The sequence below is a fragment of the Saccoglossus kowalevskii genome, chromosome 12, assembly GCF_978046115.1.
Source record: "Saccoglossus kowalevskii chromosome 12, keSacKowa6.1, whole genome shotgun sequence".
In the NCBI taxonomy this organism is placed as follows: domain Eukaryota; kingdom Metazoa; phylum Hemichordata; class Enteropneusta; family Harrimaniidae; genus Saccoglossus; species Saccoglossus kowalevskii.
The window spans coordinates 11,402,377-11,474,465 of record NC_140652.1 but is presented as its reverse complement, the minus strand read 5'-3'; the positions used below and the strand labels follow the sequence as shown (position 1 = coordinate 11,474,465).

General features: G+C 33.5%; 2 long non-coding RNA genes and 1 pseudogene across 2 annotated transcripts; 2 read left to right on the top strand and 1 right to left on the bottom strand.

Moving 5' to 3' along the window:
- Positions 1-556: 556 nt before the first annotated feature.
- LOC102805560 (uncharacterized) lies at positions 557-11,089 on the top strand (annotated as a pseudogene).
- Positions 11,090-20,032: 8,943 nt separating this feature from the next.
- LOC146735517 (uncharacterized) lies at positions 20,033-24,999 on the bottom strand. Its single transcript, XR_014931206.1, has 3 exons — positions 24,963-24,999; positions 24,651-24,745; positions 20,033-20,104 (listed from the first exon to the last, which is right to left on the bottom strand). It is a non-coding gene; the product is annotated as an uncharacterized LOC146735517 (long non-coding RNA).
- Positions 25,000-25,225: 226 nt separating this feature from the next.
- LOC144357689 (uncharacterized) lies at positions 25,226-62,089 on the top strand. Its single transcript, XR_014931100.1, has 8 exons — positions 25,226-25,320; positions 27,832-27,898; positions 57,074-57,101; positions 58,728-58,760; positions 59,329-59,361; positions 61,010-61,042; positions 61,787-61,805; positions 61,977-62,089. It is a non-coding gene; the product is annotated as an uncharacterized LOC144357689 (long non-coding RNA).
- Positions 62,090-72,089: the final 10,000 nt, after the last annotated feature.

Here is a 72,089-nt window from a genome sequence, read left to right as displayed (position 1 = left end):
ATATCGATGGGCATTGATATTGATTATCTGATAGTTATACTACCCCTACGAGTAACGGGAAATAGCAGCTCCTTTTGGAGCCTCCGTCTGGTAAAAGTCCGAGGCGCGCAGCGTCGAGGACTTTTACCTGACCGAGGCTCCAAAAGGAGCCGCTATTCCCCGTTAATCTACGAGGAGGGGTAGTATAACGAAGTTATACTGCGAATTTGACGAGTTTTGCACGGCTTATTTTAAATCCTGTGGTCATGGCGGATGTATACAGCGCTATTGTGTAAATCGCAATTCTAAACCAGGTGTAGTCAACCGCAATTATCAGCCGTGCTCATTGGCTATAACAGATGTTTTGAAAAGCTCTAGCCAATCGGCATTTACTCAGCAGAGTTTGTTTAGTTTAACAATAGAATCCACCAACAGTGGACTTTATTGTATTACAATAACCAAAACTGATTGGACCACGTAGAATTGCATAAAAAACATTCGATCACGTGAATTTGGTGCTCATTTGTGAGAACAGTGTAGCACGTTGTTGGGTGAACTCCGGAGATCCGCCAGAATCATGTCCGCTCAAGAATTTGCTGCTCCGGAAATTGACTGGGATTTGGAAAACTGGTTGTTTCAAATTGATGTGGACGACGCCGAGAGTAGTTTAAGCTGGACTATAGGGACGACCATGAGGGCGCTGTTCATACTCGGATGTGATGACGTCATACGGGGTGGGATGACGTCGCAATGGAAGGCCGTGCATAGCTTAGCATAAATAATGACGTCACAATGGGAATTCGTGCATAAATTAACATAAATGAGGACCAATGCCGTAAAGGGGATCATTTGAAAGAGGATGACGTCACAATGGGATATTGTGCATACATTTGCATACATAAAATTGATGTGAATACGAGGTCGTGTCGAGGTCATCGTGAATACATTTGCATAAATTACCATCAATTTTTTTAATTATTTTTTTTAATTATTTTTAATTATTTTTAATTATTTTTAATTATTTTTAATTATTTTTTTTTTAATTGGACAGGCGTGGACGAAAGATTTTTCAGAATGTGTTGTAGAGGGCGCTCACACACACACACACACACACACTAATCAATACACGGCATTTTGAAAACTAACGGAGTTTATTGCACAAAAGAAGTAAACAAGAATGAAATATTGACATGGAGTATACATTCATGGCGTGGTTGAGTTTTTTTTTTAACGCCACGAAAAAAACATACGATGTGAGTAAGGAAAATAGTTGCGTAGCGTATAAATGTTTAGCATGATTAAATACTTCTTAACACCTCGAAAAATACGTACATACATGTAAATGTGCGGCGTGGTTAAATTCATTTTTCACGTCACGAGAAATACGAGTACATAAACGATTCGATTAAATACACGGAAGAGTGAAAAGTCAATAATTATACAGTAAACAGTGAACAATAAAAATAATTCATTCTATATATACATATGTTGTTCATCGTTTATATTTTCTTACCTCATATTTGCTTTGTTTTGTTTGAGTAAATTATTTTTAATGACACGAAAAAATACGAGTACATAAACGATTCGATTAAAAACACAGAAAAGGGAAACGTCAATAATAGTAAACAGTGAACAATAAATAATAATTCATTCTATATATACATGTTCATTTTTACATTTCTTACATCCTTTCAATGAGTCAAGCAGTCTGTACATTTTTTTTTATTCCATCGCTACAATCAGAATCGCTCATCTGTCGTAGAAGAAAAAAAGAGAGAGAGAGAATAATATTAAAAACCAATAGTAAAACTGCGGTAATAAACCCCGCTAAAATGCAAAGTATGCAAAATCGGTTGATCGACGTACAGTTTTTTTTTTTCAAAAATGGTGGACTACGCTACGATGAGTTAAAATATATAATTACCTGATCGTTTCACAGAATAACTTTTGACATACATAATCATCACACGGAATGAGTTTACGGTGTAACGTAGCGATTTTCGTTTTTCCCTTGGCGAAGAAGATATGTCCTCGCCTTCTTGCCGAAGATTCAAAGGCGGTAGACCAAGTTTGACCTTCTGTGAAAGGTCATCTCATGGATATCTACACAACGAGTCATACATGACGTATTGTCTACACATTGCTTGAAATCAAAGTATGTGATGATTGTAAATCCACGTACGAGAAATCTCTTAAATTCTGTGACATGACTACCGTACGAGTCAAGATAGTCTTCGTGGTAAGGTATTTCAGACAGAAAGTGGCCCAATGCGTTCCACCCGCGAATATCAACGGTGTTTGATACGAGCGATGTGTATTATTCCGAAGCACTGTCCGTGAATGCCAGTTTGAACTCAATCACAAGATTAAGTGTGAGCGCATAGGATTATTTATAAATCGTTCGTCATAAGTGTTCCTAATGTGAAATAGACCTCCCACGTAGATGATAAACAACAGATGTTGGTGTATTTGTATATTTATGTTATCTAAAACATGAACACTCGCAAACAGCCTGAGGGATAGGGTTTCAAGTTGAAAGCATTACCCCTATACCTGCGTGTATGGGATAATGATAACAGGACTGGAAACACGGGGTCAACTTGATTCGGTCAACGTGAATCAGTATGGTTCTTGTCCATCACCAATTCACTTTTCTGAAAAGGCACACCCCCACAGAGTGTAATGGCATTCCACAGCTACCATCCAAGTGCTACAATTGATTTACTCATTACAGTAGCGTTAATTTGGATTAGCGTTAATTTGGATTAGCGCTTCCTTCTCATCACTTTTCTCATCACAGTAACGTCTTGCGTAGTTATTTAGTGTCTTCACATACGCGCTAAAGATTCCTGACCTGACACCATTCAGTTACTCTGATCGTTTTTGTATCATTTTTGAAGGTTTATTTTACAACGACTGGAAAACCGACTGAAAATCAAGACTATTCAGTTCATTCTCTCTTCACTAATGAAATGGCAGTACTCAGCAAACTATCATTCGTCGTTTTTTTAAACATGATTTCGAATATCCACGATTTCGAAATTCTAGAAGAGGCAAGAACGAACATTACATTTGAATGGTCAAATGACAAGGGGCTGACCCCGCTTGAATGCGCAACAGAATGTATTAAATACAACCATATTCAATATTTCGCTTTTTTAGTGTTGACCCATTTAAACGACAGAACCAGTCTTGAAACACTGAAAGCCATAGCGGATGCTTCAAAAAACGAATTTCTCTTCCAATGGCTGGAAACCAAATTAAATGAAGCACTATGATTCTTCACAAATTACGATGACATCCTTCACAGCCTGGCAAAAGAAATCACTCAACTAACCTCACCACCAGATTCGAATTTCCACGATCAACGATCAACGACGAAAAAAATTAACCATTGAGGTAACAGGCTTCGCTACAGAGAAACAATGGAAGTTACTAGCTCGCCAAATTGAATACTTTGAAACGGGACATCTAGCCGATCATCATCGAGACATCGATTCAGAGACTGTACGCCTCAGCAAAACAACCGATTGATGAATTCGTGGACTCAAATTCTAACAAGAACAATCCTGACATAATACTTAAACTACGCTCCTTGCAAGAACATGTGGACATGAACACGACATTTCTACCCACAAGATGAAGGACATAATTTTAGTATATCTGTTAATTACTTTACGATTGGAAACTGTCGATAGAACACATTTTTATGAATGAATTGGTTTTCCGATTTGAAAATCATTGAGTAGGTATTCATGCATTAATTAATTAATAATGATCAGTCCATTGAATTTGTGTCTCACCCAAAAAAATCAGAACAGCATTACTAGACATCTCCATATTATCCAAATTTCGAAATTATACATATTTTAATATTAAATTTACTATTTTTTTACCATCAAACTACTGAATCACTGTACATATAATATACTATACGTATACTATACGTATACCATTGACAAATTCAGACTCCGCTTATAAATTATACTCGATTATGTTTTTACCAATCAATACCCCGCCCATCATTCATGATTCGATTGACCACGTTCTGAATAATTCGTACACACAGATAAACGGATTTTTGCGATATACATGTACTTCTTGTTTTCACTCCAAAACTTACTGCTTATTTGATCCCTCAATCAAATGCTGTTTTACTTGGGATTGACCAAGAGTGTATTTCCACGTTAAACTGATGTGACGACATGTCGGTCATCAACGATTTCATAAAGGGTGACTGTCGAAAAGTGGGACACCAATAATTTAAAATAATTAGTTATACTGGAGAGAATGGATGACATTGTTTAATATTATAGAGATGTTGCGTAGTTCGTTCTTTGACGGTAAGCACGTACGCATACCATAAACGTTGTATGCTAATTCATGTTAAATAAAATGCGCTAAGTTTTGATTATTCACAAGATGTACAGAGAGCACTCGCTTATCCATTAGACAGATTCCACTATACAATTACATGTATAATATCCTGACCGCATTGTTTACACTCTCGTAAATCGACTGTTTGAAGTGACTGGGGCACCGGTGGACGAGGAATGCGTGCGTGCACATTACATTTCGTCAACACTTTCATTCATAATAGTATCACTTGCAATATGGCGTAATATCAATCGACGATCCTCAAAATACTGTATGTATGTATGCACGTTGTAGTTCGAATGATTAGATATTTCTTTTATTTTGCCATTTTTGTCGATTCTTTCATTATGAACAGTGTTGACTTGCTCTCGAAATAAATACTTTTACACCGATGTTACCGTTTGTAATGTTTATAAGTGTATACGTGAAAGATATTCGCCTTTGAAATAATAATTGAAGACACAACTATATAGTCTTCAAATCAGCTGGGTTTTATTATTGAAGTAACGCACGACGTGTGATATTGTAATGGGGTCTGATCGCGTTCCATAACTCCTGAATAATGCCATGAATCAAATTGTCCTAACAACATGGTAAACACGGGTCAGCAATAAGTAGCTATTTTATCGGTGAGGAAAGATCTGCTTCTTGATTGCGATTATGATTATGTCTAATATAATGTATAATAATCTATTACTCTACGTACACAACTTGAAGTGGGCTTTTCAATTCAACTCACTGCGGCCGTACACAACATGGCTAGTTCCCCCTTCGAAAGAGTGCGTGCGTGTGTTGCAACGCTATCTGTGACCACTGAGCTTTTCAAATATTTACAAAGCACGATGTGATAACTGAGGTAGTAAACTGACCATGATGTCAATATCCAACCATCTAATTTGCACAATAACAATTAAAATTGAAACCGTATTCATGCGTGGGATCTTGGTTGGAAATACAACGAAGTAACAAAAAACCAGCAAAGTGTAACAATAATAAAATCACAAACAAGTGAATGTAAAGCAAAAAAAAAAAAAAAAAAATATTTGGTGGTTGGTTTAGGCATTTGGCATTTTAGGATTTTTTTTTCTTATCGTGCCCTGAATCAGATGTGGACGAATGTTCCTAGCTCAATGATTGTTTTGTCATTTTAACTTTTTAGTATACCTGTTAGGTGTTCATCATCTGTCCTAAAGTGGATTTTATTGTATTTAATATTTTAATCATGATTTTTTTTGTTTCTTATTGTATAGATTACAAATGAGAAGATATTTTTTTTCGTTCTCAATTTTCTAGTTGTCACAAACTGAGCAAATTCAGTCTTCAGCTATAAGATTATATACAATAAAGTAACAAAAATAAGCAATGTGTAACAATAATACAATCACAAACATTTGAATGTAAAGAAAAACAAAATTATTTTGTGGTTGGTTTAGGCATCTGGTATTTTAGTTTTTTTTCTTGTCGTAAGCTGAAACAGATGTAGACGAATTTTCCTAGCTCAATGATTATTTTGTCATTTTAACTTCTTAGTATATCTGTTAGGTGTTCATCGTCCGTCCTAAAGTTGATTTTATTGTATTTAATATTTTAATCATGATTATTTCGTTCCTCCAAGTATAGATTACAATTGAGAAGTTGTTTTTCGTTCTCAATTTTCTAGCTGTCACAAACTGGGCAAATTTAGTCTTCAGCTATAAAGTTATTATATCTACCCCCTTTCCATTTGAAGGGTATGAGCCTTTATTCCGAGTTTCGCCTTAGCGCAGCACTATGTTTTAGATTTTTTATTGTGGTGAGATATTTTTTATATGCAAATTCTGTTTTAATTTTCTGTAGGTTCGTAACTTGTTTTTATGATGTGTACTTTTATTTGCATCACGTAATGTTTCTGTGCTATGAATTTCTAAAGGATTGTTCGAATTACCTGTCAATGTTTCAATGATTTTCTTTTTTGTCATCCTGAGATTTATGTGTATTCCAAAATATTTTTTTTTCCATAGTCAAATTGTCTAAAATCTGATTCATGTCTTTTACAAGGATATTTTCTCAACTCTAGCAGGCTTGCCAAATTTCTTGGTTTGCTATTTACTTTGATTCATGTCTTTTACCCAGTTGTCTTTTCCCTTTTCGTCAATATGTATTCCAAGTTTGTGAGCTTCGTGAACTAGCGAGTTTGAGTTAGAATTATTTATTTTGATCCAATATTTCAATCTAGTTGCTATGGGGGAGGATATTTTCCCAACTCTAGTAGGCTAGCGAAATTTCTTGCTTTGCTATTTAATTTTAGAAGGTATTTGCAGTAATATATTTTCATTTTTTTTTTTCATTGGTCTTTTGATTGGAAAAACAAAACAAAAACAAAATGTATACTTTCTATATACTCAATTTCAATTACTCAGTTTTTAATCTATTCTTTTTGATTATTTACTCATTAGTAGATTTCCCCTTCTTTGTGTAATAAACTCCGTTAGTTTTCAAAATGACGTGTATTTATTAGAGTGTGCATGTGTGTGTGTGTGTGTGTGTGTGAGCGCCCTCTACGATACATTCTGAAAATCTTTCGTCCACGCCTGTCCAATTAAAAATAATTAAAACATCCAATTAAAAAACAAAAAAAAAAAAAAATTGATGGTAATTTATGCACGCCTGTCCAATTAAAAAATAATTAAAACATTCAATTAAAAAATAATAATAAAAAAAAAATTGATGGTAATTTATGCAAATGTATTCACGATGACCTCGACACGACCTCGTATTCACATCAATTTTATGTATGCGTGTGATAACATAAATATACAAATACACCAACATCTGTTGTTTATCATCTACGTGGGAGGTCTATTTCACATTAGGAACACTTATGACGAACGATTTATAAATAATCCTATGCGCTCACACTTAATCTTGTGATTGAGTTCAAACTGGCATTCACGGACAGTGCTTCGGAATAATACACATCGCTCGTATCAAACACCGTTGATATTCGCGGGTGGAACGCATTGGGCCACTTTCTGTCTGAAATACCTTACCACGAAGACTATTTTGACTCGTACGGTAGTCATGTCACAGAATTTAAGAGATTTCTCGTACGTGGATCTACAATCATCAAATACTTTGATTTCAAGCAATGTGTAGCCAATACGTCATGTATGACTCGTTGTGTAGATATCCATGAGATGACCTTTCACAGAAGGTCAAACTTGGTCTACCGCCTTTGAATCTTCGTCAAGAAGGCGAGGACATATCTTCTTCGCCAATGGAAAAACGAAAATCGCTACGTTACACCGTAAACTCATTCCGTGTGATGATTATGTATGTCAAAAGTTATTCTGTGAAACGATCAGGTAATTATATATTTTAACTCATCGTAGCGCAGTCCACCATTTTTGAAAAAAACAAACTGTACGTCGATCAACCGATTTTGCATACTTTGCATTTTAGCGGGGTTTATTACCGCAGTTTTACGGGGTGACTATTGGTTTTTAATATTATTCTCTCTCTCTCTTTTTTTCTTCTATGACAGATGAGCGATTCTGATTGGAGCGATGGAATAAAAAAAAATGTACAGACTGCTTGACTCATTGAAAGGATGTAAGAAATGTAAAAATGAACATGTATATATAGAATGAATTATTATTTATTGTTCACTGTTTACTATTATTGACGTTTCCCTTTTCTGTGTTTTTAATCGAATCGTTTATGTACTCGTATTTTTTCGTGTCGTTAAAAATAATTTACTCAAACAAAACAAAGCAAATATGAGGTAAGAAAATATAAACGATGAACAACATATGTATATATAGAATGAATTATTTTTATTGTTCACTGTTTACTGTATAATTATTGACTTTTCACTCTTCCGTGTATTTAATCGAATCGTTTATGTACTCGTATTTCTCGTGACGTGAAAAATGAATTTAACCACGCCGCACATTTACATGTATGTACGTATTTTTCGAGGTGTTAAGAAATATTTAATCATGCTAAACATTTATACGCTACGCAACTATTTTCCTTACTCACTTCGTATGTTTTTTTCGTGGCGTTAAAAAAAAATACTCAACCACGCCATGAATGTATACTCCATGTCAATATTTCATTCTTGTTTACTTCTTTTGTGCAATAAACTCCGTTAGTTTTCAAAATGCCGTGTATTGATTAGTGTGTGTGTGTGTGTGTGTGTGTGTGTGTGTGTTTGGATTGCTATATGTTGCGAGGACAAAAATACAGATATATACCTACTTCCGAGGACATACACACCTTCCGAGGACCTTTTTCATAGTCCTCGGAAAACATAATTTATATTAATAGTTAATTCGATTATTAATACGTTTTGCGTAGCTTAGGTTTAGTATCGGGGGAAGGTATGGTTCACGTTATATTAATATTAATATAATTGTACCATACCTTACCCCGATACTAAACCTAAGCTTCGCAAACATTTCTATGTTCAGTCACCGGATATTCAACTCTTGTTTAATTAAACTTAATTAAAATGCAATTCTCCATTGTATTGCATTGTAATTGAGTTTAATTAAACTCCAATTAAAACGCAACCCTATATAGGAACGCGTTTTAATCGAGTTCATATCGCAACTATATTAAAAGTTAATTCAACTATATTAAAAGTTAATCCAATGAAGTCCTCGGAACATATTGCAATACAAGTATGTGTGTGTGTGTGTGTGTGTGTGTGTGTGTGTGTGTGTGAGCGCCCTCTACAATACATTCTGAAAAATCTTTCGTCCACGCCTGTCCAATTAAAAAAAAAATAATTGAAAATAATTAAAAAAAAATAATTAAAAAAATTGATGGTAATTTATGCAAATGTATTCACGATGACCTCGACACGACCTCGTATTCACATCAATTTTATGTATGCAAATGTATGCACAATATCCCATTGTGACGTCATCCTCATTCAAATTATCCCCTTTACGGCATTGGTCCTCATTTATGTTAATTTATGCACGAATTCCCATTGTGACATCATTATTTATGCTAAGCTATGCACGGCCTCCCATTGTGACGTCATCCCACCCCGTATGACGTCATCACATCCGAGTATGAACAGCGCCCTCATGGTCGTCCCTATAGTCCAGCTTAAACTACTGCCGAGGACTTTAAACTGAGCGATATTCAGAAAGAATTCCGTTTTTTGCCTCCAGTTGACAGCAAACAAGTCACCGAATACCAGCAGTCACGCATACCCAAGACAACTCGCAGCGCTACAAAATGGGGCGTCAAAACATGGAATGAGTGGAAAGAGCAACGTAATGTTAAAGTTGAGTATGATAAATCTGACGAAGAAGTGTATCATTTGGTTCCGTCTCTGGATGAAAATTTAGTCCAGAAGGAATTTGATTTCTGGCTATGTACATTTGCCATTGAAAGTCGGATACAAGATGGCCAACAGCATCCGCCAGACTCATTAAGACAAATGTTCTGTGCCATTTACCGCTATCTGCGCGATGATTGTAACCGCCCTAACCTAAATTTTATGGACCAGGGCAACCACGACTTCTTAGGTTTCAGAAATACGCTGGATGGTGTCATGAAGACACTCTCACTCTGGTATTGGTATCCGAAAAAAAAACAAGCCGAGCCATTTTCGCTAAATGATGAAGAAAAGCTATGGGCACACGCGTTTGGTACAAATATCGCATTAGGCATGAGTTATGCAACCTACTTTTACATGTGTAAAATATTTGGACTACGTGCCGCTGATGAACATTCAACACTAACGGTAGACCAACTCACCATGCACAGCGACGATATGGGGGAGTAAATGGTATTCCAGGGAAAACCATCGAAAACTAACCAGGGAGGATTCTACCGCAAACCAGGGCAAACATTTAAGAGTATTAAACACTACGCGCAACCAGAAAACTCGCGCTGTGTTGTAAACTTGTTTCGGACATATCTGTCATATATCCCAAACAGCGGGCCATTCTATAGAAGACCACTGAAGTCAAAGAATGGCGAAATAAAGTTCTCTGCACAAAAGCTTGGTGTTCATACATTGCAGGGATACAGTAAGCAGATGACTGATCTCGCTGGGATAAAAGGTTATCATACTGGGCATTCAGGAAAGGTACGTATTAGAATTTGCACTTTAGTAATGCAATGTTCGATTTCCCCGCTGACGAGAAATAGTCATAACTTCATGTCGAAAATAATCACTACTCGTTAACTCCATTTTTTCATGCAAACTGTTTGGTGGAATACCATTTAAATATTATATTCACTGGCACGATATGTCGGATTCATTTCACGCGATAAAGATTTAATGCAAACGGCTTTGGCGTGTTTTAAAAAAGCTGAACGATTGAACGTACTATAACAATATATTGATATTTTAAATTGCTATGAGGTGGACTGTTACAAGCTATTGTACTTTCATATTAATACATTGTATTTTATTTTAATTAAACAGGTTACACAGGCAACCACGCTGTTCCGGCAAAATTTCGACGAGCAGCTAATAGCAGAAAGAACGGGTCACTCCAGTCTAGCAATTAGAAGCTACAAGCGGACGAGCGACGAGCAGACGAAAGCGGTGTCAGACGCATTGCAGCCACCCAAACCGAAAACGGCGAAAGAAGCGAAAACGCATGACATATCCACCACCCCAAAAGACGAGGACAAATCTAATACCACTTTCATATCCGATTCTTCCCAAGTGTCCGTGAATTTTGTAAAAGGAAATATGAAACTTGAAATACGTTTTTAAAATGTATCGTATAATCGTCATTGCGTATTTAAATAATCAAATGAAAATTCCACCTTGTTCTTTGTTTTCATTCAGTGGCCACCTGTTATGTTAATCAGCTTTCCACTCCTGTTGTGCTCATGAATATTTAAATTAACCCATTCATTATTAACAGTCCCGGCTTGTTAATCCATTGATAAAACAGTACCGTTAACAGGAATGCATAATTAATTAGATTGAAAATGTCCGCTAACGAAAGTTATACTACTTTTTGTCTCGTCCCCATTGTTCTAACTTTGTTTCTTACTTTCGTTAGCGGACAGTTTAATTGCGGTTGACTACACCTGGTTTAGAATTGCGATTTACACAATAGCGCTGTAAACATCCGCCATGACCACATGATTTAAAATAAGCCGTGCAAAACTCGTCAAATTCGCAGTATAACTTCGTTATACTACCCCTCCTCGTAGATTAACGGGGAATAGCGGCTCCAAGGAGCCGCTATTTCCCGTTTCTACTCGTAGGGGTAGTATAACTATCAGTAAGAAACATAGTTAGAACAATGGGGACGAGACAAAAAGTAGTATAACTAATGTTTGACATTACACACAAACTTAAAATGAACTCGAAAGTTTCATTATCTATTCACGGAGTCTCGTGTTATAAATGTGTCGCCTGTGTAATTGATGTATGCTCCACACTCGTGTAAATATTGTTACGAATAACAGATTTTTTCCGAATACAAATATATCTTGATTTTATGTTCCAAATTGGAATACTCAATGCTATTTTCGTCCAAACCCTCACGGCCTCTCAATGCTTAACTTGAGGGATTATTTTTATTTTTTTTTGCAATTGAGGGTCAAATGTTTTCAACTTAAGTTTTGAGGTAAAGATTAAAAATAGTGAATATTCTCATAGTACGTGTTGATGACATTGTGTCCGGAGAGGAGTTATCTAAACTAAGAGTGTCAGAATGTATGAAATACAATGGATTCAGGTGTGATAATTGTGTTCACAGTTACATAGCTCATTGAAATACAGCTTGTGTTGGCGATGTCCTATGACATTATTACTGCAAGCAAAACTATTATACATGGACACAATAACATATTGAATCAAAGTTAACGACGTTTATTTTAGCTCACGTTGTTGTATAACTTCAACCCTCGTGCTTTTGTGAACATAGTCAGTGTACTTGTAGTACGTCTACATACCGTACAAATACAATACAAAGACAATAATTTCATTACATGTGCACACGTTGATCAATGAATGATAGGAGCATAATTATGTACAAGTACATGAATGTTACTCTAGGAACTCTATGTTCAAAGTAAATGGAAAATGACAATAGGTAAAAACATAAACATACACTATAAACTCAAAAAATAATTCAAATCTTGCCTAATGCTAGAATGTTTCATTTAATATAAAAAATGGTTGGGAAACAGGATAGCCAGCACGAGACCTTACAGTGAATGCTTAAGACTACACAGTACAAATTGCCGGACACATCCGGGTATTTTCATTGTCTTCCATTGTAATCAATCACATTTTTTTATATCTTCTTGTATAAAAATAAAAATTTACAGTTAAAACTAAAACCAATACTGATATATGACACACTCTCTGTATGACGACAAATAACGAAGCACTCAACGCATACAGACCCAGAGTAGTAAGTACCATATTTCAACACTCATATCTTTTGTCGGACATTATTTAAATACTTAAATAAATCAAATTTATATTTATCAACACGTTTGCATATCAAATTAGATCACTGTGTCTCGAATAAAAAACAGAGTAAACAAATGCTGGTTTCACGAAATTGTACACTGCTGTCAAATAACATGCAAGCACGTACACAAAAAATCAATCAAATGAATACGTAATCATTGGGTGCAAATGATATGCAAATGATATGCATACATACTAGATGATAGAAGTTGTCAGACACATCCGGGTATTTCTCTTGTATTCTATTCAAACATTAACATGTCCTTATACCCTTAAATTCGACTGCCCTGAGGTCTGCTTTCACACTTACTCACAGACTGTTCCCTGCCATCATGTACATTTTACTTTAAAAGTCAATGCTGGTTTCATGAAATTCACACTACTGTCAAATAACATGCAACCACATAAAAACAAAGTCTTTCAAATGAACAGGTCATCGCTAGGTGCAAATTGTATGCAAATGATATGCATATATACTAGATAATAGAAGTTACCAGACACATTCGGGTATTTCTCTTGTATTTCATTTTAAACATCCACATTTCCTTATATATCCTGGTATTTCTGACAAAACAAGATTTACCAGTGGTAACACAACCCACGTCTGCGGTAAGGTACACTCTCTGCTTGACGAGAAAGGGGGAAACATTCATCACAACCAGATCTAGACTGAGATGTGAGAATGATGTTTCATCATCCAACCGTTTTTCATTTTCATTTTGTTTAACTACTCAGAATGAATCAAATTTATATTTATCAACACGTTTTCATATAAAATCAGACAACTGTATCTCGGAGAGAACAATTTTATTCGACTGCGCAGCGGTCTGTCTTCACACTTGCTCACAGCCTGTAGGGTTCCATCATGTACATTTTGTTAAAAAAAAACAACGATACAGTGTAAACACATGCTGATTTCACAAAATTACATGCTACTATTAAGTAACGTGTATTCACGTAAAAAACTAAATCTATCAAATGAACACGTCATCACATGGTGCTAAAATTAGATGAAAATGATGCGTATACATATTAAATGATAGAAGTTGCTAGATACATCCGGGTATTTTGCCTGTCTTTCATTTTAATTACCAACTTGTTTTATATCTCCTGGTATTTTCAACAAAACTGAAAAAATACAGTGGGAACTAAACCCACTACTGACATATGTCACACTTTCTTTAGGACGACGAATGAGGAAGCTTCCATCACAAGCAGACCTAAACTGAGTTGAGAATAAAATATTTCTTACACCCCTTCCTTTTTTCCATATTTTTGTATTGTTTAACTACTCAGAATGAATCAAATTGATATTTATCAAAACGTTTTCATATAAAATAAGACCACTGTATCTTGGATAGAACCCTTTTGTTCGACTGCCCTGCTTTCACACTTACTCACGTTCTGTTCCCTGCCATCATGTAAATTTTACTTAAAAAATCACGTAAAACAAAGTCTTTCAAATGAATACGTCATCACAAGGTGCAAATTAGAAGAAAATAATATGCATACATACTGGATAATAGAAGTTACCAGAAACATCCGGGTATTTCTCCTGTATTCCATTTTAAACATCCACATTTCCTTATATATCCTGGTATTTCTGACAAAACAAGATTTACCAGTGGTAACACAACCCACGTCTGACCTAAATTACACTCTCTGCTTGACGACAAAAGGGGAAACATACAGCACAAGCAGATCTAGACTGAGATGTAAGAAACATATTTCATCATCCAACCGTTTTTCCATTTCATTTTGTTTAACTACTCAGAATGAATCAAATTTATATTTATCAACACGCTTGCATGTCAAATTGTATATCGGATAGAATACTGTTATTCGATTACCCAGAGTTCTGTCTTCACACTTACTCACAGCCTGTGCCGTTCCATCATGTAAGTTTTATTAAAAAAGCAACGAAACAGTGTAAACACATGCTGATTTTACTAAATTCTATGCTACTATCAAGTAATAAGAAAACACGTAAAAACAAAATCTATCAAATGAACACGTCATCACAAAGTGCTAAAATAAGATGAAAATGATACGCATACATATCAAATGATAGAAGTTGCTAGATACATCCGGGTATTTTGATTGTCTTTCATTTTAATCACTCACTTGTTTTTATATATCCTGGTATTTACAACAAAAATAAAAAAATACACTGGGAATTAAACCCACTACTGACCTATGACACACTTTCTGCAGGACGAAAAATGAAGAAGCTTTCATCACAAGTAGACCCTGACTGGGTTGTTGAGAACATTTTTTCTCACACCCATACCTTTTTTCAGATTTTTATTGTTTAACTATTCAGAATCGATCAAATTGATATTTATCAACACGTTTTAATATAAAATCAGACAACTGTATCTCGGAGAGAACAATTTTATTCGACTGCGCAGCGGTCTGTCTTCACACTTGCTCACAGCCTGTAGGGTTCCATCATGTACATTTTGTTAAAAAAAACAACGATACAGTGTAAACACATGCTGATTTCACAAAATTACATGCTACTATTAAGTAACGTGTATTCACGTAAAAAACTAAATCTATCAAATGAACACGTCATCACATGGTGCTAAAATTAGATGAAAATGATGCGTATACATATTAAATGATAGAAGTTGCTAGATACATCCGGGTATTTTGCCTGTCTTTCATTTTAATTACCAACTTGTTTTATATCTCCTGGTATTTTCAACAAAACTGAAAAAATACAGTGGGAACTAAACCCACTACTGACATATGTCACACTTTCTTTAGGACGACGAATGAGGAAGCTTCCATCACAAGCAGACCTAAACTGAGTTGAGAATAAAATATTTCTTACACCCCTTCCTTTTTTCCATATTTTTGTATTGTTTAACTACTCAGAATGAATCAAATTGATATTTATCAAAACGTTTTCATATAAAATAAGACCACTGTATCTTGGATAGAACCCTTTTGTTCGACTGCCCTGCTTTCACACTTACTCACGTTCTGTTCCCTGCCATCATGTAAATTTTACTTAAAAAATCACGTAAAACAAAGTCTTTCAAATGAATACGTCATCACAAGGTGCAAATTAGAAGAAAATAATATGCATACATACTGGATAATAGAAGTTACCAGAAACATCCGGGTATTTCTCCTGTATTCCATTTTAAACATCCACATTTCCTTATATATCCTGGTATTTCTGACAAAACAAGATTTACCAGTGGTAACACAACCCACGTCTGACCTAAATTACACTCTCTGCTTGACGACAAAAGGGGAAACATACAGCACAAGCAGATCTAGACTGAGATGTAAGAAACATATTTCATCATCCAACCGTTTTTCCATTTCATTTTGTTTAACTACTCAGAATGAATCAAATTTATATTTATCAACACGCTTGCATGTCAAATTGTATATCGGATAGAATACTGTTATTCGATTACCCAGAGTTCTGTCTTCACACTTACTCACAGCCTGTGCCGTTCCATCATGTAAGTTTTATTAAAAAAGCAACGAAACAGTGTAAACACATGCTGATTTTACTAAATTCTATGCTACTATCAAGTAAAAAAAAAAACACGTAAAAACAAAATCTATCAAATGAACACGTCATCACAAAGTGCTAAAATAAGATGAAAATGATACGCATACATATCAAATGATAGAAGTTGCTAGATACATCCGGGTATTTTGATTGTCTTTCATTTTAATCACTCACTTGTTTTTATATATCCTGGTATTTACAACAAAAATAAAAAAATACACTGGGAATTAAACCCACTACTGACCTATGACACACTTTCTGCAGGACGAAAAATGAAGAAGCTTTCATCACAAGTAGACCCTGACTGGGTTGTTGAGAACATTTTTCTCACACCCATACCTTTTTTCAGATTTGTATTGTTTAACTATTCAGAATCGATCAAATTGATATTTATCAACACGTTTTCATATAAAATCAGACAACTGTATCTCGGATAGAACAATTTTATTCGACTGCGCAGCGGTCTGTCTTCACACTTGCTCACAGCCTGTAGGGTTCCATCATGTACATTTTGTTAAAAAAAACAACGATACAGTGTAAACACATGCTGATTTCACAAAATTACATGCTACTATTAAGTAACGTGTATTCACGTAAAAAACTAAATCTATCAAATGAACACGTCATCACATGGTGCTAAAATTAGATGAAAATGATGCGTATACATATTAAATGATAGAAGTTGCTAGATACATCCGGGTATTTTGCCTGTCTTTCATTTTAATTACCAACTTGTTTTATATCTCCTGGTATTTTCAACAAAACTGAAAAAATACAGTGGGAACTAAACCCACTACTGACATATGTCACACTTTCTTTAGGACGACGAATGAGGAAGCTTCCATCACAAGCAGACCTAAACTGAGTTGAGAATAAAATATTTCTTACACCCCTTCCTTTTTTCCATATTTTTGTATTGTTTAACTACTCAGAATGAATCAAATTGATATTTATCAAAACGTTTTCATATAAAATAAGACCACTGTATCTTGGATAGAACCATTTTGTTCGACTGCCCTGCTTTCACACTTACTCACGTTCTGTTCCCTGCCATCATGTAAATTTTACTTAAAAAATCACGTAAAACAAAGTCTTTCAAATGAATACGTCATCACAAGGTGCAAATTAGAAGAAAATAATATGCATACATACTGGATAATAGAAGTTACCAGAAACATCCGGGTATTTCTCCTGTATTCCATTTTAAACATCCACATTTCCTTATATATCCTGGTATTTCTGACAAAACAAGATTTACCAGTGGTAACACAACCCACGTCTGACCTAAATTACACTCTCTGCTTGACGACAAAAGGGGAAACATACAGCACAAGCAGATCTAGACTGAGATGTAAGAAACATATTTCATCATCCAACAGTTTATCCATTTCATTTTGTTTAACTACTCAGAATGAATCAAATTTATATTTATCAACACGCTTGCATGTCAAATTGTATATCGGATAGAATACTGTTATTCGATTACCCAGAGTTCTGTCTTCACACTTACTCACAGCCTGTGCCGTTCCATCATGTAAGTTTTATTAAAAAAGCAACGAAACAGTGTAAACACATGCTGATTTTACTAAATTCTATGCTACTATCAAGTAATAAGAAAACACGTAAAAACAAAATCTATCAAATGAACACGTCATCACAAAGTGCTAAAATAAGATGAAAATGATACGCATACATATCAAATGATAGAAGTTGCTAGATACATCCGGGTATTTTGATTGTCTTTCATTTTAATCACTCACTTGTTTTTATATATCCTGGTATTTACAACAAAAATAAAAAATACACTGGGAATTAAACCCACTACTGACCTATGACACACTTTCTGCAGGACGAAAAATGAAGAAGCTTTCATCACAAGTAGACCCTGACTGGGTTGTTGAGAACATTTTTCTCACACCCATACCTTTTTTCAGATTTGTATTGTTTAACTATTCAGAATCGATCAAATTGATATTTATCAACACGTTTTCACATCAAATTAGACCACTGTGTCTCGGATAGAACACTGATTTTCGACAGCCCAGAAGTATGTATGTACACTTACTCACAGGCTGTGCCCTGTCATCATGTAAATTTTAATTTAAAAAAAAACAACGAAACCATGTAAACAAATGCTGGTTTTACGAAATTGCATACTACTATCACATAACATGAAACCACTACAAAGGGTCTTTCATATGAACACGTCATCACTAGGGGCAAGAATAAGATGCAAATGGTATACATACGTTCATAAAGGATGATATACGCTGCCAGACACATCCGTAAATTTACAGCTATTTTCCCTGTCTTCCATTTTAAAAACCACTGGTTCGTATATCTCCTGGTATTTGAAATGAAAACGCATTCATCACAAGCAGACCCAGACTGAGTTTTAAGTAATATATTTCAACACCAATACCTTTTTTCAGTTACGTATTACTGATCTACGGAATTAATCAAATTGATATTTATCAAAACGGTTGCATATCAAAATAGACAACTGTATCTCGGATGGAAAACTGTTATTCGACTGCCCTGGGGTCTGCTGTCACACTTACCCTCAGCCTGTGCCATGCCATCATGTAAATCTTACCTAAAAACAACGAAACAGTGTAAAACAATGCTGATTTTACGAGATTCTACATGCAATCACGTAAAAAACTAAATCTTTTAAATGACAACGCCATCACTAGGTGAGAAAATTAGATGAAAATGGTATGCATACATACTAGAAAACAGACACATCCGGGTATTTTTCTTACCTTCAATTTAACGCCCACATGTTGTTATATATCCTGGTACTTACAATAAAAATATATATTTAACTGTCGTAACTCAACACACTACCGATTGGACTTACTCTCTACCTGACGACGAAAGGGGGAGCATTCATCACAAGCAACCACAGACTAAGTTGTAAGTAACATATTTCAACACTTACATCTTTTTTCAGGTTCGTATTGTTTAACTATTCAGAATGAATCAAATTGATATTTATTGAAACATTTCAATATGAAATTATACCACTGTATCTCGAATAGAACATTGTCATTCGACTGCCAAGAGGTTTGTGTTTTCATACTCATTTAAAGCCTTTTCCTGCCATCATGTCACTTTTACTAAAAAACAACGAAACAGTGTTGCTGATTTTACAAAAATACATACTACTATCAAGTAACAAGCATTCACATGAAGAATTAAATTATTCAAATGAGCACGTTATCACTATACATACATACTGGCTGATAGAAGTTGCCAGACACATCTGTGAATTTTCGGGTATTTCCTTGGCTTCCATTTTAAACACCCACATGTTCTTATATCTTCTGGTATTTGCAATGAAAACGCGTTCATCAATAGCAAACCCAGAATGATTTGTAAGTAACATATTTCAACACTCGCACTTTTTTCGGTTTCGTTTTGTTTAAATACTCGGAATGAATCAAATTGATATTAATCAACATTTTTGCATATCAAAATAGACCACTGTATCTCATATGAAAACTGTTATTCGACTGCCCTGAGGTCTGCTTTCGTACTTACTCTCAGCCTGTGCCCTGCCATCATGTAAATTTTACTTAAAAAATCAACGACACAGAGTGCTAGATGACAGAATTGCCAGACACATCCGGGTATTTCTCTTCTATTCCATTTTAAACATCGACGTGTCCTTATATAACCTGGTATTTCTAACAAAACAAGATTTACCAGTGGTAACACAACCCACGTCTGATCAAAGATACACTCTCTTCCTGACGACAAAAGAGGAAACATTCATTAGATCTTGACTGAGATGTAACTAACATATTTCTTCATCCAAATATTTCATTTCATTTTGTTTAACTATTCAGAATGAATCAAATTTATATTTATCAAAATGTTTGCATATCAAAATAGACTACTGTATATCGGATGGAAAACTGTTATTCGACTGCCGTAAGGTCTGCTTTCACACTTACTCTCAGCCTGTGTTATGCCATTATGTAAATTTTACTTAAAAACAACACAACAGTGTAAAACAATGCTGATTTTACGAGATTACATTCAATAACGTGAAAAACAAAATTTTTCTAAAACGCCATCACTAGATGAGAAAAATATATGAAAATGGTATGCATGCATACTAGAAAACAGACGTTCCAGACACACACGATTATTTGCCATGTCTTCAATTCAACGCCAACATGTTGTTATATCTCCTGGTATTTACAATACAAATACATATTTAAATGTCTTAACCCAACCCACTACCGACCTAGGGCACACAACCCCCTACCGACCTGGGGCTCACTCTCTGCCCGACGAGCAAGCAAACACAGACTAAGTTGTAAGTAACATATTTCAACACTCGCACTTTTTTTTTTAGATTCGTATTGTTTAACTATTCAGGATGAATCAAATTGATATTTATTAAAACGTTTCAATATGAAATTAGACCACTGTATCTCGGATAGAACACTGTCATTCGACTGCCACAAGATTTGTTGCCATCATGTCACTTTCACTAAAGAACAACGAAACAGTGTTGCTGATTTTATGAAATTACATACTACTATCAAGTAACGTGCAATCACATAAAGAAAACAAAGTCGTTCAAATGAACACGTCATCACTATGCATACATAATGGATGATAGAAGTCGCCAGACACATCCAGTTATTTACAACAAAAATAAAAAAATACACTGGGAATTAAACCCACTACTGACCTATGACACACTTTCTGCAGGACGAAAAATGAAGAAGCTTTCATCACAAGTAGACCCTGACTGGGTTGTTGAGAACATTTTTCTCACACCCATACCTTTTTTCAGATTTTTATTGTTTAACTATTCAGAATCGATCAAATTGATATTTATCAACACGTTTTCATATAAAATCAGACAACTGTATCTCGGAGAGAACAATTTTATTCGACTGCGCAGCGGTCTGTCTTCACACTTGCTCACAGCCTGTAGGGTTCCATCATGTACATTTTGTTAAAAAAAACAACGATACAGTGTAAACACATGCTGATTTCACAAAATTACATGCTACTATTAAGTAACGTGTATTCACGTAAAAAACTAAATCTATCAAATGAACACGTCATCACATGGTGCTAAAATTAGATGAAAATGATGCGTATACATATTAAATGATAGAAGTTGCTAGATACATCCGGGTATTTTGCCTGTCTTTCATTTTAATTACCAACTTGTTTTATATCTCCTGGTATTTTCAACAAAACTGAAAAAATACAGTGGGAACTAAACCCACTACTGACATATGTCACACTTTCTTTAGGACGACGAATGAGGAAGCTTCCATCACAAGCAGACCTAAACTGAGTTGAGAATAAAATATTTCTTACACCCCTTCCTTTTTTCCATATTTTTGTATTGTTTAACTACTCAGAATGAATCAAATTGATATTTATCAAAACGTTTTCATATAAAATAAGACCACTGTATCTTGGATAGAACCCTTTTGTTCGACTGCCCTGCTTTCACACTTACTCACGTTCTGTTCCCTGCCATCATGTAAATTTTACTTAAAAAATCACGTAAAACAAAGTCTTTCAAATGAATACGTCATCACAAGGTGCAAATTAGAAGAAAATAATATGCATACATACTGGATAATAGAAGTTACCAGAAACATCCGGGTATTTCTCCTGTATTCCATTTTAAACATCCACATTTCCTTATATATCCTGGTATTTCTGACAAAACAAGATTTACCAGTGGTAACACAACCCACGTCTGACCTAAATTACACTCTCTGCTTGACGACAAAAGGGGAAACATACAGCACAAGCAGATCTAGACTGAGATGTAAGAAACATATTTCATCATCCAACCGTTTTTCCATTTCATTTTGTTTAACTACTCAGAATGAATCAAATTTATATTTATCAACACGCTTGCATGTCAAATTGTATATCGGATAGAATACTGTTATTCGATTACCCAGAGTTCTGTCTTCACACTTACTCACAGCCTGTGCCGTTCCATCATGTAAGTTTTATTAAAAAAGCAACGAAACAGTGTAAACACATGCTGATTTTACTAAATTCTATGCTACTATCAAGTAATAAGAAAACACGTAAAAACAAAATCTATCAAATGAACACGTCATCACAAAGTGCTAAAATAAGATGAAAATGATACGCATACATATCAAATGATAGAAGTTGCTAGATACATCCGGGTATTTTGATTGTCTTTCATTTTAATCACTCACTTGTTTTTATATATCCTGGTATTTACAACAAAAATAAAAAAATACACTGGGAATTAAACCCACTACTGACCTATGACACACTTTCTGCAGGACGAAAAATGAAGAAGCTTTCATCACAAGTAGACCCTGACTGGGTTGTTGAGAACATTTTTCTCACACCCATACCTGTTTTCAGATTTGTATTGTTTAACTATTCAGAATCGATCAAATTGATATTTATCAACACGTTTTCATATAAAATCAGACAACTGTATCTCGGAGAGAACAATTTTATTCGACTGCGCAGCGGTCTGTCTTCACACTTGCTCACAGCCTGTAGGGTTCCATCATGTACATTTTGTTAAAAAAAACAACGATACAGTGTAAACACATGCTGATTTCACAAAATTACATGCTACTATTAAGTAACGTGTATTCACGTAAAAAACTAAATCTATCAAATGAACACGTCATCACATGGTGCTAAAATTAGATGAAAATGATGCGTATACATATTAAATGATAGAAGTTGCTAGATACATCCGGGTATTTTGCCTGTCTTTCATTTTAATTACCAACTTGTTTTATATCTCCTGGTATTTTCAACAAAACTGAAAAAATACAGTGGGAACTAAACCCACTACTGACATATGTCACACTTTCTTTAGGACGACGAATGAGGAAGCTTCCATCACAAGCAGACCTAAACTGAGTTGAGAATAAAATATTTCTTACACCCCTTCCTTTTTTCCATATTTTTGTATTGTTTAACTACTCAGAATGAATCAAATTGATATTTATCAAAACGTTTTCATATAAAATAAGACCACTGTATCTTGGATAGAACCCTTTTGTTCGACTGCCCTGCTTTCACACTTACTCACGTTCTGTTCCCTGCCATCGTGTAAATTTTACTTAAAAAATCACGTAAAACAAAGTCTTTCAAATGAATACGTCATCACAAGGTGCAAATTAGAAGAAAATAATATGCATACATACTGGATAATAGAAGTTACCAGAAACATCCGGGTATTTCTCCTGTATTCCATTTTAAACATCCACATTTCCTTATATATCCTGGTATTTCTGACAAAACAAGATTTACCAGTGGTAACACAACCCACGTCTGACCTAAATTACACTCTCTGCTTGACGACAAAAGGGGAAACATACAGCACAAGCAGATCTAGACTGAGATGTAAGAAACATATTTCATCATCCAACAGTTTATCCATTTCATTTTGTTTAACTACTCAGAATGAACCAAATTTATATTTATCAACACGCTTGCATGTCAAATTGTATATCGGATAGAATACTGTTATTCGATTACCCAGAGTTCTGTCTTCACACTTACTCACAGCCTGTGCCGTTCCATCATGTAAGTTTTATTAAAAAAGCAACGAAACAGTGTAAACACATGCTGATTTTACTAAATTCTATGCTACTATCAAGTAAAAAAAAACACGTAAAAACAAAATCTATCAAATGAACACGTCATCACAAAGTGCTAAAATAAGATGAAAATGATACGCATACATATCAAATGATAGAAGTTGCTAGATACATCCGGGTATTTTGATTGTCTTTCATTTTAATCACTCACTTGTTTTTATATATCCTGGTATTTACAACAAAAATAAAAAAATACACTGGGAATTAAACCCACTACTGACCTATGACACACTTTCTGCAGGACGAAAAATGAAGAAGCTTTCATCACAAGTAGACCCTGACTGGGTTGTTGAGAACATTTTTCTCACACCCATACCTTTTTTCAGATTTGTATTGTTTAACTATTCAGAATCGATCAAATTGATATTTATCAACACGTTTTCACATCAAATTAGACCACTGTGTCTCGGATAGAACACTGATTTTCGACAGCCCAGAAGTATGTATGTACACTTACTCACAGGCTGTGCCCTGTCATCATGTAACTTTTAATTTAAAAAAAACAACGAAACCATGTAAACAAATGCTGGTTTTACGAAATTGCATACTACTATCACATAACATGAAACCACTACAAAGGGTCTTTCATATGAACACGTCATCACTAGGGGCAAGAATAAGATGCAAATGGTATACATACGTTCATACAGGATGATATACGCTGCCAGACACATCCGTAAATTTACAGCTATTTTCCCTGTCTTCCATTTTAAAAACCACTGGTTCGTATATCTCCTGGTATTTGAAATGAAAACGCATTCATCACAAGCAGACCCAGACTGAGTTTTAAGTAATATATTTCAACACCAATACCTTTTTTCAGTTACGTATTACTGATCTACGGAATTAATCAAATTGATATTTATCAAAACGGTTGCATATCAAAATAGACAACTGTATCTCGGATGGAAAACTGTTATTCGACTGCCCTGGGGTCTGCTGTCACACTTACCCTCAGCCTGTGCCATGCCATCATGTAAATCTTACCTAAAAACAACGAAACAGTGTAAAACAATGCTGATTTTACGAGATTCTACATGCAATCACGTAAAAAACTAAATCTTTTAAATGACAACGCCATCACTAGGTGAGAAAATTAGATGAAAATGGTATGCATACATACTAGAAAACAGACACATCCGGGTATTTTTCTTACCTTCAATTTAACGCCCACATGTTGTTATATATCCTGGTACTTACAATAAAAATATATATTTAACTGTCGTAACTCAACACACTACCGATTGGACTTACTCTCTACCTGACGACGAAAGGGGGAGCATTCATCACAAGCAACCACAGACTAAGTTGTAAGTAACATATTTCAACACTTACATCTTTTTTCAGGTTCGTATTGTTTAACTATTCAGAATGAATCAAATTGATATTTATTGAAACATTTCAATATGAAATTATACCACTGTATCTCGAATAGAACATTGTCATTCGACTGCCAAGAGGTTTGTGTTTTCATACTCATTTAAAGCCTTTTCCTGCCATCATGTCACTTTTACTAAAAAACAACGAAACAGTGTTGCTGATTTTACAAAAATACATACTACTATCAAGTAACAAGCATTCACATGAAGAATTAAATTATTCAAATGAGCACGTTATCACTATACATACATACTGGCTGATAGAAGTTGCCAGACACATCTGTGAATTTTCGGGTATTTCCTTGGCTTCCATTTTAAACACCCACATGTTCTTATATCTTCTGGTATTTGCAATGAAAACGCGTTCATCAATAGCAAACCCAGAATGATTTGTAAGTAACATATTTCAACACTCGCACTTTTTTCGGTTTCGTTTTGTTTAAATACTCGGAATGAATCAAATTGATATTAATCAACATTTTTGCATATCAAAATAGACCACTGTATCTCATATGAAAACTGTTATTCGACTGCCCTGAGGTCTGCTTTCGTACTTACTCTCAGCCTGTGCCCTGCCATCATGTAAATTTTACTTAAAAAATCAACGACACAGAGTGCTAGATGACAGAATTGCCAGACACATCCGGGTATTTCTCTTCTATTCCATTTTAAACATCGACGTGTCCTTATATAACCTGGTATTTCTAACAAAACAAGATTTACCAGTGGTAACACAACCCACGTCTGATCAAAGATACACTCTCTTCCTGACGACAAAAGAGGAAACATTCATTAGATCTTGACTGAGATGTAACTAACATATTTCTTCATCCAAATATTTCATTTCATTTTGTTTAACTATTCAGAATGAATCAAATTTATATTTATCAAAATGTTTGAATATCAAAATAGACTACTGTATATCGGATGGAAAACTGTTATTCGACTGCCGTAAGGTCTGCTTTCACACTTACTCTCAGCCTGTGCTATGCCATTATGTAAATTTTACTTAAAAACAACACAACAGTGTAAAACAATGCTGATTTTACGAGATTACATTCAATAACGTGAAAAACAAAATTTTTCTAAAACGCCATCACTAGATGAGAAAAATATATGAAAATGGTATGCATGCATACTAGAAAACAGACGTTCCAGACACACACGATTATTTGCCATGTCTTCAATTCAACGCCAACATGTTGTTATATCTCCTGGTATTTACAATAAAAATACATATTTAAATGTCTTAACCCAACCCACTACCGACCTAGGGCACACAACCCCCTACCGACCTGGGGCTCACTCTCTGCCTGACGAGCAAGCAAACACAGACTAAGTTGTAAGTAACATATTTCAACACTCGCACTTTTTTTTTAGATTCGTATTGTTTAACTATTCAGAATGAATCAAATTGATATTTATTAAAACGTTTCAATATGAAATTAGACCACTGTATCTCGGATAGAACACTGTCATTCGACTGCCACAAGATTTGTTGCCATCATGTCACTTTCACTAAAGAACAACGAAACAGTGTTGCTGATTTTATGAAATTACATACTACTATCAAGTAACGTGCAATCACATAAAGAAAACAAAGTCGTTCAAATGAACACGTCATCACTATGCATACATAATGGATGATAGAAGTCGCCAGACACATCCAGTTATTACCCCTGTCTTTCATTTTTAACACGCAAGTTCTTACAACTCCTCGCATTTGCAGCAAATATACAGGTTTTACAGTTGTGACTACAAATTATTCTCAGCCGTCTACACGACGACGAAAAACAGACTCGGTTGTAGAAACGGTTACAACAGTTATAGTACTTTTCCGATCCATATTTCTTAACTACCCAGTATGCATTTCATTGATATTGATTGATCGAAATGCTTGTATATGAAATCATACCATAGTATCTGGAATTGAAAACTGTAATGATGTTACACTGTGTAAATGTATATAGCCGTTACCAGATTGCTAGGTCGAGTTGAATATTAAGTCTTAACACCCTATAATATTCAATAATTTTACCACTGTGTATATAGGTTCCTTACAATTTATAATTTCACAATTCGTGCAACACAGGGGTAATTTAAACTATTGGACATAAATATCGGACAAACCCAACACACGCCTGACAGGACGATGTAGTTTTTCAATTCCCCGACGATTTTCGTCGGTACCAATCACATTACAGGGATGTCAGGAAGTGACAGCCATCAAAGAGAAACCTTTCACAGCAGAGTTTATTCGTTGACACAATGTGTGATAAGGTGCTTACAAATTTCCGCTAATTGTTTATCATTTTGTTAAAAACAGTCTGTGATTTTCGCCGACAAGGGGGTGGCTACAAGGGAGTTTGTGTAATAATGTCACATTACAATTACTGTTTCATCCAACACCTCTCACTTATTGTTTAATTATTCCCATGACAGAGATATGGCAAGTTACAAAGCAATAATGGTAATATGTGCTGTGTTACTCATGGTCACAGATATAAAGGTAAAGTTTTTCATTTGTTCTATCCATGTTTACACATATTTGTGTCTGTCTCATGAACATGTAACATACGTGACATGCTATTGTGAAAGATATGTGGTAATACATGACACAAAACAAGGTTATATATTATCTCAAATATCATATTAAAAACAACACTTTCTCAATGCCATGTCTGAATAACACATCAATGAGTAATAATATGTGTGTATTTATGTATATCAGGGTCGATAATGGAAACAGAATGATGACAATACTTATTTCAATATTTCAATATACATACACATTAAACGGTTATACGCCATAGTTAAGATTTGTATAACACGCATATACACACATATCTACCAACACATATTATCACACACATATCTACCAACACATATTATCACACGCATATACACACATATCTACCAACACATATTATCACACACATATACACACATATATACTAACACATATCTACCAACACATATCTACCAACACATATTATCACACACATATACACACATATCTATCAACACATATTATCAAACACATATACACACATATCTACCAACACATATCATCACACACATATACACACATATCTACCAACACATGTTATCACACATATCTACCAACACATATTATCACACGCATATACACACATATCTACCAACACATATTATCACACACATATACACATATATCTATCAACACATATTATCACACGCATATACACACATATCTACTAACACATATTATACACACATATCTACCAACACATATTATCACACAACTATACACACATATCTACCAACACATATTATCACACGCATATACACACATATCTTCTAACACACATTATACACACATATCTACCAACACATATTATCACACACATATACACACATATATATCAACACATATTATCACACACATATGCACACATATCTACCAACACATATTATCACACACATATACACACATATCTACCAACACATATTATCACACACATATACACATATATCTACCAACACATATTATCACACGCATATACACACATATCTACTAACACATATTATACACACATATCTACCAACACATATTATCACACGCATATACACACATATCTACCAACACATATTATCACACGCATATACACACATATCTACCAACACATATTATCACACGCATATACACACTTATCTACGAACACATATTATAACACGCATATACACACATATCTACCAACACATATTATAACACGCATATACACACATATCTACCAACACATATTATCACACACATATACACACATATCTACCAACACATATTATAACACGCATATACACACATATCTACCAACACATATTATCACACACATATACAGACATATCTACCAACACATATTATTACACACATATACACACATATCTACCAACACATATTATACACACATATACACACATATCTACCAACACATATTATTATACACATATACACACATATGTACCAACACATATTATCACACACATGTACACACATATCTACCAACACATATTATCACACGCATATACATACATATCTACCAACACATATTATCACACGCATATACACACATATCTACTAACACATATTATACACACATATCTACCAACACATATTATCACACAACTATACACACATATCTACCAACACATATTATAACACGCATATACACACATATCTACCAACACATATTGTCACACACATATACACACATATCTACCAACACATATTATCACACGCATATACACACATATCTACCAACACATATTATCACACGCATATACATACATATCTACCAACACATATTATAACACGCATATACACACTTATCTACCAACACATATTATCACACACATATACACACATATCTACCAACACATATTATCACACGCATATACATACATATCTACCAACACATATTATAACACGCATATACACACATATCTACCAATACATATTATCACACGCATATGCACACATATCTACCAACACATATTATAACACGCATATACACACATATCTACCAACACATATTATAACACGCATATACACACATATCTACCAACACATATTGTCACACACATATACACACATATCTACCAACATATATTATAACACGCATATACACACATATCTACCAACACATATTATCACACACATATTTACCAACACATATTATCACACGCATATACATACATATCTACCAACACATATTATCACACGCATATACACACATATCTACCAACACATATTATCACACACATATACACACATTTCTACCAACACATATTATAACACGCATATACACACATATCTACCAACACATATTATCACACCCATATACACACATATCTACCAACACATATTACCACACACATATACACACATATCTACCAACACATATACACACATATCTACCAACACATAATATCACACACGTATACACACACACATACCAACACATATTATCACACACATATACACACATATCTACCAACACATATTATAACACCCACATATACACACATATCTACCAACACATATTATCACACACATATACACATATATCTACTAACACATATACACACATATCTAGCAACACATATTATAACACGCATATACACACATATCTACCAACACATATTATCACACATATCTACCAACACATATTATCACACACATATACACACATATCTACCAACACATATTATAACACGCATATACACACTTATCTACCAACACATATTATCACACGCATATACACACATATCTACCAACACATATTATCAGACGCATATACATACATATATACCAACAAATATTATAACTCGCATATACACACTTATCTACCAACACATATTATCACACGCATATACACACATATCTACCAACACATATTATCACACGCATTTACACACATATCTACCAACACATATTATCACACGCATATACACACTTATCTACGAACACATATTATAACACGCATATACACACATATCTACCAACACATATTATAACACGCATATACACACATATCTACCAACACATATTATCACACACATATACACACATATCTACCAACACATATTATAACACGCATATACACACATATCTACCAACACATATTATCACACACATATACAGACATATCTACCAACACATATTATTACACACATATACACACATATCTACCAACACATATTATACACACATATACACACATATCTACCAACACATATTATTATACACATATACACACATATGTACCAACACATATTATCACACACATGTACACACATATCTACCAACACATATTATCACACGCATATACATACATATCTACCAACACATATTATAACACGCATATACACACTTATCTACCAACACATATTATACACTCATATCTACCAACACATATTATCACACACATATACACACATATCTAACAACACATATTATCACACACATATACACACATATCTACAAAATATATTATCACACACATATACACACATAGCTACCAACACATATTATCACACACATATATCTAACAACACATATTATCACACGCATATACACACATATCTACTAACACATATTATACACACATATCTACCAACACATATTATCACACAACTATACACACATATCTACCAACACATATTATAACACGCATATACACACATATCTACCAACACATATTGTCACACACATATACACACATATCTACCAACACATATTATCACACGCATATACACACATATCTACCAACACATATTATCACACGCATATACATACATATCTACCAACACATATTATAACACGCATATACACACTTATCTACCAACACATATTATCACACACATATACACACATATCTACCAACACATATTATCACACGCATATACATACATATCTACCAACACATATTATAACACGCATATACACACATATCTACCAATACATATTATCACACGCATATACACACATATCTACCAACACATATTATAACACGCATATACACACATATCTACCAACACATATTATAACACGCATATACACACATATCTACCAACACATATTGTCACACACATATACACACATATCTACCAACATATATTATAACACGCATATACACACATATCTACTAACACATATTATCACACACATATTTACCAACACATATTATCACACGCATATACATACATATCTACCAACACATATTATCACACGCATATACACACATATCTACCAACACATATTATCACACACATATACACACATTTCTACCAACACATATTATAACACGCATATACACACATATCTACCAACACATATTATCACACCCATATACACACATATCGACCAACACATATTACCACACACATATACACACATATCTACCAACACATATACACACATATCTACCAACACATAATATCACACACATATACACACACACATACCAACACATATTATCACACACATATACACACATATCTACCAACACATATTATAACACCCACATATACACACATATCTACCAACACATATTATCACACACATATACACATATATCTACTAACACATATACACACATATCTAGCAACACATATTATAACACGCATATACACACATATCTACCAACACATATTATCACACATATCTACCAACACATATTATCACACACATATACACACATATCTACCAACACATATTATAACACGCATATACACACATATCTACCAACACATATTGTCACACACATATACACACATATCTACCAACACATATTATCACACGCATATACACACATATCTACCAACACATATTATCACACGCATATACATACATATCTACCAACACATATTATAACACGCATATACACACTTATCTACCAACACATATTATCACACACATATACACACATATCTACCAACACATATTATCACACGCATATACATACATATCTACCAACACATATTATAACACGCATATACACACATATCTACCAATACATATTATCACACGCATATACACACATATCTACCAACACATATTATAACACGCATATACACACATATCTACCAACACATATTATAACACGCATATACACACATATCTACCAACACATATTGTCACACACATATACACACATATCTACCAACATATATTATAACACGCATATACACACATATCTACTAACACATATTATCACACACATATTTACCAACACATATTATCACACGCATATACATACATATCTACCAACACATATTATCACACGCATATACACACATATCTACCAACACATATTATCACACACATATACACACATTTCTACCAACACATATTATAACACGCATATACACACTTATCTACCAACACATATTATACACACATATCTACCAACACATATTACCACACACATATACACACATATCTACCAACACATATACACACATATCTACCAACACATAATATCACACACATATACACACACACATACCAACACATATTATCACACACATATACAGACATATCTACCAACACATATTATAACACCCACATATACACACATATCTACCAACACATATTATCACACACATATACACATATATCTACTAACACATATACACACATATCTAGCAACACATATTATAACACGCATATACACACATATCTACCAACACATATTATCACACATATCTACCAACACATATTATCACACACATATACACACATATCTACCAACACATATTATAACACGCATATACACACTTATCTACCAACACATATTATCACACTCATATACACACATATCTAACAACATATATTATAACACGCATATATACACATATCTACCAACATATATTATAACACGCATACACAGACATATCTACCAACACATATTATCACACACATATATACACGTATCTATCAACACATATTATCACACACATATACACACATATCTACCAACACATATTATCACACACATATTTACCAACACATATTATCACACGCATATACATACATATCTACCAACACATATTATCACACGCATATACACACATATCTACCAACACATATTATCAGACACATATACACACATTTCTACCAACACATATTATAACACGCATATACACACATATCTACCAACACATATTATCACACCCATATACACACATATCTACCAACACATATTACCACACACATATACACACATATCTACCAACACATATACACACATATCTACCAACACATAATATCACACACATATACACACACACATACCAACACATATTATCACACACATATACACACATATCTACCAACACATATTATAACACCCACATATACACACATATCTAGCAACACATATTATCACACACATATACACATATATCTACTAACACATATACATACATATCTAGCAACACATATTATAACACGCATATACACACATATCTACCAACACATATTATCACACATATCTACCAACACATATTATCACACACATATACACACATATCTACCAACACATATTATAACACGCATATACACACTTATCTACCAACACATATTATCACACGCATATACACACATATCTACCAACACATATTATCAGACGCATATACATACATATATACCAACAAATATTATAACTCGCATATACACACTTATCTACCAACACATATTATCACACACATATACACACATATCTACCAACACATATTATCACACACATATGCACACATATCAACCAACACATATTATCACACGCATATACATACATATCTACCAACACATATTATAACACGCATATACACACATATCTACCAATACATATTATCACACGCATATACACACATATCTACCAACACATATTATAACACGCATATACACACATATCTACCAACACATATTGTCACACACATATACACACATATCTACCAACATATATTATAACACGCATATACACACATATCTACTAACACATATTATCACACACATATTTACCAACACATATTATCACACGCATATACATACATATCTACCAACACATATTATCACACGCATATACACACATATCTACCAACACATATTATCACACACATATACACACATTTCTACCAACACATATTATAACACGCATATACACACATATCTACCAACACATATTATCACACCCATATACACACATATCTACCAACACATATTACCACACACATATACACACATATCTACCAACACATATACACACATATCTACCAACACATAATATCACACACATATACACACACACATACCAACACATATTATCACACACATATACACACATATCTACCAACACATATTATAACACCCACATATACACACATATCTACCAACACATATTATCACACACATATACACATATATCTACTAACACATATACACACATATCTAGCAACACATATTATAACACGCATATACACACATATCTACCAACACATATTATCACACATATCTACCAACACATATTATCACACACATATACACACATATCTACCAACACATATTATAACACGCATATACACACATATCTACCAACACATATTGTCACACACATATACACACATATCTACCAACACATTATCACACGCATATACACACATATCTACCAACACATATTATCACACGCATATACATACATATCTACCAACACATATTATAACACGCATATACACACTTATCTACCAACACATATTATCACACACATATACACACATATCTACCAACACATATTATCACACGCATATACATACATATCTACCAACACATATTATAACACGCATATACACACATATCTACCAATACATATTATCACACGCATATACACACATATCTACCAACACATATTATAACACGCATATACACACATATCTACCAACACATATTATAACACGCATATACACACATATCTACCAACACATATTGTCACACACATATACACACATATCTACCAACATATATTATAACACGCATATACACACATATCTACTAACACATATTATCACACACATATTTACCAACACATATTATCACACGCATATACATACATATCTACCAACACATATTATCACACGCATATACACACATATCTACCAACACATATTATCACACACATATACACACATTTCTACCAACACATATTATAACACGCATATACACACTTATCTACCAACACATATTATACACACATATCTACCAACACATATTACCACACACATATAAACACATATCTACCAACACATATACACACATATCTACCAACACATAATATCACACACATATACACACACACATACCAACACATATTATCACACACATATACACACATATCTACCAACACATATTATAACACCCACATATACACACATATCTACCAACACATATTATCACACACATATACACATATATCTACTAACACATATACACACATATCTAGCAACACATATTATAACACGCATATACACACATATCTACCAACACATATTATCACACATATCTACCAACACATATTATCACACACATATACACACATATCTACCAACACATATTATAACACGCATATACACACTTATCTACCAACACATATTATCACACTCATATACACACATATCTAACAACATATATTATAACACGCATATATACACATATCTACCAACATATATTATAACACGCATACACAGACATATCTACCAACACATATTATCACACACATATATACACGTATCTATCAACACATATTATCACACACATATACACACATATCTACCAACACATATTATCACACACATATTTACCAACACATATTATCACACGCATATACATACATATCTACCAACACATATTATCACACGCATATACACACATATCTACCAACACATATTATCAGACACATATACACACATTTCTACCAACACATATTATAACACGCATATACACACATATCTACCAACACATATTATCACACCCATATACACACATATCTACCAACACATATTACCACACACATATACACACATATCTACCAACACATATACACACATATCTACCAACACATAATATCACACACATATACACACACACATACCAACACATATTATCACACACATATACACACATATCTACCAACACATATTATAACACCCACATATACACACATATCTAGCAACACATATTATCACACACATATACACATATATCTACTAACACATATACATACATATCTAGCAACACATATTATAACACGCATATACACACATATCTACCAACACATATTATCACACATATCTACCAACACATATTATCACACACATATACACACATATCTACCAACACATATTATAACACGCATATACACACTTATCTACCAACACATATTATCACACGCATATACACACATATCTACCAACACATATTATCAGACGCATATACATACATATATACCAACAAATATTATAACTCGCATATACACACTTATCTACCAACACATATTATCACACACATATACACACATATCTACCAACACATATTATCACACACATATGCACACATATCTACCAACACATATTATAACACGCATATACACACATATCTACCAACACATATTATCACACTCATATACACACATATCTAACAACACATATTATAACACGCATATATACACACATATCTACCAACACATATTGTCACACACATATACACACATATCTGCCAACACATATTATCACACGCATATACACACATATCTACCAACACATATTATCACACACATATACACACATATCTACCAACACATATTATAACACGCATACACACACATATCTACTAACACATATACACACATATCTAGCAACACATATTATAACACGCATATACACACATATCTACCAACACATATTATCACACACATATACACACATATCTACCAACACATATTATCACACGCATATACACACATATCTACTAACACATATTATACACACATATCTACCAACACATATTATCACACAACTATACACACATATCTACCAACACATATTATCACACGCATATACACACATATCTTCTAACACACATTATACACACATATCTACCAACACATATTATCACACACATATACACACATATATATCAACACATATTATCACACACATATGCACACATATCTACCAACACATATTATCACACACATATACACACATATCTACCAACACATATTATCACACACATATACACATATATCTACCAACACATATTATCACACGCATATACACACATATCTACTAACACATATTATACACACATATCTACCAACACATATTATCACACGCATATACACACATATCTAACAACACATATTATCACACGCATATACACACATATCTACCAACATATATTATCACACGCATATACACACTTATCTACGAACACATATTATAACACGCATATACACACATATCTACCAACACATATTATAACACGCATATACACACATATCTACCAACACATATTATCACACACATATACACACATATCTACCAACACATATTATCACACACATATACACACATATCTACCAACACATATTATACACACATATACACACATATCTACCAACACATATTATTATACACATATACAGACATATGTACCAACACATATTATCACACACATATACACACATATCTAACAACACATATTATCACACACATATACACACATATCTACAAAATATATTATCACACACATATACACACATAGCTACCAACACATATTATCACACACATATACACATATATCTAACAACACATATTATCACACGCATATACACACATATCTACTAACACATATTATACACACATATCTACCAACACATATTATCACACAACTATACACACATATCTACCAACACATATTATAACACGCATATACACACATATCTACCAACACATATTGTCACACACATATACACACATATCTACCAACACATATTATCACACGCATATACACACATATCTACCAACACATATTATCACACGCATATACATACATATCTACCAACACATATTATAACACGCATATACACACTTATCTACCAACACATATTATCACACACATATACACACATATCTACCAACACATATTATCACACGCATATACATACATATCTACCAACACATATTATAACACGCATATACACACATATCTACCAATACATATTATCACACGCATATACACACATATCTACCAACACATATTATAACACGCATATACACACATATCTACCAACACATATTATAACACGCATATACACACATATCTACCAACACATATTGTCACACACATATACACACATATCTACCAACATATATTATAACACGCATATACACACATATCTACCAACACATATTATCACACACATATTTACCAACACATATTATCACACGCATATACATACATATCTACCAACACATATTATCACACGCATATACACACATATCTACCAACACATATTATCACACACATATACACACATTTCTACCAACACATATTATAACACGCATATACACACATATCTACCAACACATATTATCACACCCATATACACACATATCTACCAACACATATTACCACACACATATACACACATATCTACCAACACATATACACACATATCTACCAACACATAATATCACACACGTATACACACACACATACCAACACATATTATCACACACATATACACACATATCTACCAACACATATTATAACACCCACATATACACACATATCTACCAACACATATTATCACACACATATACACATATATCTACTAACACATATACACACATATCTAGCAACACATATTATAACACGCATATACACACATATCTACCAACACATATTATCACACATATCTACCAACACATATTATCACACACATATACACACATATCTACCAACACATATTATAACACGCATATACACACTTATCTACCAACACATATTATAACACGCATATACACACATATCTACCAACACATATTATCAGACGCATATACATACATATATACCAACAAATATTATAACTCGCATATACACACTTATCTACCAACACATATTATCACACGCATATACACACATATCTACCAACACATATTATCACACGCATTTACACACATATCTACCAACACATATTATCACACGCATATACACACTTATCTACGAACACATATTATAACACGCATATACACACATATCTACCAACACATATTATAACACGCATATACACACATATCTACCAACACATATTATCACACACATATACACACATATCTACCAACACATATTATAACACGCATATACACACATATCTACCAACACATATTATCACACACATATACAGACATATCTACCAACACATATTATTACACACATATACACACATATCTACCAACACATATTATACACACATATACACACATATCTACCAACACATATTATTATACACATATACACACATATGTACCAACACATATTATCACACACATGTACACACATATCTACCAACACATATTATCACACGCATATACATACATATCTACCAACACATATTATAACACGCATATACACACTTATCTACCAACACATATTATACACACATATCTACCAACACATATTATCACACACATATACACACATATCTAACAACACATATTATCACACACATATACACACATATCTACAAAATATATTATCACACACATATACACACATAGCTACCAACACATATTATCACACACATATATCTAACAACACATATTATCACACGCATATACACACATATCTACTAACACATATTATACACACATATCTACCAACACATATTATCACACAACTATACACACATATCTACCAACACATATTATAACACGCATATACACACATATCTACCAACACATATTGTCACACACATATACACACATATCTACTAACACATATTATCACACACATATTTACCAACACATATTATCACACGCATATACATACATATCTACCAACACATATTATCACACGCATATACACACATATCTACCAACACATATTATCACACACATATACACACATTTCTACCAACACATATTATAACACGCATATACACACATATCTACCAACACATATTATCACACCCATATACACACATATCTACCAACACATATTACCACACACATATACACACATATCTACCAACACATATACACACATATCTACCAACACATAATATCACACACATATACACACACACATACCAACACATATTATCACACACATATACACACATATCTACCAACACATATTATAACACCCACATATACACACATATCTACCAACACATATTATCACACACATATACACATATATCTACTAACACATATACACACATATCTAGCAACACATATTATAACACGCATATACACACATATCTACCAACACATATTATCACACATATCTACCAACACATATTATCACACACATATACACACATATCTACCAACACATATTATAACACGCATATACACACTTATCTACCAACACATATTATAACACGCATATACACACATATCTACCAACACATATTATCAGACGCATATACATACATATATACCAACAAATATTATAACTCGCATATACACACTTATCTACCAACACATATTATCACACGCATATACACACATATCTACCAACACATATTATCACACGCATTTACACACATATCTACCAACACATATTATCACACGCATATACACACTTATCTACGAACACATATTATAACACGCATATACACACATATCTACCAACACATATTATAACACGCATATACACACATATCTACCAACACATATTATCACACACATATACACACATATCTACCAACACATATTATAACACGCATATACACACATATCTACCAACACATATTATCACACACATATACAGACATATCTACCAACACATATTATTACACACATATACACACATATCTACCAACACATATTATACACACATATACACACATATCTACCAACACATATTATTATACACATATACACACATATGTACCAACACATATTATCACACGCATATACATACATATCTACCAACACATATTATAACACGCACATACACACTTATCTACCAACACATATTATACACACATATCTACCAACACATATTATCACACACATATACACACATATCTAACAACACATATTATCACACACATATACACACATATCTACAAAATATATTATCACACACATATACACACATAGCTACCAACACATATTATCACACACATATATCTAACAACACATATTATCACACGCATATACACACATATCTACTAACACATATTATACACACATATCTACCAACACATATTATCACACAACTATACACACATATCTACCAACACATATTATAACACGCATATACACACATATCTACCAACACATATTGTCACACACATATACACACATATCTACCAACACATATTATCACACGCATATACACACATATCTACCAACACATATTATCACACGCATATACATACATATCTACCAACACATATTATAACACGCATATACACACTTATCTACCAACACATATTATCACACACACATATACACACATATCTACCAACACATATTATCACACGCATATACATACATATCTACCAACACATATTATAACACGCATATACACACATATCTACCAATACATATTATCACACGCATATACACACATATCTACCAACACATATTATAACACGCATATACACACATATCTACCAACACATATTATAACACGCATATACACACATATCTACCAACACATATTGTCACACACATATACACACATATCTACCAACATATATTATAACACGCATATACACACATATCTACTAACACATATTATCACACACATATTTACCAACACATATTATCACACGCATATACATACATATCTACCAACACATATTATCACACGCATATACACACATATCTACCAACACATATTATCACACACATATACACACATTTCTACCAACACATATTATAACACGCATATACACACATATCTACCAACACATATTATCACACCCATATACACACATATCTACCAACACATATTACCACACACATATACACACATATCTACCAACACATATACACACATATCTACCAACACATAATATCACACACATATACACACACACATACCAACACATATTATCACACACATATACACACATATCTACCAACACATATTATAACACCCACATATACACACATATCTACCAACACATATTATCACACACATATACACATATATCTACTAACACATATACACACATATCTAGCAACACATATTATAACACGCATATACACACATATCTACCAACACATATTATCACACATATCTACCAACACATATTATCACACACATATACACACATATCTACCAACACATATTATAACACGCATATACACACTTATCTACCAACACATATTATCACACTCATATACACACATATCTAACAACATATATTATAACACGCATATATACACATATCTACCAACATATATTATAACACGCATACACAGACATATCTACCAACACATATTATCACACACATATATACACGTATCTATCAACACATATTATCACACACATATACACACATATCTACCAACACATATTATCACACACATATTTACCAACACATATTATCACACGCATATACATACATATCTACCAACACATATTATCACACGCATATACACACATATCTACCAACACATATTATCAGACACATATACACACATTTCTACCAACACATATTATAACACGCATATACACACATATCTACCAACACATATTATCACACCCATATACACACATATCTACCAACACATATTACCACACACATATACACACATATCTACCAACACATATACACACATATCTACCAACACATAATATCACACACATATACACACACACATACCAACACATATTATCACACACATATACACACATATCTACCAACACATATTATAACACCCACATATACACACATATCTAGCAACACATATTATCACACACATATAACATATATCTACTAACACATATACATACATATCTAGCAACACATATTATAACACGCATATACACACATATCTACCAACACATATTATCACACATATCTACCAACACATATTATCACACACATATACACACATATCTACCAACACATATTATAACACGCATATACACACTTATCTACCAACACATATTATCACACGCATATACACACATATCTACCAACACATATTATCAGACGCATATACATACATATATACCAACAAATATTATAACTCGCATATACACACTTATCTACCAACACATATTATCACACACATATACACACATATCTACCAACACATATTATCACACACATATGCACACATATCTACCAACACATATTATAACACGCATATACACACATATCTACCAACACATATTATCACACTCATATACACACATATCTAACAACACATATTATAACACGCATATATACACACATATCTACCAACACATATTGTCACACACATATACACACATATCTGCCAACACATATTATCACACGCATATACACACATATCTACCAACACATATTATCACACACATATACACACATATCTACCAACACATATTATAACACGCATACACACACATATCTACCAACACATATTATCACACATATCTACCAACACATATTATCACACACATATACACACATATCTGCCAACACATATTATCACACGCATATACACACATATCTACCAACACATATTATCACACACATATACACACATATCTACCAACACATATTATAACACGCATATACACACATATCTACCAACACATATTATCACACATATCTACCAACACATATTATCACACACATATACACACATATCTACCAACACATATTATAACACGCATATACACACTTATCTACCAACACATATTATCACACGCATATACACACATATCTACCAACACATATTATCAGACGCATATACATACATATATACCAACAAATATTATAACTCGCATATACACACTTATCTACCAACACATATTATCACACACATATACACACATATCTACCAACACATATTATCACACACATATGCACACATATCTACCAACACATATTATAACACGCATATACACACATATCTACCAACACATATTATCACACTCATATACACACATATCTAACAACACATATTATAACACGCATATATACACACATATCTACCAACACATATTGTCACACACATATACACACATATCTGCCAACACATATTATCACACGCATATACACACATATCTACCAACACATATTATCACACACATATACACACATATCTACCAACACATATTATAACACGCATACACACACATATCTACTAACACATATACACACATATCTAGCAACACATATTATAACACGCATATACACACATATCTACCAACACATATTATCACACACATATACACACATATCTACCAACACATATTATCACACACATATCTACCAACACATATTATCACACGCATATACATACATATCTACCAACACATATTATAACACGCATATACACACTTATCTACCAACACATATTATCACACGCATATACACACATATATACCAACACATATTATCACACGCATATACATGCATATCTAACAACATATATTATAACACGCATATATACACATATCTACCAACATATATTATAACACGCATACACAGACATATCTACCAACACATATTATCACACACATATATACACGTATCTATCAACACATATTATCACACACATATACACACATATCTACCAACACATATTATCACACACATATTTACCAACACATATTATCACACGCATATACATACATATCTACCAACACATATTATCACACGCATATACACACATATCTACCAACACATATTATCAGACACATATACACACATTTCTACCAACACATATTATAACACGCATATACACACATATCTACCAACACATATTATCACACCCATATACACACATATCTACCAACACATATTACCACACACATATACACACATATCTACCAACACATATACACACATATCTACCAACACATAATATCACACACATATACACACACACATACCAACACATATTATCACACATATATACACACATATCTACCAACACATATTATAACACCCACATATACACACATATCTAGCAACACATATTATCACACACATATACACATATATCTACTAACACATATACACACATATCTAGCAACATATATTATAACACGCATATACACACATATCTACCAACACATATTATCACACATATCTACCAACACATATTATCACACACATATACACACATATCTACCAACACATATTATAACACGCATATACACACATATCTACCAACACATATTATCACACATATCTACCAACACATATTATCACACACATATACACACATATCTACCAACACATATTATAACACGCATATACACACTTATCTACCAACACATATTATAACACGCATATACACACATATCTACCAACACATATTATCAGACGCATATACATACATATATACCAACAAATATTATAACTCGCATATACACACTTATCTACCAACACATATTATCACACGCATATACACACATATCTACCAACACATATTATCACACGCATTTACACACATATCTACCAACACATATTATCACACGCATATACACACTTATCTACGAACACATATTATAACACGCATATACACACATATCTACCAACACATATTATAACACGCATATACACACATATCTACCAACACATATTATCACACACATATACACACATATCTACCAACACATATTATAACACGCATATACACACATATCTACCAACACATATTATCACACACATATACAGACATATCTACCAACACATATTATTACACACATATACACACATATCTACCAACACATATTATACACACATATACACACATATCTACCAACACATATTATTATACACATATACACACATATGTACCAACACATATTATCACACACATGTACACACATATCTACCAACACATATTATCACACGCATATACATACATATCTACCAACACATATTATAACACGCACATACACACTTATCTACCAACACATATTATACAAACATATCTACCAACACATATTATCACACACATATACACACATATCTAACAACACATATTATCACACACATATACACACATATCTACAAAATATATTATCACACACATATACACACATAGCTACCAACACATATTATCACACACATATATCTAACAACACATATTATCACACGCATATACACACATATCTACTAACACATATTATACACACATATCTACCAACACATATTATCACACAACTATACACACATATCTACCAACACATATTATAACACGCATATACACACATATCTACCAACACATATTGTCACACACATATACACACATATCTACCAACACATATTATCACACGCATATACACACATATCTACCAACACATATTATCACACGCATATACATACATATCTACCAACACATATTATAACACGCATATACACACTTATCTACCAACACATATTATCACACACATATACACACATATCTACCAACACATATTATCACACGCATATACATACATATCTACCAACACATATTATAACACGCATATACACACATATCTACCAATACATATTATCACACGCATATACACACATATCTACCAACACATATTATAACACGCATATACACACATATCTACCAACACATATTATAACACGCATATACACACATATCTACCAACACATATTGTCACACACATATACACACATATCTACCAACATATATTATAACACGCATATACACACATATCTACTAACACATATTATCACACACATATTTACCAACACATATTATCACACGCATATACATACATATCTACCAACACATATTATCACACGCATATACACACATATCTACCAACACATATTATCACACACATATACACACATTTCTACCAACACATATTATAACACGCATATACACACATATCTACCAACACATATTATCACACCCATATACACACATATCTACCAACACATATTACCACACACATATACACACATATCTACCAACACATATACACACATATCTACCAACACATAATATCACACACATATACACACACACATACCAACACATATTATCACACACATATACACACATATCTACCAACACATATTATAACACCCACATATACACACATATCTACCAACACATATTATCACACACATATACACATATATCTACTAACACATATACACACATATCTAGCAACACATATTATAACACGCATATACACACATATCTACCAACACATATTATCACACATATCTACCAACACATATTATCACACACATATACACACATATCTACCAACACATATTATAACACGCATATACACACTTATCTACCAACACATATTATCACACTCATATACACACATATCTAACAACATATATTATAACACGCATATATACACATATCTACCAACATATATTATAACACGCATACACAGACATATCTACCAACACATATTATCACACACATATATACACGTATCTATCAACACATATTATCACACACATATACACACATATCTACCAACACATATTATCACACACATATTTACCAACACATATTATCACACGCATATACATACATATCTACCAACACATATTATCACACGCATATACACACATATCTACCAACACATATTATCAGACACATATACACACATTTCTACCAACACATATTATAACACGCATATACACACATATCTACCAACACATATTATCACACCCATATACACACATATCTACCAACACATATTACCACACACATATACACACATATCTACCAACACATATACACACATATCTACCAACACATAATATCACACACATATACACACACACATACCAACACATATTATCACACACATATACACACATATCTACCAACACATATTATAACACCCACATATACACACATATCTAGCAACACATATTATCACACACATATACACATATATCTACTAACACATATACATACATATCTAGCAACACATATTATAACACGCATATACACACATATCTACCAACACATATTATCACACATATCTACCAACACATATTATCACACACATATACACACATATCTACCAACACATATTATAACACGCATATACACACTTATCTACCAACACATATTATCACACGCATATACACACATATCTACCAACACATATTATCAGACGCATATACATACATATATACCAACAAATATTATAACTCGCATATACACACTTATCTACCAACACATATTATCACACACATATACACACATATCTACCAACACATATTATCACACACATATGCACACATATCTACCAACACATATTATAACACGCATATACACACATATCTACCAACACATATTATCACACTCATATACACACATATCTAACAACACATATTATAACACGCATATATACACACATATCTACCAACACATATTGTCACACACATATACACACATATCTGCCAACACATATTATCACACGCATATACACACATATCTACCAACACATATTATCACACACATATACACACATATCTACCAACACATATTATAACACGCATACACACACATATCTACTAACACATATACACACATATCTAGCAACACATATTATAACACGCATATACACACATATCTACCAACACATATTATCACACACATATACACACATATCTACCAACACATATTATCACACACATATCTACCAACACATATTATCACACGCATATACATACATATCTACCAACACATATTATAACACGCATATACACACTTTTCTACCAACACATATTATCACACGCATATACACACATATATACCAACACATATTATCACACGCATATACATGCATATCTAACAACATATATTATAACACGCATATATACACATATCTACCAACATATATTATAACACGCATACACAGACATATCTACCAACACATATTATCACACACATATATACACGTATCTATCAACACATATTATCACACACATATACACACATATCTACCAACACATATTATCACACACATATTTACCAACACATATTATCACACGCATATACATACATATCTACCAACACATATTATCACACGCATATACACACATATCTACCAACACATATTATCAGACACATATACACACATTTCTACCAACACATATTATAACACGCATATACACACATATCTACCAACACATATTATCACACCCATATACACACATATCTACCAACACATATTACCACACACATATACACACATATCTACCAACACATATACACACATATCTACCAACACATAATATCACACACATATACACACACACATACCAACACATATTATCACACATATATACACACATATCTACCAACACATATTATAACACCCACATATACACACATATCTAGCAACACATATTATCACACACATATACACATATATCTACTAACACATATACACACATATCTAGCAACATATATTATAACACGCATATACACACATATCTACCAACACATATTATCACACATATCTACCAACACATATTATCACACACATATACACACATATCTACCAACACATATTATAACACGCATATACACACTTATCTACCAACACATATTATCACACGCATATACACACATATCTACCAACACATATTATCAGACGCATATACATACATATATACCAACAAATATTATAACTCGCATATACACACTTATCTACCAACACATATTATCACACACATATACACACATATCTACCAACACATATTATCACACACATATGCACACATATCTACCAACACATATTATAACACGCATATACACACATATCTACCAACACATATTATCACACTCATATACACTCATATCTAACAACACATATTATAACACGCATATATACACACATATCTACCAACACATATTATAACACGCATATACACACATATCTACCAACACATATTGTCACACACATATACACACATATCTGCCAACACATATTATCACACGCATATACACACATATCTACCAACACATATTATCACACACATATACACACATATCTACCAACACATATTATAACACGCATACACACACATATCTACTAACACATATACACACATATCTAGCAACACATATTATAACACGCATATACACACATATCTACCAACACATATTATCACACACATATACACACATATCTACCAACACATATTATCACACACATATACACACATATCTACCAACATATATACACACATATCTACCAACACATATTATCACACGCATATACATACATATCTACCAACACATATTATAACACGCATATACACACTTATCTACCAACACATATTATCACACGCATATACACACATATATACCAACACATATTATCACACGCATATACATGCATATATACCAACAAATATTATAACACGCATATACACACTTATCTACCAACACATATTATCACACACATATACACACATATCTACCAACACATATTATCACACACATATGCACACATATCTACCAACACATATTATAACACGCATATACACACATATCTACCAACACATATTATCACATGCATATACACACATATCCACCAACACATATTATAACACGCATATATACACACATATCTACCAACACATATTATAACACGCATATACACACATATCTACCAACACATATTGTCACACACATATACACACATATCTGCCAACACATATTATCACACGCATATACACACTTATCTACCAACACATATTATCACACACATATACACACATATCTACCAACACATATTATCACACGCATATACATACATATCGACCAACACATATTATAACACGCATATACACACATATCTACCAACACATAATATCACACACATATACACACATATCTACCAACACATATTATCACACGCATATACATACATATCTACCAACACATATTATCACACGCATATACATACATATCTACCAACACATATTATAACACGCATATACACACATATCTACCAACACATAATATCACACACATATACATACATATATACCAACACATATTATCCCACCCATATACACACATATCTACCAACACATATTATCACACGCATATACATACATATCTACCAACACATATTATCACACATATATACACACATATCTACCAACACATATTATCATACACATATCTACCAACACATATTATCACACACATATACATACATATCTACCAACACAAATTATCACACGCATATACACACATATCTACAAGCACATATTATAACACGCATATACACACATATCTACCAACACATATTATCACACCCATATACACACATATCTACCAACACATATTACCACACACATATACACACATATCTATCAACAACACATATACACACATATCTACCAACACATAATATCACACACATATACACACACACATACCAACACATATTATCACACATATATACACACATATCTACCAACACATATTATAACACCCACATATACACACATATCTAGCAACACATATTATCACACACATATACACATATATCTACTAACACATATACACACATATCTAGCAACATATATTATAACACGCATATACACACATATCTACCAACACATATTATCACACATATCTACCAACACATATTATCACACACATATACACACATATCTACCAACACATATTATAACACGCATATACACACTTATCTACCAACACATATTATCACACGCATATACACACATATCTACCAACACATATTATCAGACGCATATACATACATATATACCAACAAATATTATAACTCGCATATACACACTTATCTACCAACACATATTATCACACACATATACACACATATCTACCAACACATATTATCACACACATATGCACACATATCTACCAACACATATTATAACACGCATATACACACATATCTACCAACACATATTATCACACTCATATACACTCATATCTAACAACACATATTATAACACGCATATATACACACATATCTACCAACACATATTATAACACGCATATACACACATATCTACCAACACATATTGTCACACACATATACACACATATCTGCCAACACATATTATCACACGCATATACACACATATCTACCAACACATATTATCACACACATATACACACATATCTACCAACACATATTATAACACGCATACACACACATATCTACTAACACATATACACACATATCTAGCAACACATATTATAACACGCATATACACACATATCTACCAACACATATTATCACACACATATACACACATATCTACCAACACATATTATCACACACATATACACACATATCTACCAACATATATACACACATATCTACCAACACATATTATCACACGCATATACATACATATCTACCAACACATATTATAACACGCATATACACACTTATCTACCAACACATATTATCACACGCATATACACACATATATACCAACACATATTATCACACGCATATACATGCATATATACCAACAAATATTATAACACGCATATACACACTTATCTACCAACACATATTATCACACACATATACACACATATCTACCAACACATATTATCACACACATATGCACACATATCTACCAACACATATTATAACACGCATATACACACATATCTACCAACACATATTATCACATGCATATACACACATATCCACCAACACATATTATAACACGCATATATACACACATATCTACCAACACATATTATAACACGCATATACACACATATCTACCAACACATATTGTCACACACATATACACACATATCTGCCAACACATATTATCACACGCATATACACACTTATCTACCAACACATATTATCACACACATATACACACATATCTACCAACACATATTATCACACGCATATACATACATATCGACCAACACATATTATAACACGCATATACACACATATCTACCAACACATAATATCACACACATATACACACATATCTACCAACACATATTATCACACGCATATACATACATATCTACCAACACATATTATCACACGCATATACATACATATCTACCAACACATATTATAACACGCATATACACACATATCTACCAACACATAATATCACACACATATACATACATATATACCAACACATATTATCCCACCCATATACACACATATCTACCAACACATATTATCACACGCATATACATACATATCTACCAACACATATTATCACACATATATACACACATATCTACCAACACATATTATCATACACATATCTACCAACACATATTATCACACACATATACATACATATCTACCAACACAAATTATCACACGCATATACACACATATCTACAAGCACATATTATAACACGCATATACACACATATCTACCAACACATATTATCACACACATATACACACATATCTACCAACACATATTGTCACACACATATACACACATATCTGCCAACACATATTATCACACGCATATACACACTTATCTACCAACACATATTATCACACGCATATACACACATATCTACCAACACATAACATCACACACATATACACACATATCTACCAACACATATTATCACTCGCATATACATACATATCAACCAACACATATTATAACACGCATATACACACATATCTACCAACACATATTATCACACGCATATACACACATATCTACCAACACATATCATCACACACATATCTACCCACACATATTATCACACATATACACCAACACATATTATCACACACATATACACCAACACATATTATCACACACATATACACCAACACATATTATCACACACATATACACACATATCTACTAACGCATATTATCACACACATATACACACATCTTACTGTTCAATTAAATACACACATCTTAGATAATACTTCCTATGATGTTATGTTATACAGACACACAGTGTATCTCAGATAATACAACAAATGTGTTTCTATCATACTCACTTAGATATCACACCTGTCTCTGTTATCTGTCTACTCCAATCGAGTTTGGTTGCCAGACTGTAGTTGTCATCGCGTCCCTGTTCAGACACTTTGTTTTTCATAAATGCTATGAGAAATGCTTAGAGAATATTTGATCACAATCTCCTCCATGGTTACACCTCCTTACGTTGACAGTCACCCACAGATAAAGCTGTTTATATGTTTTACTTGTTATTACATGTCCTGTAATCCCAAAACAAAAATTCTCAGTATGTCTTTGTGGTTCTTCAAAATATGGTAAACTAAGAGGTTGCTCCTTTCACTTCTACCTAGAATATTTTTATTCCTGATAACTTTTCTGTTTAATTATTTTTGTGCATTGCCGAATTTCGTCATTTCTCATTATTTGTACCCGAAAAAAAATTCTCATCTTATTTCCTCTCTGGTTAGTTGTAATAGTCAGTTTTCCGTCGTTGCCTTGGTTGCTGGACATACAGGATGCAATATCTTCATTCTCTTTATAAAATATCGTTCAGACTATGGAATGAACACTGCCTGTCATACACCATTCTCTACATTCATGGTAAACTCTAACGGAGATGCTACTTTATGTTCTATCATCAGGCATCACACTAATCATGATTTGCTTAGCATTATGGTTTGCCTTGATGGCAAACACTAGTTTGGTCCTAATCAAATTTTATCACTTTAGACGGAATTTATGTTCTACACTAATTCGAATGTAGCGCTGTAAAGTAGAATGGGATTCATCTTCAGCATATTTAAAATTTGATAATCATGAAATTTCGAAAACATTGCATTGCATTTTTGGTTGATTTTTATAAAGTTGATTGTGTTTTCCCAAAATATGCGAATTCAATGTTTTATGCAACGGTATTGTGTTATCATGTATTTCTATGTGAATAACAAATGGTGGAATTTTCTATACATGTTTCATGTAAATCAGTTTTGGGTTGTAAAACAAACACGAATTGACCTATCTCTGACAAATTTGTTTGTGGTGATAAATAGAAATATGTAGTTGATATTTTGATGTCACTATGAACTGTGTGGAATTTATTTGGTTCAGAAATGTTGAAATATACAGTAAATGTAATTTTAAATTAATTTAATTGTGAAAATCATTATTAATGTTTGTAAACAGTAATTTATTATAAATAACACCATGCAGGCTGCGATATAAATAACAAATTTCAATAACTCATCACATTTTACTATTTATATTCCTGGTAAATTGTGATGATAAATTATAAATGATATACTGCATAAATATTTTTTTTACATATATGAAAAGACAATTCTGAATGATGAATAATTAGAATTAATACATAATTCATATAAACCTCGTAAGAGGTTATCGGCATTTATTGACATTCCTGTACAGTAGGGAATAAAATTAAAAATAAATTAAAGCTGCAGGGCAACTTGGTCGGGCCTACTAATATAATAACAAATTAAATATACTTGTGATATACGGTAGTACATTCCTGTGAAGAATTGTGAATTTATTAGATTGTTAGGACAGATGTTAACAATATTTTCATAACAATGTACTTATTTTACAGTCTTTTCAATCTAGCCCGAAAGGTTGCTATATGTACAATTAAAAATGTTTGCATCGTCTTGTAATACATTGATGTTAAATATACTGACATTTACATATCTTATTATTTATATAAACAGGCTCAGGATCCTGATCTTGGACCACAAGGTTAGTATTCATTATACCGTGGAACCACAATCTTATCTAACACTCACAGTAAATCATTGCATAATCCGGTTTTCAAATTCCCTAAATGTGTTTAGAAGCACAGAAAAGTTTAAGGTTTGTGCTCCCGTTTGTTTGTTATTTAGTTTGCATGTATGTATGTATTGAGGTATACATGCATGTTGGTTATGCAAACAAAGATACGTGTTGTGTACAATTCTTTGGTACAAAGACCATTTGCTTTTGATTTGATTTGATTTGGAGATAGAACTGAATCTAGTAGTCATTGATACATCAATATTAATTATGTTTATTCATCGATAATTCATATTTTATAACATTACAATTTATAATTTTATGACTTTTTAAGAGGGGTTATTTTGCAGGCAAATAACCCATCCGGTCGAATAGTCATGATTTTGTTAGAAGGGTTGTGTCATATTTTAAAAGTTTTCGACGAATTCACATGACTTTTGTGTCAGTTGTTATAAGGAATTGTCCTTGTATTGTTCACCCTCTTTGATAATATAATGATACTATTCAAGTTTGTCGTCTCATATTGAGGCCATAAACTGTATGCTCAGGTATTTGAGCTCACTTCTGCTCAATTAATATTTTCCCGCCAAATAAATTCAATTACCATAGCGAAAATGTATATTTGTTAGGAAAATATCTTTACTTGCTGTTTTAACCTACCGATGCATATTTTTAATTGTATTACAACCCGGTGAGGTATAATAAAGAAACATTGGCTTAGCAACACATTGGGGCGGACATCCGGGCATTTTCACCACCAGGCAACCATCACAAGGAAAAGTTGCTGAAACTCTCCTAAACAGTGTCACAAGGTTATTCCTACGTGTACAACATATATAAATTTGGTTGCTAAGAAATACTTCAAAGTTGGGTTTGTGCTGTTTTCTCGACTTGTTCGCGCAGAGCCTATAGAAATACATGGTACAGTGGTGCACGCCTTTGCAATGTGGAACGTCTTGACATATCGATGTGATTCATCATGCAATTATGGTTGACAAGTGATAAGCAATATAGTCGATTTGATAATAAATGATAACACGCATACTATTTAGGCTTCAGGCTGCTTATTGAATGTCACTATTGAATTACGAGTTTCTACATGTCGATTTAAAATGTTTGTTTATTTTTGTCCCTGTGAGTTAGAAATCATTGTTTGTTCATGCATGTAGTTGTTTATACGTTCAGCGCCCGCACTCAGTATTTTTCACAAGACGAACTGCATGTATTTGAAAAAGCGTGAGCAGACCCTGTTCAGTATATTCTACCAACATATATTTTGAACGTGCTTGGACGATTATTAATGTAAATTATTGTTATAAACTATATTGTTTGGAGCACATTGATATGTGTTTGTTTGCTAGTTTACAAAGCAGTATGCGCATCTTTGATAAACAACAGTGTGCCACGACCAGAATCATCTCGCGTCTTTTGACACAATGTGCAGAATAAACCTTTATTTTTATGTATGATATTTTATGACAATTATTTTTGCTGACAAAATACTTTTCAGTCGTTTAAATGGCATGGCGGATTTGGTTCAATTTAACACCACCTATCAAATATAACGTTTGGTGCATATTTTCTTTATTTTAGAGAGAGGGGGGAAACGTTTTGACCCAGAACAAGGTAAATTTAAGAAACATTATTGTAACATAACAACATTGTGTATATTCTATCCGAATTCAAAATGCATCATGTCATACTAAGAATATACAGCCTTTAAGGCAGTTGTGTTTGTTGAGATGTTTGAACAGTAGAATACTCATTGTTTATTTATGCATAAATTAATTTGTTCATGAGTTCAGAACCTGCACTCACCATTTTGCACAAATCGCATTGTAGCTTACTCATGATTTATTTAAATAAACATGGATATATAAACAAGACAATTCGGTATGCAGTAATGTATAATTGTTTGCATGACAAAATATTGTGTACGAATCGGAACAAACTCACGTTCTATAACGCACTGTAAAGACTAGCGCTGTAATTATTATACATGTAATGTGTCATTTGATTCACAAACACATACTACTGTTATGCTATGATGAGTCATGGCAATGATCTATAATATCACCATAACTGAAGGATACATACAACCCTTCAATCTGTTAATGGTCATAGCGAGTTCGGTTTGAAGAAAAAAACACCTATCCAATCTAACGCTTGCTGCATGTTTTTTTTTAAATTGTAGGGGTGGACGAAAGATATTATTCAAGTAATGGATGTAAGTAAAAGTAACATTATAGCAATGCGTATATTCTATCGTACATGATGCCAACTATGATCCGTGTATGGGAAACACAAAATAATATTTTATTTGAAAAACAATAGACAAACACACTACCGTAACAAGTCATATGCATATCCATGAGAAACGAATATATGGAATTCAATGTGCATTGTCTTCAATTGATAACAGCTATTTAAGTAAGCTTGAGCTAACCCTGTTCTGTGTATTGTACTAACATATATTTTTAACACACACTTGGATGTTTATTATGTAAATTATCATAATTATATATACACTATATAGTTTTGTGCACATGATATGCTTTTGTTTCATTCTTTATTGGCTGGATACAGCTTTTGCGACCTTATTAGTATAACACTAGGGTGAAGCTAACGCTATTTTCAGCGAAAGCTTAAAAAGCTACCAAACTCTATTTTAAAATCAACATAACTCTTCAAAATTACAGACAATTTTGAACACGTTTACAGTAAAATGTTCCTTACAACAAATAAACTTAAAAAACGTAAAATACAAAAACTCTGTAAAACATAAGTAGCTGTTGATAAAAGCATGATACTAGGTATTTTTTATACTGTTTCACATGTGATGTGATATTTGAATCATGAATATTCAATGTTATTATACTCATGGCAATGATACATGATATCAACATATATTCAAAACATTTAGAACTAACTACACATTAAATGTTTCAATCGCCTTGAATTTCAATCATTTAAAATTGTGTCTATAGTTTTAATAACGCACGCATGTAATTGACATTGGGGTGAGTGGGCAAAAATAATTTTATAACTGTACGCAGTCACAGCGGGAAAATGTGATTATTTAAACTCAGAAAAACATTTGAACACAACATTATATAATGTATATAAAACGTGTACTTGCCTGACTGCATGCGTGCATGGCTTAAAGATCGTGTGGGGGCTAATTATCTCAGTGAAATAAAATTATAGGGAAATATTTCCTCTACAATTAATAATTTGCCCATTAACTATAAATGAAAAATCATTGTTGTCTCTTTGGCAACCAGATTCTGTTCTCCTCAAAATATATTATTGGCTGTAAGGGATAACCGCTCCTGACCATTTCATGACAGTTCGTATGATTTATTAATAAAAATATCATTTCTTTAAGGTAGTTGTGTTTGTTGAGATGTTTGAACGGTTGAATACTCATATTTTATTATAACTGTTGTGCATTGTTTATTTATACATAAATTCATTTGTTTATGCGTTCAGAACCTGCACTCACCACTGTGCACAAATCGCATTGTAGCTTACTCATGATTTATTTAAATAAACATGGATATATAAACAAGACAATTCGGTATGCATTAATGTATAATTGTTTGCATGACAAAATGTACGAATCGGAACAAACTCACGTTCTATAACGCACTGTAAAGACTAGCGCTGTAATTATTATACATGTAATGTGTCATTTGATTCACAAACACAAACTACTGTTATGCTATGATGAGTCATGGCAATGATCTATAATATCACCATAACTGAAGGATACATACAACCCTTCAATCTGTTAATGGTCATAGCGAGTTCGGTTTAAAGTGAACACCATCTACCCAATCTAACGCTTGGTGCATATTTTTTTCAAATTGCAGGGGTGGAGGAAGGTGGTACGAATTACGGTGACTGTAAGTAAAAGTTTCATTGTAGCAATGTGTATATTCTATCTACAAATATCGTACATAATGCCATTTATGGTGCGTGTATGGGAAACACACGACGTTCAACCGACGTTCGCTGTGATTTTGATGTTAGGTATGGCCCGGTTTACTTCTATATGGATGGATATCAAGCCGGTTCTCCTTATACACTCGGTTAACACTTTAAATTGGGAAATGTTTTCGAGAGTCGGGAATGTTCGTAGTGACACCAAAGAAATCACTAGAGAATCTTAAGTCAATTCTTGGCTAGTTATTTCAGTGAAATAAAATAATAGAAAAATATTTTCTCTATAATTAGTAATTTGCCCATGAACTATAAATGAAGAATCATTGTTGTTTCCTTGGCAATCAGATTCTGTTCTTTACAAAAAATATTATTGGTTGTTAAGGATAACCACTCCTGACCATTTCATGACAATTCGTATGATTTATCAATAAAAATATCATTACCAGAATGTCTGTTACCTTGGCACACATCACTCCCAAAACTCAATGAGTAGTCAATTTGTACACAAAGAAACCTTTCCTAAAAAATCCATGGCAATTCTACGACATAATCATAGTGTGTGCGTGGATTTTGACGTGGGTTCAATCAAAATGATTCTTTTTAATATTGGTTTGATTTTGCAACATGACGTATTCAAATACAAATAACTCGTTCATTTTCAATAGACATTATATATAACATGTAATTTTGTTTTATTTTTTTAGCTGTACCTTCTTGCAAATGGTAAGTATATATTCCAATACGTTGACTTTAAGGGTATGCACAATCCGGTGACCACGTGCCTACAAGTAGGTGACGTCACATAATACCACACATACCGTATATTTGGTGTGTTCTACTTGAAAAATGTTCAAATTAACGGATGATCTTTTACTATTTAAATATTTGTTATAGAAACTGCAGAATGGAAAGATGAAGATACTAAATGTCATTATGCTTGTGCTTGATACAAGAATCATTGGAATAAAGTAGCCTAATAAACATGATATAAATATGCATTAATCTTATCTGAAAAGATATGGTTGTCAATTATTTAAGGTAGAGATATAGGTTCGTGGGCACTTGGAAGTGAAATTTTTTTTTTTACTTGTTGTTATCCAAACAGTCTTGGCTATAAACTGTTAAAATTTTGTAGAATTGTGAATAGTGGAACATACTCAAAAAACGATTTTAAAATATAGATAACAGGTGCAAACATTCTCTCTTTTGAATGCTTAGCAAGATTTAGCAAGGCTGTACATAAATAATAAAAAAGAAACATGGTAAAAAAAAGAAATGACGGGATCTCCGTATTATGCACTATATTTAACTTTTTACAAAATGATAATACATTTAAATTTGGAACTGTTACAGCCATTTTAATTATGAGAATTAGCAAACTTCTTACTGAGTGAATTGTTATGCAAATTAGCAATTATCTCAGCTTCTTTTTAGTGCACATTCCAGAACTTTGAAAACAAATAGATGATAGACTCTTTGACCTTTTGTTTTGAAATTTTCACAAATGATTGACAATGTGTTTATCTTCAATACGCCGTCGGGGCATTGGTTTTGGTTGAACAGTGTTACAACAATCGTACAGACAACTAGCCTGGGTGTTAATTTATGAATAAACTTGAAGAAGTGAAATTTGAGCTGCTGCCCTGCAAAATTGACAACTGGTAGACAGTTTTCAAGACGGTACTTTCTTCATAGTAAACATATGTACCCATAAACCAATTTTGACAGGAAACAGAAGCATGGTTTAGAAGCTAATTTTTTTTAAATCACTTTTGACCAAAAAAGCACATTTTTGTGCATATTTCAAACTACAGTGTCCATAAAAAAATACTAATACAATTTTAAAATTCATACAATAAGCTTTCCGAAAATATATAGTTTTGTGGACAAGGGAGGTCATCTTGGTTTTCTAATTAACTAATTAAAATACTTGTCAGATAAACTGCATCTCTACCTTAAATGAGAAAAATCGAGAAACTTCTTCTTTCAGTCCATTTTCCATCTAAACTAGCATATAAACCTTCTGTGATTGTCATAATTCGAAAATGCACTTTTAACAACCTACATAACGGCATGTTCTAAAATATAACGATTAAAACATTTTAGCAAAGATAACCCTCTCCGAAACATGTCACTTAACTATTTTGTCCCCTAAGCACGTCATGTCGGATGATGGGTGTATTGCTTTAAATTCTGTATTTCCGTATAACCATTAAACAGACCTGAAACTGTATTCCCTTATGCTGCACCAACAAAAAGAAGTGTACTCCGCATAATGACAACAGTTTGGTGGGTGGAAGACAACACAGAATAAAACCAAACATATTACAAGTGACAATGTGTCAAAGAACATCAGCATGACATGACAGGTGGTCGTCGAATGAATCAGCAGTGGTCTGATTGTACTATTTTCGCACATGACATAACATAATTACATAATCAAATCAATATTACTATAGAAAAGGAAATCAACAAACCATACAGATAATCAACTAGTATGTAAATAAATGTCAACATTATGTATTTATACAATTTCTAAGCTGAACATGCTGATAGTTTTTGTTGCCATCATAGAAATGACAATGCCACTCGAATAAGGCCAAACGAGAGATAATGTGATGGTAAAATTAAATTATTCGATAACCACACAGAGTTTGTTTGTTGTTATACAAACATGACCACACTTCAAGTCATTTATTGCCAGGCTCCTCAGTGATTGATTGGTTTTATTTCACTTGCTTATACTTCGAGCATGTGCTAAACGGTGGATTACATTTACATTCTGTTGACAGAAATGGTGACCAGCCTTTCAATGGTCAAGATAAAATAATACACAAATATACAATGTGGATAGTGTTGTGTCCGGGTTGATTCTAAATCCGTCGCGAAGGGCACAAAACTATGTTCTAGTTCCTTTGCGGATTGTCTGTCCAAACGTTTGACTAAATACGGAGACCGTAAATTCTGAAAGTTTGATAGGTTTCTGGCATTTTATTATTAAACACGCAATTGTTTAAGGAAATTGTTTGGCCTTAAATTGGTTTATGAGATGGGATACTTAAATTGGAAAGTGTATCTGGTTGTATAGGCAATCCTTTATGTCAGTTGGAGTTACTTTCTATATCGCCATAGCGTGACACGGATTTCCGACATAAATGGGGAGTGTCAGCAAAACTAAAAGATTCTAGATTCAGGTTGTGCTTACGTATAACATTTATTTACTGAGCCTCACGCCGTCGAACAGGAAAAGCAATACACAAGAGGTTCACATGAAATAAAAGCAAAAGCATCGATAACACAATGTTTGTAGGAGTTAAATGTGCGTTGTCATAACAACCATTGATAACGTCTGACTACGATTTCACACAATCACGTTCATTACATAGTGACCTGCACTAAAGCGAAAGTTATATCCAGAGTTCAGTAATAAGTGACAATGAATCGAATATAACTGGTATTGAAACTTGATCAAAGCAACATAAACAGCGAGTATCACAAAGCGAATAAAGTTCAATAACAGTGAAAGTTAGCGTTCGACAGCTTCATTGATAACACAGTACAGTGTGTAGCATGTAGCGGCGATGACATCATGACTTCTAAAACAACGATTAAATGAACGGAAATAATTACAATCTCGTCAAATGAATTCCTTACAACATACTGTATAAATACTGAAAAGCTGAATTACAGATACGAATAATAAAAGCTAAAATAAAGCCGTTTCTGAACGGCCATACTGTAACACCAACCCGAGTGTCACGCCGTCGAGCAGAAAGAGGTCCGAGTAGAGAATTTCCCTAACCACGTGACTCAGGTCAATCACCTCCGGCCGCATAGCGTTGTCGGCGTATCGAAAATAGAACAGGGGTGGACTACTGTGTTCTATACGAGTCTACAGAGAATTATTTTGTCCGGTTGAGGTACGCTAATTCCTTGCGTTTTGGTATTGCATAACTAATAATAAATAAAACTAAAGCGGATGTCCCTAGCAGCTCGTCACAATATTAACGAAATAATTATGTCCGGCGGTGAGACATGCAACACGAATTTATAGCGCCAGCTACAAAGATCATAAATTACATTCTAAATGCTAAAAATTCTGGGGAATTGAATGTTCATTTACGAATTATTGTCTAGATTTTATATTCAGATTGAACCGCGCCTTCTTTTGTTGATCGTTGTAAGGCTGAACTACGCCACCCAAAGTTAAGCAATGAACTGCGATGACGTATACACTCCGGCAAAGCCATTACCAACTACGTGTCGAATCTTATGTGAAACGTAATAATCTCCTGATATTTTTGCAATTTTTGATGTCACATTTATTTGAGCAATCATTTGTTCATTTATGTTTATTTCATATAACTTAACCAAATAATATTATATACAACTTATTATACAAATAATTATCCTTCTCCGCAGTTATTTAAGGATCGTGCATTTACATATATACATTTGCCTTTCACTGATCTACTGTATTGTGTTTAGTTGTCCGACAGTAGATTAGCACCCGTAATAATTACAATAATTATCATTATCATTTAAATCACTTGACTCAGTGAGGTAATTATATATCAGTCTAAGCTGAAATTGCATAGTTATGGCAACGAGATTGTTGTGGGCATGCTCCCACTTAACAATTGTGAAATCTCGACCCTCTAAAACGCTATTTCCTGCATTTTGAGGGAAAAATGTTGCTGACACAAAAGGTTTCAGCTTGATTTTGGAGGGGCGTTGGAAAAGATCATTGAAACATATGCCAGAGATTTACCAGCAGCAGAATTGTTCGATTACGAGTGTAGATGGAAGAGGCACTTGCAGTATAAATTCAGAGTGTTGCTTGAGCACTGAAAGTATGCGATAAATCATACTTTTACAACATATTGTTTTACTACGCAGTATGTTTCTTCGCATTGAGAAGGATGAATACATATAATCGTTCCTGCATGGGGCAAGCTTTACTCCACATTCATTATAATAAATAAATCGATATTGAATCTGTTGTGGATACTTTCGCAAAGTTGCATCCAAGAAGAATGGATCTTCAAAGTGTGTTGTGATTTATGACATAACTTTTGTAATATATTGTGCAATATGCTAGGGTTTGCATGCGTGTCAGCAGAGGGGCGCTTTCCCCTCGAAAAAAAATTGGGGGAGCGTCGTAAAATCAAGCTGAAACCCTTTGTGTCAGTATAATTTGCCCAGAGGGTCTAGATTTTCAACTTTTTAATGGGGAGCTTGCCGCTGACCCCTAGTAAAGTCACGCCTTATGCATGACAGATGGTGAGCAGATCCCCCCCCTCCATTGTGTGTGTCTGTGGGCAGTGGGAGGTGTGGCTCCGGGAATCCCTCCCTAAAATGGTATAATAGAAAAAAGATGTTACGTGTAATAACGTAACATAAATAAGCAAATTAAATTTAAAACTGAGAACCTAAATTATCAGAAACAGAGCTCTAACAAATACGAGGCTTAATTATCGTGTTATTAAACCTTCATCCGAGGTACAAGGTATCGCTACATTCGCGACAAATACACACACAGATTTAGAATACTCGTCAACTTCTAGACTCGGTCGCTCTGTGGGAACTGCCAAGGCTGGCTCGACTGCCGAGAATTCCCCGTTGAGTCCTCGCCACGTCTCTGCCCGCCTCGTGTGACCAGCTCCCACTGACCAAGACTACTCTTTATTCACTTCTCCAAACCTAGCCAATGACAGGGGAGTTTAAAAGCTTTTAAGGCGTAGCCTCCATACATTAAACTCGCATACAGCCAATCGCACGAAGTATTTAACACGCCTTATCTATTGAGTAATCGTTCACTATATCGGGAAATTACACATATAAAACTGTCAGAAATAGTTCCAATCAATGATTGCAGTTCCGACCAAGGCGCCGCATAGGTCTAAATTGTGACAGATTATGGAAATGTGTTGAATGATATGACACAGCCAAGTTATCAAGTCGTATCAGTGACCGATTCTTTAGAAATAAATCAGGACACAACCCTTCTCTCAAACTAGAGTTATGTCTCCTTGCCTCTTCCGCACAAATCGAAGACATCGTCATTCACTCAACACTCGTCATGCAGGTCAAATACAATAATAATACAAGAGGGTATGATTCAAATGAGTAAAAACATTGGTTAAGTACAATGGTTATAAACCTCAAATATCCTACTCTTCTAGGGAGAGGTCACAAAGGTTACAACTCTCTTCATCAAAAGGTCAAAAACACTAAGGTGTGGCAGTGTAACCATGGTGTAACCATGCGATCAGCCAAACGCTGCAGTCGTCGGCACGATCACCACGGTTAAAGATTTGCAAAGCTTGCCTCTACTAAAACAACGAGTAAACAATCTATTCATAAAATCCTGTGACATACATTTATAAACTTCACTCTAAACACACAAGTCGTTGAATTTAAACAATAGTCTAACAGCGTGGGATTGTAATGTGACAAAGAAATCACTACCACAACACGTTTCTCCTCTGACAAATAAGATGAAAAACTAAAAGCACAAAACACTACTGAGTTAAATATAATTCTGTCAATCATGAACAAATGCCTACGATCATCGAGTAATACGTACATGGGCGCACCACTCATTTCAAAAAGATATCAAAAACGTTACGAAAGTGCTCTCAACTCAAATCAATAAATCAACTAGCGAAGCACAAGAATTCGGAAACACCGACAATTCTGAACATCGACAACTTTTAGAACCATGTGGGGCATCATGTTCATGTTCCTTACTCATAAACTTCTTAAAACTCAATAAAACCTCACAAACTCATAACAATGTGTTGCAAATACTTTGTCCAGTGAAAAACGCTCAAATCGTTATAAAGGACATCACAACGTCATTAAATATTAGTTCAAAACATAGAAATAAATCATGACACAAACCATAGAATTCGCCCTTTAAAAAAAGAATCTCACGTTTCACATCAAATATATTATTGTTGTTTTCCGAACTCCCTATTCAAAAGCGCTGGCTACGGACCTGAATACTCGCCATAGAATGTTTTATGTAGATTTAAGGTTTCTGCAAAATTATTGGAATCTTAATGACCTGTTACGCATTAATAGAATGAACGTGAAGTAAAGTTAATTAGGATATATTCCAGTCTTCTAATGGTATATTCCTTTTTGAGAGCACATATTTTACTAACAGTTTGATGAATGTGTTTCATAGCAGTCAGATACATTGTAATTATTGTAAACCTATTAAAAAATTCTCATATCGCAAACAAAATGCGTATAGGCATAGAATCTGTCACCTCAACTTTTACAGTGTATCCGCCCCTTCCATTCATTCGCCATTATAACCCAAGTATAACAACAATTAACAATTACTGTTCAATTACACCACGTCTGATACCATTTTCAAGGAAGTGTATACTGCATGTGAATTTATGTGTGAAATTTAGTGGTATATCTGGAATATATACTTTATATATTTAAGCTTTATTTGATTTGCAGACCCCGACCCATATCCGAAACCCCACCCTTAGCCCCTAACAATGGTACTGACTTGTACAGGTTTTGAACTAATAATCCATGTTAAGAGAGCGCTACACGAACGTGAAAATATTGTCATTTGTTTTACATGTTACAAGGATGTAGACAAAAAATAAAAATATTGGGTTACCGTGCTCTGTTTGGATAAAATTGATGTACAATTGTACGATTGTTTCGTTTATTATTGCCATTGTTTCCCATGGCAAGGATACATCAAAATTTTGCTCTGTAACAAATTGTGAAAAAAAGATATACACTGTTACAAGGTACATTTTGATGTCAATTTTTGAACAAATAACAATATTTTTGCGGGTTTTTATCGAGGAAATGCGTGGAAAACTAATGCTCCAATCGAAAATACATGAAAACAAAGCAAAGTTTTTTTAATTATTGTGATTCGGTATTTTTTAACTATTGCCACATACATATGACCCAATGTCTATGTAACGAGATTTCAATTCGACCTCCTCTGACTGGTTTAGCTAACGAATTACAGACCCCCCCTTCTATAGCGCACTTTGTGACGTCACCGGTCAGAGTCAGGACATAAACACATGCAAATAAAATTGTACCCGAGTTAACGATCGAGAAAAACATTTTCGGTAAGTATCATTGTCGGAAAGTATCATTGTCAAATGCAACGAAAGTAATCTATGATTTTTATGATTATATTGTGGCTTAAATGGTTCCAGTTTAGGTCGTCATTTTGCATGGTTATTCCGGGAGTGACGATTTTTTTTTCTAACGGTTTAACCAAAACCGGCAACTTTTTCCGGTCGCTTGCCTTGGAGACGGGTGATGTTTTGTTGACGATCGGGTCAAAATACTCTACGGTATTGAAGCCGTAGCTGTAAATATTCTTCAAAATATATCAACATAATGTACAATAACTATTTATTAAAGTAATTGAGCTGCAATAAAATATTTCATCTTATTTATTTCAATGTTAGGTACTTACTTTCGGTGTTCGGTGTAAAGTTGAAGCGATGACTGAATAACGAACCTTGACTGGCGAAGATGCAGCAGAAAGTGTAAAATGCGAATTTTGAAATAAATCGGATTTATGACGAGAATCAAAATTCTCACTGACAAAGGTTCAACAACAATTTGTGAGAAATGCATCTACATGGCAGAAACAAATCACCAATACCGACGAGAACATTAAGTCTTGCCAAACTGCGAAAAGTGTGCACTTCTTACATTTTACCAATTTGAAGTGCGAGTGACAATAATAATAAAGTACGCAATAATTGCTTTCAAATATAAATTCCTTATGCCGACAATATTTAAAATTGTGTCAATCTTGGCAGAACCCTCCCCCAATTTTTCCTCAAATAGTTCCTGCTGGACAGGGCTTCGACACTCAACACATTTAGATCACCAGGGCAATGACGATCTAGATGGTACATTTTAATGTTTTGTGCAAATGTGATCAAGAACACGTCAGTAAAATGAAAAATTGAATAAATTGTCGCAGTAGACTACAGAACATGAATTGTTATCTAACCACCTTTTCCGGGCATTTTCCCTGGTCAGCTTTTAAGATGACTCTTCAAAATGAAAACCCACGCCTCGAAACATGATCTTTTTTCTACGAGTGTGGGGATGTTAATGATTTTTTTAATTGAGTGGTGATAATTTTAAACTATATCATTTTACATATTCATTTAAACATATTTCTATAGCTATTTTATACTTGTTTGAGCCCACGTGACTTTCGATGTGAGCGAGCGGGACTATTTATAACCATCATTTTAAAATTAAATTAATTGAATAGTCCGACCAGAGAAACTGAAACATCAACTATATACATAAAGGAAAGCTAGAAATAAATAGAAAGGCCAAATGAAACGTGATAACGTCATTTACCATGGAATCAAGTAAGATATCCGCGAATCATGAGATGATTCCGGGAGAAAAGTACGCGAATTTATATTTAATGAGCTTGACAATAAAAATATTGGATTGGAGAGTGTACATGAGGTTATTGTCTCAAAAAAGGTCCTCGACCTATTATCGCAAAGTTTAGCCACTTCAAAGAAAAAGCTCGAGTATACCATTTATCCAAGAAACTCCATGAATTGAAATCAAAGTATAGTGTCAATTAAGATTATTCAACCATGGTTAAAGAAGCTAGGCGTAAACTTGGTCCTGTGTTAGTCGAGGCAATAGCGAGAGAGAAAACTGCAAAACTGTATTATTAATCATGGGCGTAATTTAAATCCTACCTGGAGGCTTTACATATTCGAAATGTTTGAAAATAACTTGGTAATATTCAAAAATTATCTGGTTGCAAAATTATTTTGAGCAATGGCATCCTAGATGAATATTCACAATTTGCACCAATCCTTGATAATTTTACAATTAATGTTGATACATTAAATACTCTCTTGTCTGACGATAATGGATCAAATCATTTCGGTAAAGTACTTTTGGAATTCGGTAAAATAACTGGCATGTGAATAGTTAATGGCACCGAGTGGGCGAGAGTGGCAAATTTACATGCATTAACGGGCGTGTTTGTGATTATGTTTTGGTACAAAAAAGTAAGTTTATGTTATTCAGAAATGTTCGTCATCTGAACATTACGTAATGCAACTATTCAATAAGATACTCAATGATGGACGTTTTCCGCATGAGTTGGTTAAACCTATGATTTGTCTATTACATAAGAAAGGCAGCAGGGAGGAAGCCAATAGATACCGTAGTATATATTAATTGCCAACTATCACAACAATATTTAATTCTATTTTACATACTAGAATAAACAAGTCATTGAAAATGACACAGTCCCCGTTAAGTTCTTTGTGCTCGTCATATTAAAGCGGAGGGGTTGTCGTGAGCGTGTCCTTGAAACTTGAGTTCCAAGTGGCGTATACAACAGATTGTTTATTTACATCAAAACACGTGTTTCGTGTCATAGTAATATGGCCAAAATAAAAACAGCCGTTATTCAGCCATCTTTGATCTGATTATGAAACACACTGATATGTATGATGTATGTGCCAAATACGAATGAAAATGGTACATAAATTGTGGAAATATAGTAGTAAGGCCAAAAAGTCAGATGGCTGTCAATCGGCCATCCTTGACCAGATTTTGAAACAAATTGTCATGGATATGCATCCTAACATGTATAAAGTACATGTATGTGCCAAATTTGAATGAAAACTGACAGAGCACGTCCAAGATACTGCATAAAAAAACAAAAACAAGATGCCTGCCAGTCGACCATCTTTGATCCATCATGGACATGTATCCTAACATGTATAATCTATGTACCAAGTTTGAATGACAACTGACAAAGCATGTCCAAAATACGACATTTTCAAAAAACAAGATGGCTGCCAGTCAGCCATCTTTGATCCAATTGTGAAATAAATCATCACGGACATGTATCCTAACATGTATAATCTATGTACCAAGTTTGAATGAAAACTGACAAAGCATGTCCAAAATACAACATTTTCAAAAAACAAGATGGCT